Here is a 72,089-nt window from a genome sequence, read left to right as displayed (position 1 = left end):
TGTAGTGAATGCAATCACGATTTGTTTGTCTTTCTCCACTTTAAACCCCTCTGGAAGAACCCCAAACACAGCTGTTAATGGGTTAGGAGGGATTGTGAGTCCAAGGCTGTCTGAGAGGTAATTAAAAATTTTGTCCAGAATAATGTTAATTTGGTGCAGGCCCAGAACATGTGACCCAGTGAGGCTGGGACTTGGTTGCAACGTTCGCAGGTTGGATCATGTCCTGGAAACATTTTGGAGAGTTTTAGTTGAGACAGATGTGCTTGATATATAATTTTGAGTTGTATAATTGTATGCTTTGCGCATATGGAGCTTGAGTGAATTCTCTGCATTGCTACTTTTCACTCCTTTTCTGATATATTAATTGAGAGATCTTTTTCCCAGTGTACTCTTGGATCTTTGAAAGGGAGGGATTGTAAAAGGATTTTATATATTGTAGAGATGGAGTCTAACTCCTTGAAATTCAGCAATAATTTTTCCAGCATGGTTGAGGGTGCAAGATGAGGAAAATCTGGAAGGTTCTGTTTAACAAAGTTCCTGATTTGAAGATAGTGAAAGAAATGTGTGTCTCCTCCTTGAACCGTCACCTTATCGTGGTGGAGGGGTTTGCGTGTCCCAATGATCCTAGGAGCTATGTTGTCCGGGGCTTTATGCCCCTGGTAGGGCCACCCAAGGCAAACTGGTCCTAGGTGAGGGATGAGACAAAGAGCGGTTCAACAAACCTCCAATGATGAGTGAAAACTTTGGACGACGTTTTCCCTTGCCCGACGCTGGTCACCGGGCCCCCTCTGGAGCCAGGCCTGGAGGTGGGGCTCGATGGCGAGCGCCAGGTGGCCGGGCCTGCACCCATGGGCTCGGCCGGGCACAGCCCAAGAGGTAACGTGGGTCCTCCTCCCATGGGCTCACCACCTATGGGAGGGGCCAAGGAGGTTGGGTGCAGTGTGAGTTGGGTGGTGGCCGAAGGCGGGGACCTTGGCGGTCTGATCCTCGGCTACAGAAACTGGCTCTTGGGACGTGGAATGTCACCTCTCTGAAGGGGAAGGAGCCTGAGCTAGTGCGCGAGGTCGAGAGGTTCCGGCTAGATATAGTCGGACTCGCCTCGACGCACAGCTTGGACTCTGGAACCAATCTCCTTGAGAGGGGCTGGACTCTCTACCACTCTGGAGTTGCCCCGTGAGAGGCGCCGAGCAGGTGTGGGCATACTTATTGCCCCCCGACTCGGAGCCTGTGCATTGGGGTTTACCCCGGTGGACGAGAGGGTGGCCTCCCTCCGCCGGGTGGGGAAGGGTCCTGACTGTTGTTTGTGCGTATGCGCGAACAGCAGTTTGGAGTATCCACCCTTTTGGAGTCTCTGGAGGGGTTGCTAGAGGGCATACCTTCTGGGATTCCCTCGTTTTGCTGGGAGACTTCAATGCTCACGTGGGCAATGACAGTGAGACCTGGAAGGGCGTGATTGGGAGGAATGGCCCCGATCTGAACCCGAGCGGTGTTTTGTTATTGGACTTCTGTGCTCGCCATGGATTGTCCATAACGAACACCATGTTCAAGCATAAGGGTGTTCATATGTGCACTTGGCACCAGGACACCCTAGGCCTCAGGTCGATGATCGACTTTGTGGTCGTGTCGCCGGACTTGCGCCATATGTCTTGGACACTCGGGTGAAGAGAGGGGCGGAGCTGTCAACTGATCACCACCTGGTGGTGAGTTGGCTTCGATGGTGGGGGAAGATGCCGGTCAGACCTGGTAGGCCCAAACGTGTTGTGAGGGTCTGCTGGGAACGGCTGGCAGAGTCCCCTGTCAGAAGTAGCTTCAACTCCCACCTCCGCAGAACTTCAACCACGCCCCGAGGGAGGTGGGGACATTGAGTCCGAATGGGCCATGTTCCGTGCCTCTATTGTTGAGGCGGCTGACCGGAGCTGTGGCCGCAAGGTGGTCGGTGCCTGTCGTGGCGGCAATCCCCAACCCGTTGGTGGACACCGCGTGAGGGATGCCGTCAAGCTGAAGAAGGAGTCCTATAGGACTTTTTGTCCTGTGGGTCTCTGGAGGCAGCTGATAGGTACCGCAGGCCAAGCGAACGCGGCTTCGTTGTTGCTGAGGCAAAACTCGGGCATGGGAGGAGTTTGAGAGGCCATGGAGAACGACTTCGGACGGCTTCGAGGAGATTCTGGTCCACCGTCCGGCGCCTCAGGAGGGGAAGCAGTGCAGTGTCAACACCGTATATGGTGGGGATGGTGCGCTGCTGACCTCACTGACGTTGTGGGTCGGTGGGAGGAGTACTTCAAAGACCTCCTCAATCCCACTAACATGCCTTCCAACGAGGAAGCAGAGCCTGGGGACTCTGAGGTGGGCTCTCCCATCTCTGGGACTGAAGTCACCGAGGTGGTCAAAAAACTCCTTGGTGGCAGGGCCCCGGGGTGGATGAGATCGCCCGAGTTCCTTAAGGCTCTGGATGTTGTAGGACTGTCTTGGTTGACACGCCTCTGCAACATCGCATGGACATCGGGACAGTGCCTCTGGATTGGCAGACCGGGGTGGTGGTCCCCTCTTTAAAAGGGGACCGGAGGGTGTGTTCCAACTATAGAGGGATCACACTCCTCAGCCTCCCTGGAAAAGTCTATTCGGGGTTCTGGAGAGGAGGGTCCGCCGGATAGTGAACCTCGGATTCAGGAGGAACAGTGTGGTTTTAGGCCCTGGTCGCGAACAGTGGACCAGCTCCTCACCCTTAGCAGAGTCCTGGAGGGTGCATGGGAGTTTGCCCGACCGGTCTACATGTGTTTTGTGGACTTGGAAAAGGCATTCGACCGTGGCCCGCGGGAATCCTGTGGGGGTGCTCGGGAGTATGGGGTACCGGACCCCTGATAAGAGCTGTTCGGTCTCTGTACAACCGTGTCAGAGCTTGGTCCGCATTGCCGCAGTAAGTCGAGCCCGCTTCCAGTGAGAGTTGGACTCGCCAGGGCTGCCCTTTGTCACCATTCTGTTCATAACTTTTATGGACAGAATTTCTAGGCGCAGCCAGGGTGTTGAAGGGGTCCGTTTGGTGGACTCAGGATTGGGTCACTGCTTTTGCAGATGATGTTGTCCTGTTTGCTTCATCAGGCCGTGATCTTCAGCTCTCTGGATCGGTTCGCAGCTGAGTGTGAAGCGGCTGGGATGAGAATCAGCACCTCCAAATCCGAGAGCATGGTCCTCAGCCGGAAAAGGGTGGAGTGCCCTCTCAGGGTTGGAGGAGAGATCCTGCCCCAAGTGGAGGAGTTCAAGTATCTCGGGTCTTGTTCACGAGTGAGGGAAGAATGGAGCGTGAGATCGACAGGCGGATCGGTGCGGCATCCGCAGTGATGCGGCTCTGCATCGGTCTGTCGTGGTGAAAAGGAGCTGAGCCGTAAGGCAAAGCTCTCAATTTACCAGTCGATCTACGCTCCTACCCTCACCTATGGTCATGAGCTATGGGTAGTGACCGAAAGAACAAGATCGCGAATACAAGCGGCTGAAATGAGTTTCCTCCGCAGGGTGTCTGGGCTTTCCCTTAAAGATAGGGTGAGAAGCTCAGTCATCCGGGAGGGGCTCAGAGTAGAGCCGCTGCTCCTCCGCATCGAGAGGAGTCAGATGAGGTGGCTCGGCATCTGATCAGGATGCCTCCTGGACGCCTCCCTGGTGAGGTGTTCCGGCACGCCCAACCGGGAGGAGGCCCCGGGAAGACCCAGGACACGCTGGAGGGACTATGTCTCCGGCTGGCCTGGGAACGCCTTTGGGATTCTCCCGAAGAGCTGGAAGAAGTGGCGGGGAGAGGGAAGTCTGGGCCTCTCTGCTTAAGCTGCTACCCCCGCGACCCGACCTCGGATAAGCGGAAGAGAATGGATGGATGGATGGAAAGAAATGTGTAGCTGGAATGTTAAATTTGGAATGTAATTTTTCATAGGATGCAAAGACATTGTCTATATAAAGATCTCTAAGCAAGTTAATTCCAAATTTTTCCAGATATTAAAACTGCATATGTTTGTGAAGGTTGAAAGAGGTGGTTCTCTTGCAGAGGTGCCACAGATAGAAGCTTCTCCGTCTTAAAATGCTTTCTACATTGGTTCCAGATTATAAGTGAGTGGAGCACAATTGGGTTATTAGTGTATTGCCGATAACGTGTGTTTATTGGAGCACAGAGCAAGGAATACAAAGAAGTACTGCAGGATTTTACTTCTATTGCGGTCCAAGCCTGTGTATGTTCTTCTATTTGTGTCCAGGTTCTTATCGCCTGTATATTTGCTGCCCAGTAATAAAACTGGAAGTTAGGTAGAGCCATGCCACCTTCTGCCTTTTGTCTTTGTAGGGTCGCTCTTTTGATGCGTGGATGTTTTGAATTCCAAATAAATGAGGTTATTGTTGAATCTAATTGCTTAAAGAATGATTTATTAATGTATATTGGATGTTTTGAAATAAAAAGGAGCTTAGGAAGAATATTCATCTTAACAGTGTTAATTCTTCCAGCTAGTGTGAGATGAAGGGTTGACCATCTATACAAGTCTTGTTTAATTTTTTCCATGCAGACGAGAAAATTTTGTTGATAAAGAGCTTTATGTTTACTTGTGATGTTTACCCCGAGGTATTTAAACTGTTCTGCAATGATAAAAGGTAGGGTGTCTAATCTAATATTATATGCTTGAGAATTCACTGGAAAGAGTACACTTTTATTCAGATTAATTCTGAGACCAGAGATCTTTTGAAATTCTGTGAGTGCTGCTAAGACTGCAGGCACAGAATTTTCTGGGTCCGATATATACAGTACCATGTCATCTGCATATAATGAGATTTTCTGTTCCAGTCCTTCTCTGCTAATCCCCTTTATCTGATCAGTATTTCGACAATGTATTGCCAGTGGTTCAATGGCAATGCAAACAGCAGTGGTGACAAGGGCATCCTTGTCTAGTGCCACGCTCTAGTTTAAAGTAGTCTGAGCAAATGTTGTTGATGCAAACTGAAGCTTCTGGGTTAGTATACAGTAATTTAATCCATGCACAAATGTTGGGCCAAACCCAAACTTCTCCAATGTAGTAAAAGGTATTTCCATTCAATCATGTCGAATGCTTTTTCTGCATCCAATGATAATAATATTTCTGGGGTGTTTGATTTAGTTGGTGAGTATATTACATTAAACAGGCGTCAAGATTTGAAGATAAGTGTGGCCCCTAATAAATCCAGTTTGGTCTTGTGATATTACGAGGGAGCACTTTCTCCATCCTTCTAGCTATGATTTTAGAGAGTATTTTAACGTCGTTATTCAGAAGTGAAATTGGTCTGTATGATGCACATTGTAATAAGTCCTTATTTTGTTTTGGAAAGACAGTGATTAGTGCTTGGCGAAAGGTTTGTGGAAGAGATTGGTTATCTCTGGCTTCTGTAAATGTTGCTAATAGGAGGGAGCTAGCTGAGCGGAGAATTTCTTGTAAAACTCTGCAGGGTAGCCATCAGGGCCTGCTGCTTTTCCACCTTGGAGTGACTTTATAGCATCTAGTAATTCTGATAATGCAGAGGTTTATCAAGTTCCTCCACACTAAAGCGTCTATTTGTGGTATCTGTAATGTATCCAGAAATGCATTAGATTGTGTATTGTCTTCTTTAAACTCAGTAGTATATAGGGATTTATAGTAGTCTCTGAAAGTGTGCATTATATTTTTGTGTTCGATGATTTTATCTCCATTCGTGTTAGTAATTACCGAGATTGCGTTGCGCACTTCTTGCTTGTGAATTTGTTGAGCTAAAAGCTTATTAGCTTCTCTCCATGTTCATATAATGATGTCTGGATTTGTAAATTAGTTGTTCAGTTTCTTTAGTTGTCAAGAGGTTTAATTCTGAATGTAGAGCCTGCCTCCTCTATGTAGAGTCTCGCTTGGTAGTCTGGCATGCTCTTCATCTATTCTAGTAATTTCGCTTTTTATCTCTGCTACTTTCTTGGCTTCGGATTTATTTCTGTGGGAAAGATATGAGATAATCTGTCCTCTTAAGAAGGCCTTAAGAGTTTCCCAGAGTATTCCTGCAGAGATCTCGGGGATGTATTTGTCTCTAGAAAGAATTTGATTTGTTTGGATATAAATTCCGTACAATTCTCGTCAGCTAATAGAAGCGGGTTGAGGCGCCATCTGCGGGTGAGTGTATGGGGCTTAGTAATTTTAGCTCCAAGATCATAGGTGCATGGTCAGAAATAACAATAGCATCGTATTTACAAGATTTAATCTTAGGCAAGAAGTTATTGTCTATAAAGAAGTAATCAATCCTTGAGTAGCAATGATGTACTGGTGAGTAGAAAGAATATGTTCTTGAATTTGGGTTTAAAAACCTCCAGGGATCTGATAAGTTGTGATCAGTTATAAACTTTGTAATTATCTTTGCAGTGTTAGATTGTTCCCCTGTGGAGGAAGTCCTATCTAAAAGTGGATTTAAAACACAATTAAAGTCCCCAGCCATTATAACTTTATGAGTGTTCAGATTGGGAATGGATGCAAATAAATTTTGTATAAATTCCTTATCATCAACATTAGGTGCATAAACATTTATCAAAATCATTTTACAGTTAGATAAGTCTCCCATGACCATTACATATCTCCCTTTCAGGATCCAATACTACATCTGATGCTACAAATGGAACAGTTCTATGTATGAGAATTCCCACCCTCTAGTTTTCTTTGTAAAACTAGAATGGAACATTTGGCCAGTCCAGTCTTTTGCAGCCTGAACTGATCCTTGCTTAGTAAGTGGGTTTCCTGTAAAAATACTATTTTAGCATTTAGACCTGTTAGGTGAGTGAGTACTTTCTTTCTCTTTAATTTGTGATTCAGGCCTTTAACATTCCAGCTTACGAAGTTAACTGTCCCATCATGGAGACACTGATTCTGAGTTTTTGATGTCATTTTATAGTCTTAACTGGAAGTGAGACAGTTTTGGCCTTAATTTCCTATTTCCCCTAGAGTTGTTGCCATGCAGCTTATTATTACGTTGGTAGTTATAATTATAAAGATTGTGAGGATAGATTAGGTATAGATCAGGCCTGCTCTCTTTCTCTCACCCCTTAACCCCCCACCCTAAATAAATTTTAATGATTTTTTGCCTAAGGCTGCTCTGAATACTTTCTGAATCCATGCTGTATACTATACAAACAAATCCTTACGTCCTGCTAACATTTAAACTTCAAATAATTCATGACAAATATTCAAGCCTACTGATGCACATCTTCTAGTGTCCTCTTTTTAATGCTGGCATGTTCTCCTGATGTTTCACATATTTTCTTCCAAGGAAAAAAATATTCAATAAAAGCTAAACTGTGGCTAGTGTTGCTATAAAGTTGCCCTGTTGGCTGGCAAATCTAATGTAAGTAAGAATGTTTGTATGGAGTTGCTATCGCTCACTTTGTGCCCATAGCTGGAATGGTGCCAGGACTTGATGAACAGATAAAAGAATATAATGTTGTAGCTATTTAATCCTTATACACCTTTCCCAGTTTATGTGTACATGTAGGTGCTGAACTAAGTTTCTTAATAATAGTAACGTTACTGCTATTCATTAGACTCATGCGCCCCCTATGAATTTTAGGAGTCAAACCCTTCATCCAAGTTTCAATGTTTGCTTCCACACCTCTCTTTACACACTCAGCCTGCTCAAGATTAACCAAGAGGATATGAATGAGAAAGACAGATGTTGCACAAAAACTTATCAGTTATTGCTTGAAGTCCACATCTGGATCAAATCTCTTTCCATTTATTATTTATCTGAGTGTTTTGGTGAATTGCAGACAGGATCATAGACAACAAAGACAGAGAATAATTAGCATGCCATCACTCCCTTTCTTTGCAGTTCTACTGCTAGTTGGCATCTGTTCTCAAGCTTCAGGGAAAGTATTTGGGTGATGTGAGCTGGTAAAGAAGCTGAAGGAATCAGGAATGAGTGGCTTGGTCAAGTGTGAATTCTTTTGCCAGATTTTCAGGTTTTTACTTGATCAGAACTAGACCCATTTCAGAACCTTGTCCAAACAGTATGCACACTTGTAGCGGTGCTACTGGGGATTGAAACTTCAACTCCCAGCAGTCCCTGCAGTGGCTCTTAATGGTCATCTACTTCAGGTGCAGGGGCTGTTGGATACAAGGAGGCCAGTGTGACATTTAAAAGAGGGCCAGTGATACCAAAAAGGAGAAGTATTTTGTGTTTCATGTCTGTCAAGTTCCTGTCTGTCTACCTTCCGTTCTGATACTTGTGGATTCTTGTTTTGTCCTGGGTCGTCTCTTTTTTTGAGCTATGGTCTGCCTGGTATCTTCCTGTACATGAGGACTGTCCGAGGATTTGTTGTCACCCTGTGAAGAAAGGAGTGCTCCTGATCCCATTCATCCATCTCTGGACTATCTACCTCCATCATTGCATTTTATCTGTTGACATTTTCCAAGGACTTTATAGTGAGTGTTAATTGTTGTGGTTTGTTTTCGTGTTTATTGTACTGGGATAGGATCATTTAGTGTATACTTATATTTTGTTTGTTAGTATTTAATACATTCTTTAATTGTTTTATCATCTGTTGTTTCTTGTCTCTGCTTGTGAGTGTGTGTGGGTTGGGCCAAGGCTGGGAGTGTTCCTGGAATCTCCACCAAATAAAATAAATAAATCACCATCTCTTCAACGGTGTGAATCTTAGTGGCACCAGACCGGTACACACTGAGCGAGTCTCCTGTCATCCTGTTGTCTGTTGGACGAGGGAGTGCACTCAGGTGGATGAAGGGTTTACTGTCCAGTAAAGAGTTGGACTCAGTGCATTTAAATGTCGGAGTCTGAGAGATTCCTAGATTGTGTGAACCCATGCCACCTTAAATTGGGCTACATCATGTCCTGTGCCTTGGTCCATTTATTAGTCTTGTTACTGGGATCTCATGACTTTATCTTCTGATTCCTACCTCTGCTTCTTTTGAGCTGCATCTTCTCGCTTTCGTGTATTTGCTAAAGTAGACTTTGAAAAATCAATTTCCTAAATCTTTATTTTTAAACTAATCCCCATTAACGTGCCATGCATCTCAGACTTCAGCACATAACAATAAAGTCCTGTTGCTCATTCATTACCCTCGGACTGAGCAATCTCTGTCAGGAGTTACTGCAATTAATCATTTCTCTCGCTTGATTTGTAGTTTTGTTTTTAATGTCCTCATACTTCTTTCTCCCTCTGTGTCTTCTCTTTGTTCAAACAGGGGTCGGTCTGGCAGCATGGGAGTCCAGCTATAGAACTGATTTAACACACCGCAACAAGGGTGGCTCTACAGATTACGGTATCTTCCAGATACTAGATACCAGTCTAGTAAGTGAAGCCTCAATTTTACTTGGGCTTATTGGGTATGAAACAGCAAGAGTGTCCTCTGTGGATCAGATGTTTGGGCTGGAAGGTCTCAAAGCTTAGTTATATCCCACTGCTGACACCACAACCCAAAACACTTATCATCTCCAGCACTGTATAATTGCGCCAATGTCATAATTTGATTTTGTAATTATTTTTTTCTGGTTTTATGTTCACTTAATTTTTTATCTTTCATTTTAAGTTGTGGATTTTGTTATACCCTGAGATCATTTCTGCTATTAGTTTTGTTTTAGGGATCCTAAAAACATTTTGAGTCTTCCCTAAATGCCATTTTGTTTTCTCATTGATGCCACCATTTTGTACAGTTTTGTCGTAGTGGTTGCTGTGACGTAGACATGATCGACATCTGGGGTTACTCTGCATGCATCATTAAGGGTCAAGGGCATGATGGTCAGCTCCATTCACTTCCTGTTTATCCTATCCCAGATTGGATAACAAATGCTTCCTTGTTAGTATGGGTTTTCATATTTCATTTTCTGGTTCAATAAAATCCTTGCTTCTTTCTGTGAATATGATTTTTGTTTACAACCCGTGGTTTTGGTGAAAGATCAGACAGATTTTAGGTTAAAGGATCTGGCTTGGCTTTCAGTAACAGTTCATTCTCTGGCAATGCAGTCTATCCTTGCTTATCCTTGTACAAGCAATACCAAAGTGAAATTAGGTGTGTTTCTCTCTTAGGTAACTGATGCTATATATTATTTGAAATTGGAAAAAAATCTAATTCTCACTTAGAGGATCTGTTCAAAACTTTTTTTAAAATCTGTCAGGACCTAATCAATAATATTTTAGGATAAGCATTTATATTGGGGGAAAAACTCCTTTCTCTTTACTACTCTTGTTGGCCTTCCTCTCTTTCTCATGGGTGGGAGTTGATTTGAATTTAGTTCTGTTAAGTTTTGACTTGATTGTATGAAATGTTATATCTATTCTCTATATATAAAATCCTAAGCCTAAAAGTGCAACGATTTTGTGGAACGATTTTATGTGACTTTTTTTATGTGACTTTTTTGTCGCTTTAAATCGGCTTATTTTAAAACCTACATACAGTATATGTTTGGTATCATTCTTTTCAGAATGTATCAAACTTTAATATGAAGTTGTTAGATTTTCAGATTCTTATTCTGTTTTTAAATTATAAACTAAAAAATATCAAGAACTCATGTCTCATGAAATAAAAGACAAAGAGTAGGACAGCTGCTGTACAGGCTTTTAAATGTTTGAAGTGCCGCGCGAGATGCAGATCATACGACATGACACGACAGCAGCAGCAGCAGCGGCGGCTGATTGAGGAAAGAGGAGGTAAAAAAAAATTGGTTCCCATTGTATCACCATTGGGGCGGCACGGTGGCGCAGTGGTAGCGCTGCTGCCTCGCAGTTAGGAGACCCGGGTTTGCTTCCCAGGTCCTCCCTGCGTGGAGTTTGCATGTTCTCCCTGTGTCTGCGTGGGTTTCCTCCGGGCGCTCCAGTTTCCTCCCACAATCCAAAGACATGCAGGTTAGGTGGATTGGCGATTCTAAATTGGCCCTAGTGTGTGCTTGGTGTGTTTGTGTGTGTCCTGCGGTGGGTTGGCACCCTGCCCAGGATTGGTTCCTGCCTTGTGCCCTGTGTTGGCTGGGATTGGCTCCAGCAGACCCCCGTGACCCTGTATTTGGATTCAGCGGGTTAGAAAATGGATGGATGGGTGTATCACCATTTAAGAGGGGGTTTCGGAGGAGCAACCGCGTCTCTTTGGGGTGTATTTAGCCCCCCTCTTCACAACGTGAGCGGCAGAGATGCAAAGTGGTTGGCATGTAGTGCAGAAAAGGGGGGTTGGCGAGCAAAACGAGCAGAGGGGAACCCCTAGAATTTTGAATAAATTCAATAAAAAAAAATCAAAAAAAAGAAGTTGTGTTTCTCTGATCATGTGAACTGAGGATGGGAAGTTATTATTCTTATATATTAACACCCATGTGTGGAAGTGTGTGTGTCTGCCCGGCTAAACGAGGAAACCGAAAACTCGCTTAGCCATTAATAACACAAGTGAGGCCAGCATGTCAGCAAAACAAAACCTCAGAAGAAAGACAAAGTCGCTTAGCCACTAACATCGGCAAAATGGTATCAGTTTTACTTTTCTTTCTGCCGCTAATGCACAAGCAATGTGAGCCTATCGGCGAATCCTCCTAGGAGAGAAACATCCAGAGTAGTTCCTTTCAATTACCTGACATCTCTACTTTTTAAATTTTCAATTTCAATAGTTTCGAAGACCCTGGGCTTTTTACAGGATGGGCTTACACAGCTAGTATGGTATATTTAACTGATGAGAACAGAGCGCTGTTCTGCTTAGTGGAGATGAGGCACAAGTAGTTTAGGGGGACAGGGGGACAAATGATGGTTTGGTATCCCTTTCCTCTGCAAGTTTCTAATGTAGCTCACTAATTTTACAGCACGTCCACTGGCCTCTGCATCTTTTAGTTTGTTTCTATAGCATCTTTCACAAAAAAAGGACCTTTGGGGCATTTTCTGTTGTTATGAAAATGTCTTTTACCTTATTTAGGAATACACAGGGCTCAGAAGTTCTTTAAAAAAATTCTGTATAGCACAGAAAATATTTGGTTGGCCGTTTTTTGTAAAAACATACAAAATGCTTTTTTTAAATATATAGTTGATACTATGAGCTCTTAACCAAATTCTCTGATAAAGGTTCATCTCTTGATAAGAGAGGAATAAGAGTTTCATAATAAAAATAAGAGAAAAAAGTTAGAAGTCACCAAACATGGAGTGGCACGTGTGTGTGTGTGTGTGTGTGTTCATTTATGTCTCTGTACATGCATCTGCTTCTGTCTTACACCAGGTGTCACTAAGAGATCACTCTGACATGGCAGCTCTCAAGATTGCTTCAGTGTTGAAAAAATCTGTGAAATCTGGCTCAGCGGCATGGCTTTATTTTGATCATGTGTATGCTGGTATGTATGAAGTAAATGCGGGTATCTGAGTGCATACTGTATGCATAGATGACTTCTGAGTGTGTGAAGCTTGTGAACATATGATATACTTGTGTCTGTATATGTAAATACAGCGTGTGTATATATGGAGTGTGTTTTTGTGTGTAGCACATGGGTACACCTGCACAGTGCACATAGTAAGTTATATGCAGGTATACATGTCATGCATTCATGAACAGGTTTTATATATTACGTGGTGTGTGTAGTCAAATATTTATATGATTGCCATTTGTACATCTCTCCCACAGCCTTCTATATTCACCTCAAAGGTCCTGTGGTATGTTCATGAAGATATCTTTGAAGTATAATGGGGTGTGAGTGTTACTGCACGAGCCAGAAAATTCTAAGGCCTCCAGCAAAAGAAGGAATCGGTGTCAATGTTAAACCTGAAAGTGTAGTACATTTGCACCATTCTCAAAAAGAAATTTATTTCAGTAAAGTAGCGGTAAGTATTGGCAGCTGATGATGACTACTGTGGCTAGCCTTCTCACATCCAAAGACCTTGGGTCATTATGGATTATTGAGTGCAGACTACTGGGCAAAAATGGAAAACGTATCCATTTAAAATGAAATCAATAACACAATAGTGTTAGTGTGCAGAAATGGAAAGGTGTCTGAATACTTTCATACTCCACTGTATATGACCTGTATATCACTTACAACTAAATCCAAAGAGTTTAAAATCATATCATCATCTTCTAAATGAGCCCCTTAATTTGCATCATGCTTTTAGTAGCGACTGAAAGGTTTGGTCAGCAATGTGCAAATTGTTAACAATAAAAGATGTGTAAAACAGTCAGAGCTATGCCAACTGTATTTGCAAAACTATGGAGATACTTTGTGCATAAACAGGCGTACTGCACTTTACTAAAATAGCCGAATGCATTGGAATAATTGACAAGCATTTTCTAAATGGCTCAGGGGTTCCCCTGCATGAAGGGTGAATTTGTGACTACTGTAAAATACTTATATAATAAAATTCTTCCAGACTTTGTTCCTCCTCTGCCTTTAGCCAGTAGCAAAAGGTCACATTTTGCTGGCAAATTTTTTATCCAAGATTGTCTGTAAATAAAGTGACTGCTAAACTGTACTTATCACTCTTCATCAGCTGGCTTAGTGGAATAAACTAATGGAACTATTAAAAATAAACTAGCCAAACTCTGCACAGAGATGGCATGAGGCCCTCTATTGTTGTTATAATTTGTTGTTTTATACTGTTTATTATTTTAACATTAACAGATTGCCTCAAATCCCATACTCTTACCACACTGTCAGGTATGTAGTTAATCACTACCCTTTCCTTTTACATCTGTTACCTCAAGCAACTAGATGTGACACCAAAACAGGCAGGAGAGAAACTTAAACATTATTTAAAATGAGAGTGCCCCAAAGAAAAGAAAAATAATGTGTGAACACCATACAGCTCGGCTACTTCTTGACATTTCCAGGTGGTCCATTTCCTATGATGCTTGAAGTGTCAGCAGAAAGAGGATTCTTGACTTGACTTTTCTGTTCTTCTTTCTTCTCCCTGATCAGCTTTTTTTTACTGATCTTCAAAGCCTATTTTGGAATGATGTGGTCATCCTGTCTCTAAGACATCTTTGACTTTTTTTTTATTTAATTTTTTTGTTCCAGAAAAGTGTTTTCAGAACTCATACACTTCTGCCATTAGAGTAAGGAGACTGTAGCATGGTGTGCTTGTGTAACTAGGAACAGGAGCTATAAGAAGAGGTCTTGGGCCATCATCCAATGTTCAGGCAACTAAAACAATGGTATGAAAATCAGCTGCTTTAGCTCACGCTTCTCACTTATCAAGAAGAACACGCATCGCCAAGCAATATGTTAGACTTGCAATATCATAGAACTAATTCTACTTTTCTACTTAAACTAATTAACAACAGATTTCAGCTCATTCTTAAGAAAAAATAAAAGCATTAACAGACAAGATACAACTTTCATTAGTCAGTGTCACAGATGGCCAGGGTTCTTGTCCAGCTGGGATTCCTCTTCATTGTATGGACCGGGGGAGAAAGCCTGGTCAGGACAGTACCTGCCCTGGAATGCTAGATGGCAGCACCCTGGGTGGCATCAGGGCCACGGGCAGGGGATTTTAGAACTCAAGCCCGCTGGGGTCCATGGCCACCACCACTAGGGGGCGCTCCAGTGGTTCCTGAGCCAATGTGGATGGTTCTTCTGCCACACCTGGAACTGCAGTCGGAGGTGGGTCGTCAAACACCTTGAGCACTTCTGGGTGGGCTATAAAAGGAGCCAGCAGCCACCACACCGAGAGCCAGAGTTGGGAGGAGGGAGACAAAGCTTGCCAGAGAGGAGTGGAGGAGATAAAGAAGTGAAAAATATTGTTGTGTTTGTGCCATGTTTGTGGGATTATGTTGTGCCTGTGGGAATGGGGAAGGCATTGTCCACAGGTGAAAGAAAAGAAATAAAACATTTATTTGTTTATCAATGTGCCTCCTGCATCTGTCTGTGTCGGGTTGAGCGCTCATATAGTGCCTTTGTCACACCAGGTACTGTAACAGATTGTTTAACATAATAAGGTGTTTTAGAATTACAAGAAAAGAATCAAACATTAAAAAACAAAATTAGGTATATTTGGAAACTTCCACTTTTTAAACATTATAGCCGAAAGAAGAAGAAAAACTAGAAGTAGAAGCAAAGTTATGCTAATTTCTCCAGCACATGCCTACTATAAAGACTGAACTATTATCTCAGAAAACTCTGCTTAGTGGGAGGCATGTGACTACAAATGTACTCTCTGAAAATAAGCATTTAGTTAGGTCCTTAAAAAATCCTGACTCAAAAATTAATTTGAACAAAACAGAGCTTTTTCCAGTAAACTTTGTAGCACACCATACTAGACTAGGCATCTATCCATTCATTTTATCAAAACAGTCAGGACATTTGATGAGATACAATGAATATGTAGCCAAAAAAAGTGATGGTAATGGATAAACAGGGAAAGAGAAAACGAGGAAGGCCAAAGTGGAAGTGGATGGATAAAGTAAAAGAAGATCTGAAGGAAAAGGGTCTGACTGGGGAGGAGGTGCAGGACTGAGCTGTTTGGAGAAGGTTGATCAAGCACATCAACACCACATAGAAGTCGGAAAAGATGAAGTGGAATAAGAAAAAGAAGAAGTAGAAGAAGTTTAAATATCTGGGGGAAAACATCACAAGTAAACATAAAGATGTTTTTCAACATAATGTTTGGTAACAGCATGGAAAAAAATCAAACAAAATCTTAACAGATGGTCTACCCTTCATCTCACATTTGCAAAAGATGTAAATGCTGTCGAGACTGACATCCTTCCTAAGCTTCTATTTCTATTTTAAAGCATACCTATATACTTTAACAAATCATTCTTTAAGAAACTAGGCTCAATTCTAACCTGATTTATCTAGAATTTGAGACACCCAAACATTCAAAAGGCTACTCTACAGAGACCTAAAGCAGAAGGTGGCATGGCACTACCTAACTTTCACTTTTATTACTGTCTATTTTAGTTTTAATACAAGCTGTAAAGCACTTTATATTGACACAAATGAATGAATTTACACTAACTTAGTTAGCAATTAAAATTAAATCTTTCTGTACTTTATCCACTCTGCTTTGTGTTTCAGTAAATACTAACTTTCATCAATGTACCAATAATCCAGTTGTCCACCAATCTCTTAGAATTTGGAACTGATGCAGGAAGCACTTCAAGGCAGAGAAGCTGTTATCTGTTGCTTCTCTGCACAATAATCACCTTTTTCAACCTTTCCAAGCCAACACAGTATTTAATTTTTGAAAGATGATTGGGACTAAGACACTTAGAAAACCGTATATAGATTACATATTAACATCTTATGAACAAATTTAACTTCATATCAACACAATTTTTCCACTATTTTCAAATTTGAAATGTTGTTAAAAGAAGCATACCCTGTTTTCCACATTTCCCACCCATTTTTATTTTGGAGGGAATACTGATCAGTCTTGAAGACTCAGACAGCATCTCAAAATTATATGAAAACATAATAAAGAATCTTCTTTTCAATTAATCATGAGTATGACTTTTCAATTAACATCTCAGAAAAGCAGTGGAAGTCAACCATGCATAGAATAAACTCTAGCTCTGTATACGCTAAGCACTCAATAATTCTACTTCAAATCCTTCATTAATCACACTTTCTTGTCGCATTTAAAACTATCCAGGTAAAGATAAAACCTGTGAATGTTGTAATCTAGCTCCAGGCTCACTAGGCACATGTTTTCTAAGTGCTCCAAATAACATAATTTTGGACAAAACTCAGCCTTGGTGTCACAATCACTATTAACCCTTTAAAAGGTGTATTTGGTGGGCTCCCAGATGGTTTATAGTGGAGAAGGACAAACAGATTTAAGCGAATAGCAGACGTCATGTAGTATATGTGTACCAAATTTCAGGTCAACAGGTCAAACGGTTTATGAGCTACAGGGGCCTCATGTATAAACGGTGCGTACGCACAGAAATGTTGCGTTAGAACTTTTCCACGTTCAAATCGCGATGTATAAAACCTACGCTTGGCGTAAAGCCACGCACTTTTCCATGGTACCTCATGCCTTGTCGTACGCAAGTTCTCCGCTCGGTTTTGCAGACTGGCGGCACCCAGCGTCAAAGCAATGGTACTGTTCCTGTGTGATTACTCCTTATTTTCATGACGCGGCTTTATAAATACACCGAAACTAACTGCATATTGTTTATTAGTGTAACGCATCTGATTGTAATTAACCTGTAACAATATAATGGTCCAGGGAACAGCCATAGTATTCCAAATACCATAACTGATTTAGCGTTGTTACTCTCACTGCACCTTCCTCTTCTTATTTTTCTTCTTCTTCTTTCAGCTCCTCCCGTTAGGAGTTGCCACAGTGGATCATCTTTTTCCATATTTCTCTCACTACACCACTCGGAGTATGTATATCACTGTATTTGAGTGTGAATCACAGCAGCAACTGATCGGAAAGAGAATTATCGGTATACAGCTTCAAGGACACGCTGTCTCAGCCACTGCAAAACGTTTTAAAGCCTTTCCTGTACAGACCTCGCGGTTCAGAAACAGTTTAATCCCAAGAACTTTAAACGCACTCAATCAATTGCTCCTTGTAGAACTGTTTGTACCTATAAGTAAAATCACCCCACTGTAAACTTGCACTACAGTTATAATATCGCAAAAGATGAGCCACTTTATAAAGCGCATATTTACATATGATGACGATATCATTTTTAAGGTGAAATGCAGCAAAATATGTTTGTTAAATTATACAGATAAAACTTTAACTTCATTTAAATAATCTATATTCTTCACTGGGAGTGTCGTTAAGGATAGAATAATTAAACATGTACTACGAAGATATTTCAATGTTCTTTAAACGCTAAGCTTACAGGTGGCTTAACATCTATTACAGAGCTGATTGTAGGCCTATGGCGATCGGTTACTTGGGGAAAGAAAAGCACTGACTGCAGTGACGGCTACGCCAAATATATATTGAATATAAAACAGAAAGAGAAAATAACAACTCAGCTAAAAACGTAGCGACAAATTTCGGTAAAAGTTAAATGCTTGTGTCATGACCACGAGGCGGCTATGCAGTGTCTGCAACGGATGAGGCCATCCGCCGTGCATGAGCTACCTTACTGACATTGGCGGGTGAAGGAGCCACCGATTCTTCCTCTGCCCAGGGCCACCACAAGCCCAGAGCCGCCCCTGAGTACTGCTGCAATAAATTATTTCATCGAAGTGAAACACATGTTTAATAACGTGCTTTAACTCCTATCATCATGAAAATGACATCACGTATACATGTCAGTATTTTAGTTATTCAGAGAGCTGTAATATCACAAATGTAATGGACTCTGTGTCCAGTTGGAGGAAGAGAGCCGGTTTAAAAAGCAAGTAGTGATTCCCACACATAGAGCACATAGAAGATCAAATACAAAACAATGCATTTAACGTGCTACTTTAATTACGATGTGATTTGAGAAACTGGTTAATTAAACGATTTTAAGATGAAGTTTATGATGTTCTACTTTAATGACAAAATAAACTACGTGATTAAAGTGGAAATGTCGAGATTGAAGTTGACATTTCGTGCTTTTTCCCCACCGTGTGCCTTTTTTCTCTGTACCCTAATAAGCTTTCATATGACACTCAGACAGTGGGCTTACAACACGGCTTTTCACGGCGACTTTGATATGTGACTTCTTTTTTATTTCCGGCACTGTGCGATTTTGTGAATGTGAACTTTCAAGTTTCTCCAACACTGTCAATGTCACTCGATCAACTTCCTTTTGTTGATTATACCACGGTTTATGTGAACAAATAGTATGTTTTTCCTTTGCCTCCACTTGGTATTCGCTGAAATTCTTATATTTCCCCCGTGCTTTTCCCATTGTCTTTTCACAGAAGGCTGCGCTTAAGGGCGATTTATATTGATTTGCATATTCAAAGAGGCGTAATTCTGGGAGGAGTTGAGGCGTTACATAAAGCACGTGCACGAGCGTTAGTTTTCACGCTGATCGGGATTTATGTAGCGAAAGAACGTGGAAGTTGGTGTACGCAGAGATTCCTGCATCTGGATTTTTCTGTGCGTAAGCACATTTCCGCTTTTGTGCTTACGCCATGTTATAGTGCGAGTTCTACGCACGGCGTTATACATGAGGCCCCAGGTGATTTAATATCCTGGACAGACAAATGAACAGCCACGGTAGCATATTATATATAAAGATTTATTATATTTTAAAATTGAAATGTATTTTTTTCCTGCACTTTTGGCTTTCCACTCTTTCTCTTGGGCAGGAGGTTTAGTTCTTGCTTTGTTAGGTTTTGTTATTGTTTGTTGTAAAAGCTCTGCTAATTTTATTTGCATGATTGTATACTATACTTTCCTGAAATAAAATAATTAAATAAAAAATGGTTACTTTGCTCTTTTTTATTCCTAAGTGAGTGCTTCTCCTGCTGACCTACCTCCAGAATCCTGTCACATATTTTTCATATGTGTCATCTACATTTAAGTTCACATGGGGAATTCTAAAGAATTTAGGAATTATTTTGGATCAATGGTATTCACAGCAGACCTGATCCATCCTTTAACACACCAGTAAACTGATTCTGTGTCCCAATTCTTCGTCCATCTTTCTGGACGCTCCCTGCCAGTAAAGCTTTCTACTCCACATAAAAGACACCTGCATGGCCATGGAGATTTCAACATTAATCATTTTCAGCCCTTGCACATTAGGCACCTACACTGAATAATTAAGTCCATTTGGTCAGTATGTCCCTTGCACACGGCATGAAATGGCATTTTTTCAACCCCTGTTCCACTTAGGTCAAGTGACTGTCTTGTTATATCTACAGTAGACGGATCAATTTTTCCTCATATCAGGTGATGGACTTATTTTTAGAGCAAAACACAATAACATGACACAATTAAATAAAAAAAGAACATGGCAAGGACAATATGTTCTGAAAGAAATCCGTTAAACTGTGCACTCAATCCCCATCCAACTTATAGAACTATGCAACAAGAGAGTCCCATCTAATTTCGTTCTTCATTTAGAATAAAACAGCAAATAAAATGAAAGTTTCTGCACAGGCCAAGGAAGCTCACTGGTGATGAGTACAAAGGGCAAGTTCAGATGTCTGTGCAAGTTTTTCAAGCTAACATGAAAGTTAGTTTTGTAGACGATTTTGCAATTATGAAACGTGAAACTCAATAAAGAGTTTTTTGCAGTTTCATATTTTTTTTCTGATGGAAAACAAAGAATACTCTTCTCCAAGTCCTCACTCATATTTCTGTGTTTGTGTGTCCTCATTTCTCCAGCTTCGTAAAGCATTTGATCAATCAATCAATCAAATCTAAGGAAAGGATTAAAGGAAATCAATCAGTGTAAACTATCACACAGCAGTGGAAAAACAGTAAAATGCCTGTTGCCATCTTCATTATACGTTAAAGGTGGGATAACCGGTTTATATAAATACTTTAATATAAATGTACTGGTGGAGGAAAAAACAACACTTACATGCAGTACTTTTCTCGTTGCTGCAAAAAAAATCCTTTACTGTATTTCCATTTCCATTATTAACACAGATATTGCGTCACCATGAAAGCACAAAGCCCCTTTCTATACTACCACAGAAAAAACTCCAACCAATACCTCAACACCCCCACTTGTTCTCATGTTATGTATAATGCACAATGTTTCTTTACATCTTTAACATATTCAAATATTATGACTTTAAATTCCAAACATAAAACTCACAAACTCTGTCAACTTACACTTTGTTGCAGATTTAACCATGGCATCTGCTATCATTTTATCTGTTGGACAATACTCAAGAACTATTTTACCTTCATTGACTACATATCAAATGAAGTTATATCTGATATCAACATGTTTCCATATCTGACGGCAAAATGGATTCTTAGAGACAGCTGTTGTCCCTTGATTGTCTCCAAAGATTTTTGCTGGTTCAAATTGACATTCATTGTCCATCCCTTTCAGTAACTGTACAAGGTACATATACTCTCTTGTGCAGTCACAGCCAGTGCCATGTATTCAGCTTCACATGACGACAAAGCTACTGTGGACTGTTTCTTTGACTTCCATGAATTCAAGGGACCATTTGTAGTTAGACTAAAGCAGTAACCTGTTGTACTCCTTCTGTCGTTCACATCAAGGGCCTAATCAGCATCACCCTTCAAGTTCCAAGTTTTCACCACATTTCTTGTAGAACAACTCGTAATCAATAGTACCCTTCAAGTACCCCATAACATGCTTAGATGTGGTTCAATATTGTTCATTTGGCTCTGATAAAAGTTTGCTGAGCAATCACTTGAAATCTGGTCTGGTACAAGTCATCACATAAATCAAGCCACGTACTACCTTCAGATACCTCTTAGCATCTACAATTTCATTGTGATTGTTATACTCCAGTTTCTGTCACATGGCGTTAACCTTGGTTTATAATCGGTCATTCCAAGCGTGATAAGCTTGAGACACAGACATGATAAAGATTTGGGTCAGCCACCTGTATATTATTCCATGATGCAAAATAGGTTGCAAATTGAACAGAAATGTTTACTGGTTTGAGTCCAAGACAGAACTGACTAGATGTAAGCAAGTTGGCGGCTCTAAAGGCCCGTACAGGGAGTGACGTCATCTTTGGCCCCAGAACCTGAAGTGATGCTATCGGGGACAGGAAGTGACATCGTCATTGGGCCTGCAAAACCAGAAGTGATGCCATAAGGACTGGAAGTGAAATCATTATTGGATGAAAATTCAAGTGATGTCATCTGGCCTGGAAGTGACATCTTCGAAGGCGCCAGAACCTGGAGGGATTTCTTGAGAATGGTCTGCAAATAACTGACAAAGACAGTCAGCGCAGCTTGCCACCCCCTGGTCTGTTGTGGTATTACAATCACTCAGGTCCTTTAGCTGCCTCCTACTCGCACATGTGTGACACAAGCCTCTTTAGGATTTTTGATATGTACCTCTTTTGACTCATCTTTACCATCCAATCGATTTGTTCAAATTCTAAATACTCAAGAAATGTTTAATTATCCCAAGATCTTTCATCTTAAATTTTGCTGTGAGCAGTTGCTTCAAATCATTTAGTAGTGTTTCATCACTGGTACCGATGATGAGATCATCGACTCATACTATGAGTATCACTTTGTCAATTGCAGATTATTTGACATACACACAATCGTCTTCTGGGTTTTGTTCCAACTCATTTTCTTTCAGATGATCATGCAGCACTTTATTCCAGTTTCTACCTGATTGTTTCAGACCATACAGCCACTTCACCAACTTGAAAACTAGCCTCTCATTTGTTGTGGAGTTCACCTCAAAACCTTCCAGTTGCTTTATGTACACCTCACAATCAGCTGTTTCCACGTCCATCTGATGAAGAATTTGATTATACTCTGCTACCGTATGCATCAAAAGTAGGTACGAATCTAATGTTTGCAGCTGCAGAAAAGTTTCCATGTAATCAGTCCCTTTCACCTGACTGTAATCTTTAGCAACATATCTGGCTTTGTACATTTTTGACTTATCAATATTGTTTTTCATCAACCCCCTACCCATTGAAGTTTTACCTTATAGTAATGTGGTCAAAGTAAATGAATCATTTTCTCCTAATGAATCTATTTCATCTCTCATAGCAGTTAGCCAGTTCTCTGACTGGGGTGACTTTACCACTTCTTTAAAGGTTTGTAGCACATCATGCATTCTGTGACAATAATCAAAATCTATACATATAAAGGAGAGTTGGGATCCGAGAGACTATGTTTGTGTGTTTGTGGAGGGACTGACAGTTAAGGCGAATGGGGGAGTCACGTGATCTTCTCCTCTCCTATTCACGTCATTTTATTCACTTCATTTCGCTCCGAGCTGAGCTCCGCAGCTGACGCGGTCTTGCCGTTCTTTTTCCTTAGTGTTTAGTCCTCTCTCCTTTACTGATTTACTGTTTACTAGACGCAGTACTTACTGAATAATATTTTTTCCTTTAGTGTTTCTGTGTTTAGTAGACGCGGTGTGCCGGTGTTCCCAGCGGTGTTGCGGTTTACTGTTACATTCTGCTTCGTTTTTGTACTTTAGTGTTTAGTAGACTTTTACTTTATCTCATTTACTGTTGTTCCCAGCGCTGTTTTCCTTTTTTACTTTATCTCATTTAGTGTTTGGTAAACTTTTACTTTATCTCATTTACTGTTGTTTCCGACGGTGTTGCCGTTTTTCCCGTTTCTATTTTTTATGTAGCATGTTCACGAATTAGTCATAGAGAAAATTTATATATTCTGGCTCCAGGAGGACAAACCAAAAATGTTGTATATAAAGAAGCTCTATAAGTCGCATGTACATACATAATTATTCCAACTACAGTGACTGCAGCGAAGCGCACATGGTCTGCTAGTTTGGTAATATTTGATCACCACACTCAAAATCTGAAACACAGTCCTCCAAGTAGTGAGGAGTTCTCCTGTATCTTGTAAGGTAATGTGGATGATGGCTACTCCCTGTCTGAACATTGTTCTCACCCTCCAAAGTTTCTACTTCAGGAATCTGGAGTTTTTCTGGACACTCATTTATAGTCTGATTGGTTTTTGATATAGGGAGTGCACACCTTTCCCTGTGCAAATCCTCTTCATCATTTAACAGATCAGTCTGTGTTTGTTTTTCAACAACACTCTTAGTAACACATTTTAAAAGCCTTTGTTTAAGGACCTTTCAAGTGTCTGGGTAAAAAACCAAGTAAGATGGGCTGTTCTTGACATGACCAACAAGAAACCCTCTTTCATATTTTGAATCTAGCTTCTTCCAGTCGTATTCATTTGCTAAACAATCTGACCCAAAAACTCTCATCTAGAAAGATCAGGTTTCCTCTATGTAGTATGGAGTCTGTGCTAAACGGTTATTAAAGCAATTGTTTTGGATCTGAACAGCATTCATTACTGCGTATGTCCATAACTCTGTTCCAGCTTCCTTTCAATCAACATGTACCATGCCATTTCAAATTGCGTTCTCCAGTTTCTCACAGCTTTCCCATTTTGATGGGGTGAGTAAGGTGACCGAGATCTCATGTCTAATGCCTTTCTTAATAAGCAGTGACTGAAAATTCTTTGCCATAAACTCATTTTCAGATCTTATACACTTTGCATCTCCATATGGGGCTGTGTCTGAAATAAACCTTTCAGTTGCTTACACTACCTTACCCTTGCTTTTCAGAAAATACACAAATACAGCACCAGAGTAATCATCAGTGAATGACACAGAATATCTGAAACCTTCTTTAGCTTCTGACTCTATGGGACCTGCCAAATCTGTGTGTACCAGCTCTAAAGTAGCTATGACTCGGGCATCAGGCTCTCTGTTTCTGCTTTGAGCAAATTTTCCCTGAATACAAACTTCACAGTTTAGGTTAGATTTGTCAACATTACCCTTAATTTTCATCCCTTTTATTACATTAGTAGTTTTAAAATATCATTATAATTACAGTGTCCTAGGATGTCATGCCAAGTTTGAAAATCATAACATCCATTAAACTATCTACATTCTCAACAAAAGAGCTCAGGTATTAAAGTCTATTGTATTTGTTAATGATGAACATGGTACCGTTCTTATGAATGAGTTCATTCTTGCCTTTTTGGAAGTTGACTGATGCTCCACTATTTGTCATCACTTCCACATAGAAGATGTCCTGAGGGTATGAAGGTATGTACAGTACAGTGCATTCCTCAGCATCATCATCACAAGTTCCATGAAATGTTTCTCTGGCTTTAATGCGTCATCAAAACTCTTGCGCGGAATTTTTCTGTGTCCCAAAACTTTGTGTGTTAAACTCTGAAAAAGTAACTTTTTCCTTACCTTGAGTAATATAGATGGCAAACAGCTTAAATGATTCTGGCAAATCTTTCAGAATCATTACAATCAACAGTCCATCACTTAAGTTTCTCCAGTATTTCTCAGTGCTGTAATGTACGTTTCTGCATATACTGTATATGATATAGTCTATCACACTGTTATTTGCAGCTTTTTGCAGAGATGTTATATAAACAGTACTGTATAAAAACATCGGTATAAAAACATTAATATAAATGTAATGGTGGAGGAAAAACAACACGTACACGCAGTGCTTTTCTTGTCACTCAAAAAAAACTTTATTTTCATTTCCGTCATAAACACAGATATTATGTGACCATGAGAGCACAAAGCTCCGTTCTATACTACCACAGAAAAAACCCCAACCAATACCTCAACAATGCCTCTTATTCGTATCACCGCAGAGGAGTGCACTCATGCTGCATATTTTTGGCACAAAGACACACCATCATGCAGAAATTCTGTGTTTTCTTTACAAGAAAACTTAGTACGCAACAAGTCATCACGGCCAAACTTGCCATTACCTCGCACTCTCATCCAAGTTGAGAATATGCATATGTTTGGTGATTTTCTTTTTTGTTTTTTACTAGTGATCTTTATTTAAATATCAAATGACAGGCAAAGTTTGTTGAATTAGGGCATGAAAACCGTTACAGACACGAATTTCCCTGGAAATGAAATACAATTTACTTCATCATTTTTTTTTTGCAAAGCAAAATGTTGAGTTTCGCTGTGAATTCAGTTTTGTACAAATCATTTCACTCGCCACCAATGTTTACTTTAGAATTACGTGAATGAATTCTTTTGACAAATTTTGAAAAAAATTGTGAAGAGAATTTGATTTTTTCTAATTTGCATTGTCACACACGTGCGCATGGGAGGCAGCTAAAGGGCTTGAGTAAGGACAGTTCCAAGACATACCGGTATGTGGCAGAGTGCACCGACTCTTTTTCTCCCTTGCCTGCAGACCATTCATGGGAGATTCCACCTGGTCCTCTTGACGTCACTTCCAGGACCGAGCCAATCGAAGGAGACCTTGCCGGCTCCGGCCCCTGTGATGTCACGTCGGGGCTCGCACCAATGGCAGAAGACCTACATGAGCCCGACCCCTTTGACTTCATTTCCTGTCTTCCCCTTCAAAAGCCTCCACCTTTTCCCTATTCCCTCAGTTCTGTATTGGACTTGGTTTTATGCACAGCAGTGCTATCATTTAATACTATGATCTGCAGCCAGGAAACCAAATTATATGGGTGGCTGCCCCAAACCTTGCTATGTCTCGTTGTGGCTTTTGTGACAGCATTAATATGGAACATTACCTTTCTGTGAAGCAGTAAATTGGGATTCTTCCAGTTGAAGAAAATAGGCTTTCATGCCAGTAGTGTGCTATAGGATATCACAACAGATTTTTCATAGCACACTTCTATCCAACCTTGCATTACTGCAGAAAATGCTGTTGAAGCGAGGCTACCCAAGAGATATTTCTGTCCAAAACGATTAGGGAGTACAACATTCACAGAACATCGAATCCTGCAATACAGATTGCTTGATGGCATCACTCACAGGTTGGATCTGGCATTATATACATTTTAGACAATTTCAGACACAATGAATGTGAACTTTAAACACTTTTAGTTAAATTATGACATAATTGTCACATATTGCTGTAGGTTTTTTTTTTATGAAAAACTTTTCTTTTTTGTACATTTAACTGAGTGATTCCTTTCCCAATGTCAACAAGATCAACAAAGTCTAAATTGCTTGAAATTGGTTCATATACTCTAGAGATGCTTTCTCAATGTCCAACCAAGCTATCACCTCAAGTATAGATACAGTATACAGTTGGTATATAAGGAAAGATGAGTAACATGCTTTAGGAAAAGTTTCTGTTTTTGCCACTTGACAGTGTTTTTTTTTGTTTTTTTTTCTATACAAACTTTTAAATGAACAAAATGACAGTGGTGCCTCACACTTCAAACTTAATTTGTTTCAAGAGACTGAACTCTGAATTGTTCAAAGTCCGAATCAATATTCCCCATTAGAAATAATGGAAAGTGAATTAATATTGTGACAAAAGCCACTATACTGTACTAGCGCTCACCCCGGCACAGACAGACGCAGGAGGCACACTGATAAAACAAATAAATGTTATATTTTTCTTTTCTTCGCCTGTTCCCAGGCAACATCTTCCCCATTCCCACAGGCACAACACAGTCCCAAATAAGCACATGCCCACACAATCCTTCTTCTCTTTATCTTTGTCTTTCTCTTTTCTCCACCACTCCTCTCTGGTGAGCTTCATCCGCCACCACCCGACTCTGACTCTCGTAGTGGTGGCCGCTGGCTTCTTTTATAGCCAACCCGGAAGTGCTCCAGGTGTTTGATGATTTATTTTCCAGTTGCCCATACGGGTTCCAGAATCACTGCTGTGCCCCCTGGCAGCACCCTCGGATCCCACTAGGGTTGTAGAGACCTCCATCTCCCATGGAGCCCTGTGGGAATCCAAGGCACCACTGCCACCCTGGGAGGCTGCCATCTCTCGTCCTGGGGGAGGTTCTATTCAGTACCTGCTTGTTCCCCCGGACCATATAAAGAAGGGGCGTCCTGACCGGGCTGTACAGGTAAACTTATTAAAACACACTTTGTAAACACATGATATGTGGATGTCGGGCTAAGGATATGAGTAACATCTCTCTATTATAAAAAAAAACTTGGCAGGGAGACCAGGGAGATGAGGCTTGATCTTCTCAGAAGACAATCTGACATCCCACGAGAGACATTTTAATGGTCATGCAAGACAAGGCTGTGAGACAGAAGGACAGCAGCTGTACAGGCTTTTAAATGATCGACACACAGAGCTACAAGCAGAACAGGCATCTTGGCAGAAGCTGTGCAAAGCTAGTAGCTGATCTGTCCACTTCTGCTTAGTGTGCTTTCAGCTCCCCCCCTTCACAACGCGAGCGGGAGAGACGCGAAGTGGCAGGAGTGTAGCGTGCCTCCAGGGCAAGGGGGTTGGGGGGTTGAGCTAAGCGATCGAGACCAGATCATCTCGGAGAGACACTTTGATGACAAGCAAGACTAGACATTAGAACCTTAGGAAGCAAAACCCGTAAGACGGTAACCTTTAAACATCATGCCATACTTACAAACAATTTAAAACAAGTTGACTGACATCTAACCTAGCAGTTGAAATGCTTTTGGCAGACAAACTTCAGGTGCTCCCAGCTCTTAAAACAACGACAAGCAGAACACACATCTTGCCAGCAGCAGCTGCAGCAAGCCAGCGTGCGTTCAACCCTCACAAACACTCCTCCTCCTCCTTCAGAATGCTAGCGGCAGAGATGCAAAGTGGCAAAAGGACAGCTGCTGTACAGGCTTTTAAGCAATTGACGCAAAGCGCGACAACTACAACACACAGCTGGCCAGCAGCAAGACACCAGCTGAACCGATCACAACTCTTTAGCGTGCGTTCAGACCCCCAATCCTTCACAATGCAAGCAGCGTTATAAGTTCCGTGAGAAAGAGATTTAACCACGCCTGGGGCAGGAAATAAAGGACAAATATTGTTTTTACAAAAGTTTTAAAGTAAAAATGAAATGCATATGTAACAATTCCCATGAAAATAACAATCTCTTTAAATTGTTTATCCGGTAAACCAAACCCGGGGGTGGGCGAGCCCCCTAGAAATAATAATAATATTAATAAATCTGCGATGTAGCGGGGGCGCGATAGCTGAACCGCGATATAGCGGGGGATCACTGTATGTGTGTGTGTGAACTGTAGTCTCTTTACTGTCAGATATGGCTGGCTTCATCTGACACTAGGGACTTAAGTTATCAAAAAATCAATAATTTATAAATACAATCTTTTTTAAATTCAAGTTCAGATTAATAACTCTTGTCATTAAAACTTCAGGTTCACACAGAGACATTGAAAATGAAATGTTATCTTTCTGCTATTTGCCAGCAAATGTGTGTTTCAATTGATTAACAACTTCTGGGTTTTGTTTTCATAAACTTTACCATATGTTGTCAGGTGGTGTTCTTTGACGGTGTCACACATGTTTGCTTAGGAGGCAGGCTAAGGGCTTAACCAATGGCAGAAAATAAGAGCAGGTTTTTTCAAAGGGCACTAACTTTTTCTCTCCTTCTCCTACAGATCCCCGAAAGCAAACCAACATAAAATACTTCCTGCTTCCCTTTATAACCGTACCTTGTGCCAAGGTCACTTCCGGCTTAAATTATTGGACCCCACCTCTTATTTCCTGGTTATTATAAAAGCCCAAATCCTTTTGTCTTTAGTTGTCCCTGTTTTGGACATGAAACCAGACGTTGCTCTGGAGCCATCCTTTGAAAGTTTGAGATATTTTGATTTGTACACTGTACAATATAAGGGCTGCTCCTCAAACCTTTTTCTGCCTTCTCTGTGTTTACTTACAAAGGTTTCAGGCTATTCCAGCAGTGACAGAAGGAATGCTACTCTGTAGCTGTACAGATAGCTGACCTTGCGCTCTGATCTCAAAAACTCTGTGTATGTCTCTGGAGAGTAAGTTGGGGTAAGCAAAAAATGAGAAATTCCTAATACAAGAAATTGTATATGACAATTAAAGGATTAAAAATCACTACAAAAAATCCTGATGTTGATGGAAGTTTTGGTTATAAATGAATTATACAAGAAATGTACCACTTTTGGAGTCTACCAGCTAATATCTTTAGTTCATCCCTAGTTGTGATTTGATCTATGCTCCTTTCATACTACACCCAGGCCTTAACATATGTTGATTGTTTGATATGAACAAACTGTACTGACTTAAAGCAGTAAGAAATCAGGGCTGTTTCTGGAAAAGGATACAGTAAATTTAGAGAGCACATGCATGATTTTCTTTAATTGAAAATCAGAATTTAATATGACATTTTTATTTTACTGAATTTTCAGAAGGTTTTTTATTAAATAAGTAATGAGTGACTGTTTTGCATCAACTTGAAACAAAATAAATCAAATATATATAAGGAAAAACTGTTCTAGACAATTGCATGGTTGTACATGAAAGCTAAACAGTTTCACAGTATGTGGCTGCCCATGTTATGTGATCTCTGATGTGTACACTCACACTTTTATACACAATATATTCATACCAGCTCACATTAAAAGGTTTATACTATACAGTGTTACATCTGAAGGTGGAGTGCTAAAGTAAAAAGTGCTACTGTACTGTATTAGTTGTTTACTGACTGTTTAATTGTGACAAGGCATGCAAGCCTGGGGTGTGTAGCTGTTCCTGTTCCTCAATGGATAAACGAAAATTATGAGAGGATATGCCAGGTCAGTAGTAATATTCAAGTATGCTGTGCCATTCAGACGAATGTCCATTCGTATCAGGGATCTAGTGCACACCAGGAATGGCACATTACCCCACTGTCAGCATGCAGAGCTTACACCTTGCACAATGAGTCTGCTTATGCAGCTCTCTCCCCAGCCTGGTGTTAAATCATCCCTTAGTGTAAATGTTTTGCATAACATTTCATATACTGTATGGTGTGTCAGATTTTATTTCATCATAATATTAATTGCTTTTCAGCAAATCAGGTTGACCTAATTATTTGTTTAGGATGGTCTACTGTAGAAAATTAATTTAAAATAACAAACCTATGAATATTTTTCAATAGAAAGGCCTACAATAGGTCAAACATCTTTTTATAAATCATTTATATATATATATATATATATATATATATATATATATATATATATATATATATATATATCTATATACTATGAGGGGCCGTTCAGGAAAAAAAGATTGGTTCGTAAATATATACATTGGTTCAGATATATATATCGGTTCAGATACATTGGTTTGAATATATACATTGGTTTTAATACATCCGTTCAGATATATATTTCGGTTCAAATATATACATTGGTTGAGATATATACATTGGTTTGAATACATCCGGTCAAATATATACATTGGTTGAGATATATATATTGGTTGATATACATTGGTTTAAATATATATATTGGTTAAAATAGATTGGTTTAGATATATACATCGGTTCAGATACATCCGTTCAGATATATACATTGGTTGGGATTTATGGGCAGGCACAACGCGGCCACCCATGTTTAGCAGCTCCCTTTGCGTCATCATTGCTTCAACACTGTTGTAATTATTGTGCACATTTTATACAAGTAGCATATGCCTGTCTGTCGCGCTTTTGTTTCGTAAGCCCTCTTGGTTGGGGTCCTCGATTTCAAAGCACTTTTTTCCTTTCATTATTTAAAACACTCGACAGATACCGCCTCTTCGCCTCGCCTCCGTCCACCCCGGCTCATTGTACCCGCCTCACTCGCTCCCTCTTGTCCCTCCCATGACAGATTCTTCTCAAAAGCAGAGTTACCAGAAAGCATTAATCACAACCACAGTACGTCCCATTTTTTCACCTCATCAGACGCTGGTTTATCATTGGTGGAAAGCCGCCCGGTGATATCTGTTATTCCGTATTGGCAGCATTTCATTAGAGGGCGATCTGCTTCAGCAAGGAACTTAGTCCTGTTTGCTGAAAGGATGTTATGGAGGAAAACACTGGAGTTGCTCTGTTTCTTTAAATGTTCATCAGGGATCAAAATGACCAGAATATTCCCGCATCACAAATAACTGATGTTTAACTGTTTTATAGTAAAACTAACAAAACCACACACAAGCACGTACACGCTCACACACACACTCACACTCACAAATCGTGGGTCGCACGTACTACTGATTAAGCGTATCTGTCAAGGGCGATTATTTTTTCACCCCATAAAACAGATTCTTCTCAAAAGCTGAGTTACCAGGAAGCATTGATAGCAACCGCAGTACCTCCCATTTTTTCACCTCAACAGACGCTGGTTTATCATTGACCGAAAGCCGCCCGGTGATTTCTGTTATTCCGTATTGGCAGCATTTCATTAAAGGGTGATCTGTTTCAGCAAGGAACTTAGTCCTGTTTGCTGAAAGGATGTTATGGAGGAAAACACTGGAATAGCGCTGTTTCTTCTGAATGTTTATCAGTGATCAGGGACCAGAATGATCAGAATATTCCTGCTTCACAAATAACTGATGTCTGTTTTATTGTAAAACTGAGAAAACCACACACGCAGCATACACAACACAAACACTCAAACTCACAAATCGTGTGTCGCACACACTACTGATTAAGTGTATCTGTCACGGAAGATCATTTTTTTCACCCAATAAAACTTTAGTTTGTCAAAGTTAGAAAGCAGCGGTGATTTCTATTATTCCTTATTGGCAGCATTTAATTTAAAGATGATTCACGTCAACAAGGTGAAAGAGTCTCTTATTTTGACAGGGCGATCTTTTTTAGGCTTAAGCATTTTGATTGACTTACAAAAGAAAATAGCTATTACTTACCCTCTTTGCTTCAAATTGGCTTTTTAAAAAACCTTTTTGATATAATTTGTTTATGACAGTATAAAATAAAAAAGTAGTGCTCAAAATTATAATGCGCGTATCTAACAGGAAGAGGTGGTGGTAAGAGTAAGATTGCTGACTCGCAGTTAAATGATCACTGGTTTGTGTCCGGGGGGCTTCCTTTCTGTTATTTTATTTATTTTTACAAATTGCTTTGAGTAGTAAGAAAGGCGCTATAAAAGTAAGGAATTAATAATAACATATTATTATTATTATTATTATATTATTGTGAATGCATGATCAAATTCAGCCGCTGCATAGTGGGGTATGAATAGGGACAATACCACGAGTTCATTGAAATAATTACACAGCAAGGTGCACATGCAATACAAACATAATGTGTATATTATTGAAGTAAAGGTTCATATAAATTAATTATATACAACTTTTAACAAGTTGAGAGATGTCAACTGGTTAAAATGCACGAAATTATACATGTATTGCTTTATAGTCCACATATAGTGTATGTATATTATTAAAATAATGATATAAAAATCCTACAAAATGGTATAGAATCTGCGTCTTAGACTTATTTGTGTCAAATTTCTTCAAAGAAGTTTTTAATTATTTGCTTTAAAAATCTTACGCAAACATGTGAACCGTTGAAAATCGCTGATCTTAATCAATTTGTTTTAACGCATGCTCCGTGCAAAATGCTGTCATATCTGTTAGTAAACATGCACGCGCAGCGATGTCCTGATGTCTGCGTTCTAAGGCTGCAGGATATTAAACGCTATTGACGTTTTACGGGGTGCTCTGTGATTGAGGGCGGACAGTAAACTTTGTTAAAATGATATCGAAAAATACCAGTCGTCAGTTGTGTTTTCAGTCGTTTTGGCGTGTTTACTGTTCTGTTACCAAAAAATTCTTCAACGGGGCTCATCAACAAAGAAACGTGGATAGTAAGATTTAGTAAAATATCAGTAATAATAATACATTGCTCGACACCCAGTAACACTTTACAAAGACATTTAAAAGACAGCTCGTTAAAATAAATGTAGCAATCCATTGTCATGCTATAAGCGACAGCTTGCTCTTAAACATTTACACAGGTGTTTTTCCTGGGAATAAAAAAGGGGGAAAAATCCACGGGAAAGGTTTTGTTGTTGAACTCAAATTTCACCTCCGCCATGTGAGTCATTAAAACTATTGGAATGAAAACGCATGTCTCATCCACTGGTCGGGACGCTCGTTTTCCATGGCTGCTGCAGAGCGTAAAATGTGTGCCCTCTGACTGCTGATTACAAAATGAACACTGGAGAGGTAAAATATGTAAAATTCATTTTAAAAGGTTGTAGATATAGTTTTCTATATAATCTTCTCCACTATGTGTCTGCATCCTATTCCCTACAGGCAACACTCATTTCCATGGCTGGAGCAGATCCATGGGCTTGTGTGCACCCTGTCTGCTGCTTTCAAAATGAACCCTGCATATTATCTGAAATCCATGGTAAAAGATTGATGAAAGTCTTCTACATCACTTTCAAGTCTACTGTGTCCCATTGTCCTCTCCACTCAAAGGGACACTCACTTCTACAGCTGAGCTTTTGTCAGAGTTGTGAGCCCCAACTGTTGCTTGCAGAATGAACATTAGACAATTGTTATTGGATTGGCTGTTTTTTCATTATATTAATATTAATTTATTTATTCATTCAGCCTCTGTTAAAAAAGAAGCACATTTTTCCTTAGAGGACAAGTAAAGTTCTATCTATCTATCTATCTGAAATATATGAGACTTGGAAAAATTAATATTATTTGTCAAATGAAGTACCAAATATCCACTGATACACATTTGTAGGACAAGTCAATTAAAGAGTCCGACAAACAGCAACTGAGATATTAAAACATTTTATTGAATCTGTTCTGACAATTATAGTCTTTTAATTAAAATAATGATTATAATTATCAGAAAATGTAGCCATTTTAATGTCAGCATAAAACCAGGCCAGTAACATCTTTGTGAAATAATATCAGCAGTTTTATAAATTCCAGAATGTACACCAATAGCACTGGCATGAACTTCCTTACAAGTATCCTTTGTCTCCTAAACTCAACAAATAACTTTCATATTCCTCCTGTTGCCCTGCTTGTCTTTTTTGACAATAGTAAAGTTCATCCCCTTGAAAAAATTATATTCATGCAGCAATTAATAATATGGTTATAATGTAAAACACTTCAAACAAACCTGCAAAATGTACATTTTCTTTGTTTAAGTTGACTTCTTCAATGGATCTAACACTTACAACATGGGGCACTACAACACACATACACAAATATCTTTTAGTATTGTTTTAATATAGCCTTGAAAATTGTTAGTATCTGTCCTCTATCCAAGCCACCCATTTACAAAAGAGATTTACAGGCTTGGGCCAGAAGACAAAAAATGAAATGGAAAGAAATGCCAATCTAGTGCTTGCCACACTGACGCTTGCTCATACTACTGCAATTTAAAAGTGCCACCCAACCAGATGCCAACTCTTTCAGATGGGAAGTGAAACCCGGAAAATGTATTAATGGATACAGGAAAAAGTTGAAAGACTTATTCTGACAGTGACCATGTTGGGGATTGTTGATCTGTGAAGTGGCAGTAAAAAAAAAAAAAAAAAATTAAAAACCTGATTACAAAATATATCAAGAAACCTCAAAAGGTATATAATGATTAATTTATGAAAACTCCATAGAATACTTTCTAATACATGTTTTTCCTTCAACAGTCATGCTAATGTCAGAATTTTGTGTTTTATCACCTATACTTTGTGCACATATTGAAGCTGTTTTATGGAAAACGCAAGCACACGAGTAAATAATTATCAGCGGTTACAATTTAAATGTATATTTGCAGTATATACTGTACTGTATCCTGAAATGCCAAATTAGAAATGAGAAGATGATGAAAAGTTATTTTTTTTTTGCTTAACAAACTGATCACAAAATTTCCTAATCCGTTTGACTTTGTTGGTACCCTAGAGTGGCACATATCTTGGAAGAAGTCCTATCAGGTTTATTTGGATTTTAAAAACCTAATAATAATAATAATAATATCTTACATTTATATAGCATTTTTCTGGCTACTCACAGCGATTTTCATAGACATACTTAAAAAGACAGTGTAAGCTTGATTTTTTTTAATTAGTGGATGAGTAAGGACATAGTAGACAAAAAAGTGATATAGAAGACTTCCTTCAATCTCTTTAAATAAACTGTGGACAGTTTTGTAATTCCAGTATTAATTTACAAGCAGAAGACAGGGGCACACATTTCTACAGCATAGATCAAGCTGTGGAAATAAGTGTCTCCTCTGCTAGAAGGGATTAAGAGACACACTCGATATGAAAGTGCTATAAAAGACTGTCTGATAGGCTTATTAAAGAAACTGTGCACAATTTTAACTGCCTGGTGTTCATTTTGTAATGGACCACTACAGATGAGGAATGCCACAGGCTGCTAAAAGTTTTTAAAATACATTTGATGAGTTTTAATCTCCCATGAAAAACGGTGCACAGAACTCCTATGTGTTTTATAGGATAATTGCACCTGCTGTGAAAATGAGATTCCTCTCCAATGTACAGGGTGAAAGGGTGGGTGTGATAGGAAATTTATTTATTTATTTATATAGAACTATATTTCATTCCAATAGTTTTAATGACTCACATGGCGGAGGTGAAATTTGAGTTCAACAACAAAACCTTTCCCGTGGATTTTTCTCCTTTTTTATTCCCAGGAAAAACCACCTGTGTAAATGTTTAAGAGCAAGCTGTCACTTATAGCATGACAATGGATTGCTACATTTATTTTAACGAGCTGTCTTTTAAATGTCTTTGTAAAGTGTTACTGGGTGTCGAGCAATGTATTATTATTACTGATATTTTACTAAATCTTACTATCCACGTTTCTTTGTTGATGAGCCCCGTTGAAGAATTTTTTGGTAACAGAACAGTAAACACGCCAAAACGACTGAAAACACAACTGACGACTGGTATTTTTCGATATCATTTTAACAAAGTTTACTGTCCGCCCTCAATCACAGAGCACCCCAGTAAAACGTCAATAGCGTTTAATATCCCTGCAGCCTTAGAACGCAGACATCAGGACATGGCTGCGCGTGCATGTTTACTAACAGATGTGACAGCATTTTGCACGGAGCATGCGTTAAAACAAATTGATTAAGATCAGCGATTTTCAACGGTTCACATGTTTGCCGTAAGAGTTTTTAAAGCAAAATAATTATAAACTTCTTTGAAGAAATATGACACAAAATACATATACGACGCAGATTCTATACCATTTTATATGATTTTTATATCATTATTTTAATAATATACATACACTATATGTGGACTATAAAGCAATACATGTATAATTTCGTGCATTTTAACCAGTTGACATCTCTCAACTTGTTAAAATTTGTATATAATTAATTTATATGAACCTTTACCTCAATAATATACACATTATGTTTGTATTGCATGTGCACCTTGCTGTGTAATTATTTCAATGAACTCGTGGTATTGTGGAGCACATAGTGTTCCAATTCATACCCCACTACGCAGCGGCTGAATTTGATCACGCATTCACACGTATAATAATAATAATAATAATAATAATGTTATGAATTCCTTACTTTTTATAGCGCCTTTCTTACTACTCAAAGCAATTTGTAAAAATAAATAAAATAACAGAAAGGAAGCCCCCCGGACACAAACCAGTGATCATTTAACTGCGAGTCAGCAATCTTACTCCTACCACCACCTCTTCCTGTTAGATACGCGCATTATAATTTTGAACACTACTTTTTTTTTTATTTTATACTACCATTATATCAAAAATGTTTTAAAAAGCCAATTTGAAGCAAAGAGGGTAAGTAATAACTATTTTCTTTTGTAAGTCAATCAAAATGCTTAAGCCTTAAAAAAGATCGTCCTGTCAAAATAAGAGGCTGTTTCGCCTTGTTGACGTGAAACATCTTTAAATTAAATGCTGCCAATAAGGAATAATAGAAATCACCGCTGCTTTCTAACTTTGACGAACTAAAGTTTTATTGGGTGAAAAAAATGATCGTCCGTGACAGATACACTTAATCAGTAGTGTGTGCGACACACGATTTGTGAGTTTGAGTGTTTGTGTTGTGTATGTGTGTGGTTTTCTCAGTTTTACAATAAAACAGACATCAGTTATTTGTGAAGCAGAAATATTCTGATCATTCTGGTCCCTGATCACTGATAAACATTCAGAAGAAACAGCGCTATTCCAGTGTTTTCCTCCATAACACCCTTTCAGCAAACAGGACTAAGTTCCTTGCTGAAACAGATCGCCCTTTAATAAAATGCTGCCAATACGGAATAACAGAAATCACCGGGCGGCTTTCGGTCAATGATAAACCAGCATCTGTTGAGGTGACAAAATGGGAGGTACTACGGTTGCTATCAATGCTTCCTGGTAACTTAGCTTTTGAGAAGAATCTGTTTTATGGGGTGAAAAAATAATTGCCCTTGACAGATACGCTTAATCAGTAGTACGTGCGACCAACGATTTGTGAGTGTGAGTGTGTGTGTGAGCGTGGACGTGCTTGTGTGTGGTTTTGTTAGTTTTACTATAAAAATAGTTAAAAATCAGTTATTTGTGAAGCGGGAATATTCTGGTCATTTTGATCCCTGATGAACATTTAAAGAAACAGAGCAACTCCAGTGTTTTCCTCCATAACATCCTTTCAGCAAACAGGACTAAGTTCCTTGCTGAAGCAGATCGCCCTTTAATGAAATGCTGCCAATACGGAATAACAGATATCACCGGGCGGCTTTCGGTCAATGATAAACCAGCGTCTGTTGAGGTGAAAAAATGGGACGTACTGTGGTTGTGATTAATGCTTTCTGGTAACTCTGCTTTTGAGAAGAATCTGTCATAGGTGGGACAAGAGGGAGCAAGTGAGGCGGGTACAATGAGCCGGGGCGGGACGGAGCGAGGCGAAGAGGCGGGTATCTGCGCGAGTGTTTTAAATAATGAAAGGAAAAAAAGTGCTTTGAAATCGAGGACCCCCAACAAATAGGGCTTACGAAACAAAACGTGACAGACAGGCCTATGCTACTTGTATAAAATGTTCACAATAATTACAACAGTGTTGAAGCAATGATGAAGCAAAAGGGAGCTGCTAAACATGGGTGGCCGCGTTGTGCCTGCCCATAAATCCCAACCAATGTATATATCTGAACGGATGTATCTGAACCAATGTATATATCTAAACCAATCTATTTTAACCAATATATATATTTAAACCAATGTATATCAACCAATATATATATCTCAACCAATGTATATATTTGAACCAAAATATATATCTGAACGGATGTATTAAAACCAATGTATATATTCAAACCAATGTATCCGAACCGATATATATATCTGAACCAATGTATATATTTACGAACCAATCTTTTTTTCCTGAACGGCCCCTCGTAATATATGTGTGTGTATATATATGTGTATATGTATGGATATGTATATATATATGTTTATGTGTGTGTGTATATATATATATAAATATATATATATATATATATATATATATATATATATATACTGTATATCTATACTAATAAAAGGCAAAGCCCTCACTCACTCACTCACTGACTCACTCACTGACTCATCACTAATTCTCCAACTTCCCGTAGGTAGAAGGCTGAAATTTGGCAGGCTTATTCCTTACAGCTTACTTACAAAAGTTGGGCAGGTTTCATTTCGAAATTCTACGCATAAGGGTCATAACTGGAAGCTATTTTTCCCCATATAATGTAATGGAGTCTTGAGTTGAGATGGGCTGGGGGAGTTTCGTGTGACATCATCACGCCTCCCACGTAAGTACGTAGAGCACAAGGAAGAACTCCAAACAGCGATGAGCACAAAACGCCATTTCACAATTGAGAAGGCAGAAAACATTATGAAGCAAATGATGCATACAAGCATATTCATAAGTACAGCTACTGCGGAAACAAAGCACGGCGTGAACCGTAAGTTTATATTAAATTAAGTTCATAGACAGGCTGCCACTAGCGCTTGTAATTTAGTGCCTGCCCATATAAGGCTGTCCATCAGCGCAATCCAATACAAACACTGCCGTAAATATTCACGGTGAAGGACTGTGCTTATGCAGAGGAAGATGAGATGGTCAGGGTGGTGTTTGGCACAAACTCATTGAAACTGCGAGAGAAAGTTTTAAGTGCCGGGTCTTAGCTGACATTACACGAGATGGCACCAGTACAGCTGGGAACCTTCGATGCAAGAACACCAAGCGGCTCACGGAACTGACGCAGTGCACAGACAAAAGCAACAGTTCCAAAGAGTGCTGAACAAAACCGAATTACACAATTGAGAAGGCAGCAAAAAATATGAAGCGCCTTATACATAGAATCATATTCATAAGTGCAGCTACTGCGAAACAAAGCACACGGTGGAAAAAGTGAATGTCCTGCTAAAGGAAGACAGTGTAAAAAAAACGTGCATGCAGTTTGTCACATCACAGATAAAAAGGAAGACGAGCTGTTTATTGATGCAGTAAGGAACTAATCGATGAATGAAACCTCTTATCTTTACAACGATTGACAAACACGGAATGTAACTTGAACACAACACATCCTACAAATACGAGCCTGATTGAAAGAAATAATGATAATCAAATCCTTGATGACAGCAACATTCAATAACACTCACAAAACAATTACTGTATATTGACAATCATGTTACGTTATTTTTAAAATGTTCCCTTTTCTTTTTCATAACTTCTACTTCTCCACTGTGATACACGGTATATATATAAATGTATATATATACCCGATCTACAATACATACTCGCATAGACAAGCCACACGCTGTGGCTAATTGTAGAGTCTTTCTAACGCCGAGGTTCGATTCCCGAGAGGGATGTACTGAGTATGTACGCTACCGATTCATTTTACCTTCGATCTCCTTGTTTTGGGACGATGAAAAATATTAGGTTAACGCAGAATCATGTTACGCTATTTTTAAAATTTTCCCTTTCTTAGCACAAGCACAGCTGAGAAGCTTCATGCATGTACTCCATAACGCGCTAAAAATAACGATTTAATCACACTTTCAATTCCAAGCAAACGGAACTTTTGTCAATGCATGATTTCCTGGTACATCCATTACACTGATGCACACATCACAGCTACAAAAATGTTAGAGTCGGAATAAAGCGCGTTCCTACGACTGATCATTTCGACTACCCGATAAGCCTTGATAAAAGCATGGTTTTGTGCACACTGAAAAGCAAGCAAAATTAGATGCATTACAGAAAGCGGACTTTGTGGCTCTTACTGGGGATCATTGGACCCGTGAGCGTTAGTAATTCTAAATACATCTAATTACAAAATGTTCAATGATCACACTGTTTTAGCCTAATGTACAAAATAATTTTGGCTAATGCTACTCAGAGTTTAAAGAGTAAGTTGGTCAAATTACCTTTTATGTTTCTGACTTATTTTTTTAAGAAGAAAAACTGCACTTTATGGTGAAATTTTGGTTATTATTATTTAAAGACAATACTATTCTGCAAATGTACTTAAAGTACTTAAACTACCACTTTATTTATAAGTCTGCCCAATTTTAACCAGGGATGATATTTTTGTTTCTGTTTTGAATTCAAATGCAGTTTAAAGGCTTTTTTTCAGAAATTAAAACAGCTTCAGTTTACAATATTCATGTCCATGTCTATTATTTGATTCTGTCGCCCACTAAAACCGTTTTAAATAAAAAAAAAAACATTTGCGATTTGGGGCAAATTTACGTGTGCGATTACATACGATTAATCAAGATTAATTCTTACACAGCCTCTAATTAATTGGATAAATTTTTTTAATCGAGTCCCACCCCTAATATATATATATATGTAGATTTGTATATATATGTGTATATACAGTATATATGTAGATATGTATATGTTGTATATACAGTATGTATATATATGTGTGTGTATATACGTTATTTTTAAAATGTTTGCTTTTCTTTTTCATAACTTCTTTAACACACTACTTCTCCGCTGCAAAGCGCGGGTATTCTGCTAGTATATATATATATATATATATATGCCAGCAACACTCATGACAATGACAAAACAATTACATTGTCAATCATGTTACGTTATTATTAAAATGTTTCCTTTTCTTTTACATTACTTCTTTAACACACTACTTCTCCACTGCGGGTATTTTGCTAGTATATAATATAAAAAAACATTAATTTTAAAGCTAATAAAAAAGGCAGACAAGCAAAAAACAGGTGGAGGTCCACGCGGTCAATACCTAAACCCTGCAGAAGAGTTGGCAAAATGCCCCTCGCCCTGTTTCTGAGGGCATTCCAGGGGGAAGCTCCTCCTCAAAACAAGTGGCAGGATTCAGTGGTCACTTCATTTCAGGTAAAGGATGGTCATTGCATATATTTGTCCTCAATGTGTGCCATAGGTATGTTCCATACAGCCCTCTTTTTTTTTGTTGGGTCAGTTGCAGGGAATGTCATATTCCTAGAACCTGCGTCTGACCAACGAGATATTGACAAAGGTCAAATATTTGATGAAGACTCTGTGTCTGATTATTCAACTGGAGGAGAGGTACATTTTCCAAATAATGTTTGATCAAACTCCACTCTGATCAGTCCCATGTGCTCCAATCACATTTGGAAATCCTGGGTAAGGAGAATGTTAGGCTGATTGTGAGATTTTTTATGGAACTGTGGGTGTTTTTGCCTGTGTACCTGCAATGGCATGAAACGCCTCTTTTAATGTCTGCACAAGCAGGTGTCCAGGAAACACTATGAAAACTTGAAGGAAATATTTCAGAGCCAAACAGACTTTATGAATTGCCTGGCAAACTGCACTTTATGTAGATTTTCTGCATTGCCTACAGTATATAAAAAAAAGTGCCGCTTGCAAAAAACGCATACTGTCTGTGTGGTTGTGAGAGCCCGACTTCGCCTAGTTTGACTTCGAATATAAGGTGCTAATAAATTTTTGAGGTACAATATTCCCCCGTCAGCTAAAGCGGCATCTTTCAAAAATAATTTCCTCTGGGAGCAATAAAGGATCTTGCCGATCGCGCAAAACCCTCTCTATATGAAATTCTCTTCTTATAATTTGTGCACCGATATCAATTGGGTGCTCATTCATGAATGGCAAAGCCATGACTGAATGAATTCCATACACGGAAACTGATTAAGTGTGTGAGCTAATCCTTACATAGAACAAACCTGCTGCAAGCAGGTTTGAGGATTTGGATGTGCTGCTATGACAAAATATCCAGCAAGAGTTTCGAAAAACCGACAGATCCTGGATCATGCCAGATTGTCAACAATTACATCCGGCTAAACGAGTAATCCATGTACGAATAATACCCCCCTGATCTATTTTTCAATGTTTGCTTCCACACCTCTGTTTACTCACTCAGTCCGTTCAAGATTAACTAAGAGGATGTGAATGGGAAGCTACACAGCAGACTGCTGATTCTTGGTTGAAGTCCAGAACAAAGTCACGCTTACCTTCTTCTATTGTCTATCAAAATCCTTGGTGGGTTGCAAGCAAAATTGGTGAAGAGTGAGTGAAAGACATAGACAGAGGCAACCATGTCTTTCCCTCTTCTGCTTGCAGTGCTGCTGCTAGTTGGCATCTGTTCTCCAGCCACAGGGAAAGTTTATGGGCGATGTGAACTGGCAAAGATACTGAAGGCATCAGGAATGAGTGGATACAGAGGAGTCCAGCTGGCCGACTGTAAGTATTTTTTTATCTGCTTACCTGCTTGCTGAACTTCAGCAGGACTGGACCCAGTTCAGGTCCCAGAACAGACAGGTGCACCTTTAGTGAGTCTCCAGGCATCTTAAGAGTCCAATAATAAGCAGACTCAAGGATTTAAAGGTCTGATTTTGAAAAATTCTTAGATTTTGTTATATTCTGTGCTTTCTTATGTTGGATCACTTCAAATCCTGATCTTCAAACCATTTTGAGGTCATGAGTCTTGTAGCTGAGATTCACCATTTCAACTCAATTTAAACTATGTCTTTTCAATTTCATATATCTGTCAAAGTAGACTTTGACAACCCAGAGTCCTCACTCCAGACCCCTGACCATTCTCATTTCTCTTTCTCTCTGTCTCCATCTCCAAACAGGGGTCTGTCTAGCAAAATGGGAGTCAGATTACAACACCAATGCAGAAAACCACAACACAGATGGTTCCACAGATTATGGCATCTTCCAGATTAACAGTCGCCTTTGGTGTAGAGATGGCATAATCCGATCTGCAGATGGATGTGGGATCCCATGCAGCCGTGAGTACCTGTGTTTCTTCACAAAGTTGAGACTTTTTGAACTTTTGTGGATTGTACAGGTCTCGAATATAAATCTATCAACTTCTACTGTGTTACAATGCCATGTGTGACTCCTTTGTAGGGCTTAGCACTTCCATGTGTCTAAAGTTTGCTGGAGTGCCTTTGAATATATGGGTGTCAGATTTATTTAATCAACAGCTACTAATAATTGACATGGTAAGCAAACTGTCTGCAAGTAACTGCTTGAAATATCATCATTTAGTGATTTCAACATCTACGAAATACACATTTGCCAGTTAGAATGCCCACCATTTCTAACATTATGGTAAACTTCAGCCTGTCTTGGCAAATGTTGGGCAAAATACCAGTCTGTGACTGTTTTTAGAGATATTAGTGTATTCCCATGCCCAAGTAAAGAGAATGAAGGCAAGAACGATAACTCAGGTAATTTATGCATTTCCTAGAAAACTCATGGTTTTTTTTGGGAGTTTTAGGATTTCTGGGAGTTGGCAGCTTATATTAAATATCTGGACATGAAGTGCATATTTTAGAGAGTTTTAGAGGTGAAGCCTCACAGTAAAATAATCTTCAGAGAGAAACACCATTTTATAGTTCCTTACCTGGTAAACAGTAGTGTTGATTTATGAATAATAAAAGCAGTATTATGTATTATCTACGGCAGTAAGAAGTTCCATATTTGTAAAGGGCAGTGATTAGCTGATAGTGAACGTGCACAGAAATATGACAAGTACTGAGCGCTTCATGTTGAGACCATGCTGTGTTGAATAATCCATCGGTTACTACGTCTTAGTAATAAGCACAGGCCTGGGGCAAGTTATAAGTAAACACCTGGAATCATGGAGGAGCACCTCCTTTGTTTGCATGAAATGGAAAATGTGCCACCTAGATATTGGTGAGGTCAGTCTGAGGTGGCCTGCTATTCCCAGTACTGTCATATAAAGCTACATTCATTAGTGATCCACTCTCTAACCTGCTTAGTCAATTCACTGCAACACTGAGTGCATTTTGGGAGCAAAACCCGGATATGGCGCCAGTCAAGAGGTGCACATCCCCACTAACTTGTTCATGGCCCTGTTAGGTAGTAAAAATACAAATGTTTATAGTATCCATTGCCACGGTCTCTGCTGCCAACAGCCTTGCTCATGTCAGAGGCATATTCCTCATTACAAATGAATCTTTCAACAAAGTGCAGAGGAGGCGAGGTGAGCATAAGGAAAGCAATTGTCCCTTTGCTTTTGGTCTGAGCAGATTCCACTGTAAAATGGGTAGTTCAGATAAATTTGTTTACCTGCAGTGTTGTTTCACTGTTACTTTGTTCACAATTAATGTGAACTTTGGTCGGTTGTGGGCTGCTTCAGTTGTGGATGGTTTCATGAGCTGCAGATTTTTTATGCAGGCTGTTTTCATGTGTGCATGTAATTCATGCCTAGTGTTAAACCAACATATCTGACAGTATAAATGTCATTGCAGTGATCCCTTACTATATCATGCTTCGACTTTCGTGGCTTCACTCTATTGTGATTTTTTTCTCATACACACTTACGTCACTACGCATGCGCTGACAATAAAATTAAGTGCTGGAGGAAGATGCTTACTATCCAGGAGAAGGTGAAACTCTTGGATATGATTAAAGATGGCAATAACCTACAAAAGCCTCCTCACACATATGAAAAGACAGCGCCAGCAACTGCCTATCAAGATGTTTGTCAGCCGCGCACCCAGACACCCACTGCCTACTCCTAGTACTTCTTCACTGAAGACAACACCACATCTGCTGAAGATACTGCACCACCTCTGAAGACTCTCCTACTGAGGTCGTGCCTTCATAGGTTAGTGGTTGTGTGCAATTAAATGTACAGTACAATAATCTACTAGATAAAAGCGTTCGGGATTGTCCTTCCGTCCCGTGAGTGCAAAGCGTAGTGGTATTCCGCTTATTACAGACTTACTACTTGCGGCTTGAGGTACGAAGCGACGCAATGTGAGCAGAGTTCTGGTGCTCTCATCGTTCCCTTGCTTTTGAGCGTGATGTGCTGGAAAAATAGACAAAATTATGTCTCTGGAAATAATTAATGTTGATGGAGTACAAATGCCTCACCGCGTAGTAAATACCAGAGGAGATGGTGCTTGCTTATTCTCATCTATAGCTTATTTAGTGCATGAAACTCCATCTTTAGCGGTACAGATTCGGGCTGACATTGTACGACTTTGGACAGGCACTTGAGGGGATAAAAAAAAACTTAGCTTTTCGGGAGATGTTATGAATGGGCACTTTGATGTTCTCATTCCCTACACTTACATGCCTGATGTACACATGGAGCGCACAAAAATTGAGGAGTGCGCCTTGTAATATGATATTTGTAACATCTAATATGTCTTGTTTTCTCTTATTTTGTCTAATATATTGGGTAATACGAGTGTAATGGTGACTAAAGGGTGTTATTTCATGTCTAGAGGGCTCTAATAATGTTAAAAAACGTATTTAGAAGGTCATAAACAGGTTTTCTATACTCTAACTGTGAAAATATTCGATTTATAAATAAAGAATCCTACTTTGCGAAAATTCATTTATCACGGTAGAGTCTGGAACGGATTAACCATGATAAACGAGGGTTCACTGTATTCTCTAAAATATTTAGACAGAATTCACTGTCTCAGTTTCTGGATGCTTCTTTATCAGTACGATTAATATTACTGAGATGTTTCTCCTCATTTACCAAAATGTACTTCAACCACTTATTAATAGGTTAGGCAGCTAATTTAAGCTTAAAGCGGTGTTATTTTAACTAAATTGTGTCTGCTTTTTCAGAATTTTATTTCAATTTTCATCTGTTTACACATTATCACTACACTTTCTTTGGCCTACACTTTGGCAAAGCAGTCTAATTTGGTTGATTATTAGTAGTGTCTGTTTGTGGTGTTTTCATGTTCTCCTCAAGTTGATGTGACTTTAACCTGTTAAACCTACTGACTTATTTGAAACACAAGTCAGGGTTATAGTTCTTCTTCTGGGTTAGCAGGAGGAAACAGAAAAGTACCTGATATCCCTGGAGTCAGCTCCAACCATGTAAACAACAAGTTATTTCTTGTACAGTCCAAAATCACACAAGGAATGACTCAAAGGACTGAACAGGCCCTGTTTCTTGACAGCCCCCTAATCTTCACTCTCTAGGAAGACAAGAAAAAAAATTCCCCAAAAAACCCACAACACATTGTCAAATTCTTCACAAAATTAATAGCTTCACCATACAGACAATGACTGAAAGATGTTACATATGACACAATTGGTCTTTTTAATTAAAGGTATTCATAAATGTGTTGAGTTACAGTAAGTGAACATGTGACAACAGCTCTCTCACTCTCTGCAGGTCTGCTGAATAGTGACATCGCTGATGACATTGAATGTGCTAAAAGAGTGGTGAGAGACCCCAATGGAATCAGCGCCTGGTAAGATGCCTTAAGTGAGAATGTGGACAGGCAAATTAATTTGCACACAAAAGTCTTTTTGACCTCCATCACTTTTGTGCCCCCAGGCTCTTTCAGATTTATTGCTGGTTATATTTATGCTATTTTGTTCATCCACAGGGTGGCCTGGAGAAACCATTGCAGAGGACGGGACCTCAGCAGCTACATAGCGGGGTGTGGCGTATGAGTGACCGATTGGCATTCAAGAAGACACTATGGTGGACCAGGACTAAACACCACTCAGTGTTTCCCTATTGCTTTTGATTTTCTCTTCTTTCCTAATAAAACAAATGTGTAGAGCTTAAGCTTTGGGACTAGCAACACTCTTAACATTCAAGGTGCCAGAGTGGTTCTTCAGAACAATTGCATAGGTTAAGCATTTTTGGATCCCAAAAGCCCCATGAAGGTTCTAGAAAGAACCTTTATTAATGTACAGTAGATCCATAACAGGCTCCATACAGTAAATAACCAGGAATAGATGGTAACAGATTTTTTAAAATAATGAGAGACCCTGATTTCTAAAGGACTTTTGCTGTATAAAATACCGCAATCTAAGTCCAAGTTTTCTTACTCTGTTAGTGCCCTGCTAGGTAGCCTGCCATACATTAAAGATTTCAGATTTTTTTCACATATTTGAAGTTTTTAAAGCACCTTCTAAGAATGAAATGAACCACCCAACTCAGTAAAGAACATAAAGTGCCTTTAAAGAAGTTTTAAGAGTGAAGCGCAGGGACTGTGGGTTCAAATTCCCTCTGCTGGTAGTAGTCATGTGTTTCTGTGGGATGCTTTCTAATTCTTTTCAATGGAGAAAACTACATTTGAGTAATCTAGGTATTTTCATGTCTTTGGAAATAGACATTTTTTATAGCCTTGTTGCTTTCAATGTTTTAAAAAATATTTTTTTCAAAATAATAAAATGTCAGTGATTTGTTCAATGTGGTGGCTTGTCCATACAAAGTCTTTTAATCCTTCTTACTGTTACATAGCCTCTTTCACATCTAGTGCCACCTCTTTGTGAGAACAGCGAGGTTAGGTATTATTTCAATTCAATGTGATGTTGCAGTTGACCAGGTGCCTCCCATCAAGGCTGATGTCTACCTATCTGAAGATGGTCATTTCCATCATGACAATATGGATCAACAACAAAGAAAGTAATATGATCCCAGGAACATGAGCCTTGCTGAGTTACCAGATCTTAACCCAACTGAGCACTTCTAGGCTAAGATGGACCAAGCTGTTCTAAGGACAAAATATGGGGTATTGGGAGACACTCAGAGAAGCTGCTTAGTGTTTGCAAGTGAAACCTCATAAACTTCTACTGGCTTATTGGGTAGCTGTCTATAAAGCACGGGTGCCTGACCCTTTACTTCAAAACTATCCTGCAAAATGAACTAAATTAATTGTAAATATACAGTAAATTCAGCATGGTGGTGCAGTGGGTAGCACTGCTGCCTCACAGTTAGGAGACCCGGGTTCACTTCCATGGTCCTCCCTGCATGGAGTTTGCATGTTCTCCCCTGTGTCTGTGTGGGTTTCCTCTGGGTACTCCGGTTTTCTCCCATTGTCCAAAGACATGCAGGTAAGGTGCATTGGTGATTCTAAATTGTCCCTAGTGTGCGCTTAGTGTGTGGGTGGGTGTGTGTGCCCTTCAGTGGGCTGGCGCCCTGCCCGGGGTTTGTTTCCTGCCTTGTGCCCTGTGTTGGCCGGGATTGACTCCAGCAGACCCCCATGACCCTGTAGTTAGAATATAGCAGGTTGGATAATTGATGGATGGATATACAGTAAATTACAAAATAATTGATCACATAAATATTCACCCATTTAATATGACCCACCTAAATCATCAGTGGGCAGTCAGTTGGTTTAGACATCACATAATTAGTTCAATGGAGATCAAACATCTGTAGTCAAGGGGGTTCAACTGACTGTAGTATAAATGCCCCTGAATCCTGAAGGTCCACATTATGGTAAATCAGTATGATGGCCTAACCTACAGTATACACCTCATGAAGACAAAAGAACACTCCAAGCATTTAAATGAATAGGATGATTTAGTGTACAAGTCAGGGGATGGAGGCATGAAAATATGCAAGTCACTGAATATCCTCCAAAGGCCAGTTAAACCAGTCATTAAGAAGTTGAATGAGTATGGCACAGCTCTGCAGCTACTGTATTGAGAGCAGGCCATCCACAAAAACTGAGCAATCAAGAAAGAAGAAGACTAATGAGGAAGGGCAAGAGAACTATGAAAATTCTGAAGGAGTTATACGCTACAGTGAATGAAACTGGAGAGACTGTGTAGACAACTAGGCTAGGCTTTGTCAGAAGGCACATGGGAGACACTGAAGTCAACTGAAAGATCACTTTATGGTCCAATGAGACCAAAATCAAACTTTTTATCCATCAGACTAAACATCATTAGTGAACATCTAACATGCTTAATTTTGGGGTGTTGAAGGAACAAACTAATATCCCCATTGCCACCTCCATCCATAATAGGAGGACAAGTACACTCCACGCAGAAAACAGCTGAGCACATTTTTGAACCCAGGACACTTGATCCATGAGACATCAGCACTGACATTTAAGCCATTCTTTTACAGTAAAGCATTGTAGAGGGACACAGAAGAGTGGCCAGATGAGTCTCAAACCAAGGCCCAGAAAACAGTGAGGTAGCAAGGTGAATCAAAGATTATATTCATTTATACAAAACCTATTCACATGTACGTATATTACCTTACTTGAAATAACATTAATTCTTTAACCATCCACTAATTATTTAAGCAACTTCAAGCCCATGAGAAAATAAAACTTTACTGAAGTATCAGTCAAACTTTTTCAGCATCTTAGCCTTTAAGATCAAAAAGATATTGAGTGACGCCCTGTGATGGACCGATGTCCCAGTGAAGATGAAATCTCAAATTGCATCCAAGGTTGCCAGGACAGACATCACCTTTGAGGACCCTGAACTGGATAATGGGTCTGAAGATGACTTGATGGGTCGATCTCGTTTAAGTGATGTCTGTGTGCAACCTGGTGTAGTACCTATAATCCTAAAGTGGAAGGAATGAGTATCAAAGATACACACTTTTGTTGCTTTTCCCAAGCTTCCCTCTCAGATGTATCCGAATGTGCTCATCAGTATTTATGCAATGATTTATAATGCATGAAGACACACACAACAGGAATGATTTACCATTAATGAGACTGACTGAACTTGGTGTGTCTCCTGATTTCCTAACTGAAGACTGTTTCTGTAGAGCAGCATCCCGTCAAGCATTTAGCATTCCACAATTGCTTTTCTGTATAAAGCTAGATCTGAACAAACTTTGTCACATAAAAAGTCAACATCTACATCGCAATGATTATTGTATAAAATTTCATAGAACACAATGGAGCACTTATATCAATTGGCATTATGCCTAATATTAAAAGGAAGCCGAGGCCACACCAAAGACAACATAACATTGGATGAAAGAGTCTGCTAAATAAAACACTGTAAATGTAAATGTAAACAAACCATAATGCAGTGATCAGCAAACTGAGCACTTACAGACAACATGGGACCAACTAAAAATGAGTGGCACTGAACTTGACAGAGGAGCTCCATCTTCTCTACTGCATCTGGAAGGCAAATAAGAACCTGCACGTGGAGGAACCCCCCAGGAACCAGGAAGAGGTGATGTGCTGAGGAGCTAATTGAGGTGAACTTGAACAGCTTAATAATGAAGTGAGGTGTTGAAGTAAAGCTAAAATTGAATAATTACTTGTTTTTTTTACAAACAGACATAATAAATGCAGAAAGTTTGAAAATGTGCTCTAAGCATGCCCATTCACCTCCTTAGCATTACATTTTTTCTCAAAAAAATATGTAAAAAGCACTGCATTTTGGGCTTGTTTTTGTGAGTGCTGCCCTGCATTGAGTTACTTACCTGAGACACAACAGTTCCATATTCTGACAATTAGATATTTTGTATATTAATGATAATTTGTATTTACTGGGCACAAAACATGGTATATAAAGAAGTACAGAAAGATTCTATTTCATTACAGATGTGGCTTCTATATAGTCGTCAATTTGTGTCAATTTCCAGGTCTTTATATCTTGTATATTTGCTGCCCAGTAATACAATTGAAAGGTGGGTAGTGCCATGCCACTTTCTGCGTTAGGTGGTTGAAAAGTTACCCTTTGGATGAGTGAATGTTTTGAATTCTGAACAAATGAGATTATTAATTTTGAGTCCAAATATGGACTGGTACGGAGATTTCTGGGTCTGATATATACAGTATCATATCATCTGCATATATTTTTCATTTAAGACCTTCTTTGGTAATCCCCCTTATCTCTGATGCATTTCAAAAGTGAATGGTAAATGGGTCAATGGCGATTGAAAAAAACAATAGAGACAGGGGTATCCTTGTTGAGTCCAATGTTCTAGTTTGAAGTAGAAATAATGTTATTAATACAAACAGAGGCTTCTGGACTGGTATAAAGTAATTCAAACTATGAAACGAGTGTGTAGGGCACAGTGATTTACGGTCTCAGTGATCAGAGATAACAATAGAGCATTGTACTTGCAAGATTTGATAGTGGCCATTAAATTATTATCTATAAAGAAATAACCAGTTCTTGAGTAAGTATGATGTACTGCTGAGAAGAAGGAACATGCTAATGAGTTTGGATTTAAAAATTTCCATGGGTCTGATAAGTTATGATCCATTAAAAACTGTGTCATTATTTTTGCAGTTTTGATGTTATCACCACTGTAGTTTAAATTTACTTTAAAACACCATTAATGCCTCTTGCCATTTTAATTTTCTGAGTGTTCATATTAGGAAAAGATACAAATACATTTTGAATGAAATCTCTTATCCAAATCAGGTGTGTAGATATTCATCAGAATTACTTTACATTTAAATAAATTATCCATCACCATGAAATGTCTCCCTTCAGGATCAGATACTACGTCTGATAATACAAGTGGATTGTTTTATGAATTAAGATTCCCACATTTTCAGTTTTCATCGTATAGGTGGAGTGAAAGATTTGGCCAGTCCAATCTCCTTGCAACAGAAACTGGTCTCCTGTAAAAATGCTATCTTAGCATTTAGGCCTGTGATAAAAATATTTTTTCTCTTTAGATCATGATTGAGACCTTTGATATTCCAGTTCACAAAGTTGGCTGTTTAGTCAGAGAGGACATTTTGCAATTTTAAGTAAAGGTAGTACATTGTTTCATACAAAAGCTTTAACCTTGGTATCATATTATTGCAAGGTATTATGACTAAGGAGCCTATTATAATGTGACTGCTTACAGTTGTTGGGATAACAAAAAAAAAGTTACTTGCTCACTTAGACCACAATTCATGAAATCCCAGTCCTCTGACATGCCAAGAAACAGAGCACGTCCAAAATATAACAAACCGCCAACAGCGGTGTATAAAGAGTATAAAGGGTATGATATTAAACAGGAAAAAAAAATAAATAAATAAAAATTACTTAATGATTATCGAAATATACATATATTTAATAGAATAAATTTCAGTATAATAACTAAAAAAAGTGTCCATAAAGGAAATAGAGTGTATAGTTATGGGAAATGTTGCATTACACATAGACCAAGTTGCAAGCAGAATTGTCATTGATTTATGAGAAAACAATATGACTCATGTTCATATTTTGGATGACTTCGGGATCACTCTTTTTAGATCAGTTTTGCTTCTTTAGTAGAACTAAAGATGTAGAATTAGCCATCAGTAATCACTTACAATTTGGTTTAAAATTAGGTTGTATCTGATTTTAGCTTTGCGTAATCACTGTTAAATGCTGTAGAATAAAGCCCATTTGTCAGCGGTTAAAGGGGAGAAATCCTGAAAAATTACATCACTATTGAAGGTCTCCCTGGAACTCAGAAAGTCCAAACCAGTGAAATTCATAGCTGAATTATTTTCTAAAATAATCAGTGGGGACGTTAAATCATACACTGAGATCTCAGAAGCTTATTGCATACATGGCTCAATTGCCTCAAAACCGAGAAGCACGATTATCTGAATTGACAAACTACAAGTTAAAGAAAACCTGATGTCCACACTTAGACGGAAAGAGGAGATTATATTTGAAAATAACACCTACCCTCTTTTAATAGTCTGCCTGAGCTGCCTCCACATGTCTCTTCCCATCCCTCTGTCAAGTTTCTTACATGGCAGTAATGTTTTCTACCTGTCAGTTTGCCTCAGCTGTGTTTATTCATGTCCCCAGTCACTCATCTTAAGCAAAACAATGTAACTGGCTGTAGATTTGGCAATTTCAATTTATGCAGTTTCTCTTTCTATATCTTGGGGCATGTTCTCTTTGTAGGTTAGATGCTCCTCAGGGCTTACTCTTTTCTCTTTTGTTTCATTGCAATTTTGAAAAATTTGGTAATTTGTTAACTGAACTCCTGCTGAGTGTTGTTTAATACTTGTTTGGTGACAAGTAAATAAATAAGTCAGACATCCACCCTTACACTCACTATACAGAATTAGAAAGTCACCCAGCGCTTACATCTAAGTGATGTGGGATTAACAACTGAGAATTACTGCAAGCAAAAAATGACCAGGGTCCTCATGTATAACGCCGTGCATAGAATTCATACTAAAACATGGTGTATGGACAAAAACAGAAATGTGTGTACGCACAAAAAAATCCAGATGAAATAAATCTGTGCATATGCCAACTTCCACATTCTCTGCTACATAAATCCTGGTCAGCATGAAATGTAATGCATGTGCACGCATCTGCAGCCCCACCCTGACTCCAGGAATTATGCCTCTTTAAATGTGCAATTCAATATAAATAGCCACTTAAATTCAACATTCTATGAAAAGACAATGGCAAAAGCTCATGGAAAAAAGAATTTAAATGAATATCAAGTGGAGGTAAGGAAAAACATTCTATTTGTTGGTTTAAGCAGTGGAACAAAAAACAAAAGGAAGTTGATCGAGTGATATAGAATGGCGGAGAAACTCAAAAGTTCAAGTTCAGAAAGTTTAACTTTGCCCAAAATAAAAAAGAAGTCAGATATCAAGGTCGCCGTGAAATGGCAAGTTGTAGCCCCCCGTCTCATTGTCTAATGGAAGCGTATTAGGGTACAGAGAAAAGAAGAAAAAAAATAGGGACACAGTGGGAAAAAATGTAGAAATGTCAATTTTAAGTTTGAAATTTCCACTTTAACCACATACAGTATTTTATTTTGTTATTAAAGTAGAATGTCATAAACTTTGCCTTAAAATCCTGCCCATATTGTACCCATAACTGTACAGCCTGGAACAGATCTAAATTATTGTGAAATCTGCACAGCAGTGGTGGGTCTTATTTCCAGTGGTGACAAGACTTAAATGCAAAGAGGAAATCAGAGCCCTGACACACTGGTGACAGGAAAACTGCCTCTCTCCCAGTGTGGTCAAGACTAAAAAAATGATAATTGACTTCAGGAAGCAAGGAGGCATACACTTCCCTATCATCATAATAGAGAGAGCAGTTTTAAATTCCCTGAAGATCTCACATGGACTAGTCACACCAAAAAAGTGGGGAAGAAGGTGCAACAACACCCTTTAAATCTCAGGCAGCTGAAGAGGTTTGGCATGAGCCCATGGACCCTCAGATCATTTTACACCTGCATCTTAACTTAAGGCATCCTAACTGGTTGGATCACTGTCTGATATGGAAACTGCACCGTCTTCAACCACAAAACCTTGCAGAGGGTAGTGCGTTCTGCCTAACAAATCATTGGAGGTAACAATCCTAAGGTACAAGACATATATGTTAGGCTGTGTCTAAGGAAAGCCAGGAAAATCATCAATGGCTGCAGTCATTCAAGTCATAAACTATTCACATTATGTGCTTCACCAAAACAATACTGTAGCATCAGGTCATGGAGTTGTTAAGATGTTGAACTCTGCATAGTGACTAACACTAACCCTTAGTGTGGCATTAAGCCACCTCTCCCCCACATTCGTGATGCTGTTCCTTCATCTCTGCTTTCCTTTACACCACAACTATTTTGTGTTAATAGTATGCATTATGTAGTGTAAGAAATGCTGGAATGTCTAATTGTTTCATTATGTAATGGTTTTATTTTGTACAATGTGCGCCTGATGAATTGATATTTAGATGTATTTATTATGTGTGTGCTCTATTGTGTAAAGCTGTATTCAAATTAATACTGCTCTACTGCTGTGGACCTTACACACAAGATTTCCTTCATCTGTACATTTCATTCAAGTGATGACATAATAGTCATTTGACAACTTGAAATACTTAAAAAAGACAACTTGTCTCTTCCTGTGGGTGTATCAATATTCAACAAAGTGATTAGGGAGGCTTCTGTTTTGCTACTATTAAGAATAAATCTACTGTGCTTATTAATGTCGGACAGATGTTTCAAAATTACCCATTGATGGTATGAGTAAAGCCAACCCTTTTTTACCAGCTTTTCAGGTTTTTACTTGATCAGAACTAGACCCATTTCAGAACCTTGTCCAAACAGTATGCACACTTGTAGCGGTGCTACTGGGGATTGAAACTTTGTAACGGCTGACCCCTTTACCCAGCCGGCAGCTACACCTCCAAAACCTGTGGCCTGGATAATTTACTGAGAAATAATCTACCTATCAAGCCGTACTTCTAACCAATTAAACTTTTCCCCACAATTGACGGTGTAAATGTAAGGACACAAAAGCAGGATGTAAAATTAAACGGATTAAATGTACAGTATTAAATGAAACAAGACATGCAAAAAACAGAAAACAGATATTAATATAAATATCCCTCCACCCCAGCAACAACAAGACACCACCAAATATAAATACAGTGGTACCTCGGTATACGTCTGCTTTGGAATAAGTCCAACTTGGTATACTTCCTGTTTAGAGGCAAAATATTTTGCTTGGTATACGACCTTTGTTTGGAATACGACTCGTGTGCTAGAACACCACGTGTGGTATACCGGGCGCGCGCCTTCAAAAAAAAAGGGCCAAGTTTTAACCTGTACAGTAATCCCTCGCTATATCACGCTTCGACTTTCGCAGCTTCACTCTATCGTGGATTTTATATGAAAGCATAACTAAATATATAACATGGATTTTTCACTGCTTCGCGGGTTCTGCGGACAATGTGTCTTTTTACTTCCTGTACATGCTTCCTCAGTTGGTTTGCCCAGTTGATTTCATACAAGGGACGCTATTGGCGGATGACTGAGAAGCTAACCAATCAGAGCACGCAGATAAGTTCTCCTGACTGAGAAGCTAACCAATCAGAGCATGCAGTTGAGTTCTCCTGACTGAGAAGCTAACCAATCGGAGCACGCAGTTAAGCTCCTGCGTGCTGAATGCAGTGTTAACCAGGAAGTCTCGTCTCGCTCATTCAGCATCAACGTGTTTCGCTGTGTAAAGATTTAACTTTTGTGCTCTTTTGTGTTTATCTTTGTGCATAGTCAAGCCCTTCATTATGGCTCCAAAACGATCTGCTACTGCTTCAGGGGCCGTGCCCAAGTGCAAACGGAAGATGTTAATGATTGCCGAAAATGGTAAACGTTTTGGATTTGTTGAAGGGTACGATTCTTTTTATTTAAAAAGTAGGAAAGGAATATAAGATCTACGGCCGCAGTGTCCTTTTAACCAGGGTGCAAAACGAGTTGTTAGTGGATGTGATAAGGCAGTAGTCTGGATGGAATCTGCTTTAGGGATTTGGATTGAAGACTGCCAGAAGAAGAACAACGGCAGTGCTTCACAATCGCCTGAAGTGGCTTCTTTGGAAGAGCTGTAACGCTATCCTTTGTTGTGCAGTAAAATTAAACTCATTGTTATCGGACAAGTCATTTTCATTTATTTCATCTAATTGCTTTTGTATTTATGTATTTTAGTATTAAGCAGTGTTTAAATTATTTTACACAACCCCATCAATGTATAATATGCCAAAAACAATAGGATTTTTTTTTCCATGGGAACGAATTAATCATTTTCCCATTCTTTCTTATGGGAAAAATTTGTTTGGTATACGTCCTGTTTGGTATAAGCCCAAGGATCTGGAACGGATTAAGGACATATACCAAGGTACCACTGTACAACAAAAACCCTCCCTTGCCCCTGTAACATAACACACAACACAAATAACAAAGTGACTGATAAACTGAATGATTGTGAACTTGACTCCGATTATAAAAATGTCCTGAATACGGATGACTGAACTAGCGGTAAATGCGGTGTTTGATTTTCCCAGCAATTGGAGCAACCTCACCGTGATTCCTCTGTGTATGGTGGATGGTGAATCGACCCCGGGGTCTCAGCAGATGGAGGTTGAAAGACAGTCCGGCAAAATGAAAAGCAAACTGGTGAAGAGGCGCGATGTGAAAAAACAGCAAGCAAGTTGAAACGTTGTTGAAACAAAATTGTCTTCTTCTGATTACTTAAATAGTCTATGTGACGGCTGTGATTGATTAATTAAGAACAGGTGTTTTCCAGGTTTGCGGCTGTGGTCTCTTTCCATCATCCGTCCTCCTTTACGGGGACGGCATTAACTGCTACACATTCAAAACAGCAAACGGGACAATGAAACGAGACACACTCAGAACTGACATTTAACACTAACTATGTGGCCCCGCTACAACTTCAACTCCCATCAGTCCCTGCAGTGGCTCTTAATGGTCATCTACTTCAGGTGCAGGGGCTGTTGGAAACAAGGAGGCCAGTGTGACATTTAAAAGAGGGCCAGCAATACCAAAAAGGAGAAGTATTTTGTGTTTCATGTCTGAAGTTCCTGTCTGTCTACCTTCCGTTCTGATACTTGTGGAACCCTTTTTTCGTCCTGGGTCGTCTCTTGTTTTGAGCTATGGTCTACCTGGTATCTTCCTGTACATGAGGACTGTGCGAGGATTTGTTGTCACCCTGTGAAGAAAGGAGTGCTCCTGATCCCATTCATCCATCTTCATTTCATCAGGAAATACTGGCAGGATTATCTTTACGTTCCCATTCAACGTGCTGATCTCTGGACTATCTGCCTCCATCATTGCATTTCATCTGTTGACATTTTCCTGGACTTTATAGTGAGTGTTAATTGTTGTGGTTTGTTTTCGTGTTTATTGTACTGGGGTGGGATCATTTAGTGTATACTTATATTTTGTTTGTTAGTATTTAATACATTCTTTAATTGTTTTATCACCTGTTGTTTCTTGCCTCTGCTTGTGAGTGTGTGTGGGTTGGGCCAAGGCTGGGAGTGTCCCTGGAATCTTCACCAAATAAAATAAATAAATCACCATCTCTTCGACGGTGTGAATCTTACTGGCACCAGACCGGTACACACTGAGCGAGTCTCCTGGCATCTTCGTGTCTGTCAGAGGAGGGAGTGCACTCAGGTGGATGAAGGGTTTACTGTCCAGTAAAGAGTTGGACTCAGTGCATTTAAAGGTCTGAGTCTGAGAGATTCCTAGATTGTGTGAACCCATGCCACCTTACATTAGGCTACATCATGTCCTGTGCCTTGGTCCATTTATTAGTCTTGTTACTGGGATCTCATGACTTTCTCTTCTGATTCCTACCTCTGTTTCTTTTGAGCTGCATCTTCTCACTTTCGTGTATTTGCTAAAGTAGACTTTGAAAAGTCAGTTTCCTAAATCTTTATTTTTAAACTAATCCCCATTAACGTGCCATGCATCTCAGACTTCGGCACATAACAATAAAGTCCTGTTGCTCATTCATTACCCTCGGACTGAGCAATCTCTGTCAGGAGTTACTGCAATTAATCATTTCTCTCGCTGGATTTGTAGTTTTGTTTTTAATGTCCTCATACTTCTTTCTCCCTCTGTGTCTTCTCTTTGTTCAAACAGGGGTCGGTCTGGCAATGTGGGAGTCAAGTTATAGAACCGATTTAACACACCGCAACAAGGGTGGCTCTACAGATTACGGTATCTTCCAGATACTAGATACCAGTCTAGTAAGTGAAGCCTCAATTTTACTTGGGCTTATTGAGTATGAAATAGCAAGAGTGTCCTCTGTGGATCAGATGTTTGGGCTGGAAGGTCTCAAAGATGCAGAGTTATATCCCACTGCTGACACCACAACCCAAAACACATATCTCTCCTGCACTGTATAATTGTACCAATGTCATTAGTTGATTTTGTAATTATTTTTTGTGGTTTTATGCTCACTTAATTTTTTATCTTTCATTTTTAGTTGTGGATTTTGTTATACCCTGAGATCATTTCTGCTATTAGTTTTGTTTTAGGGATCCTAAAAACATTTTGAGTCTTCCCTAAATGCCATTTTGTTTTGTCATTGATGCCACCATTTTGTACAGTTTTGTCGTAGTGGTTGCTGTGACGTAGACATGATCGACATCTGGGGTTACTCTGCATGTATCATTAAGGGTCAAGGGCATGATGGTCAGCTCCATTCACTTCCTGGTTATCCTATCCCAGATTGGATAACAAATGCTTCCTTGTTAGTATGGGTTTTTATATTTCATTTTCTGGTTCAATAAAATCCTTTCTTCATTCTGTGAATTAGATTTTTGTTTACAACCCTTGGTTTTGGTGAAAGATCAGACAGATTTTAGGTTAAAGGATCTGGCTTGGCTTTCAGTAACAGTTCATCCTCTGGCAATGCAGTCTATCCTTTCTATCCTTGTACAAGCAATACCAATCAAAGTGAAATTAGGTGTGTTTCTCTCTTAGGTAAATGATGCTATATACTATTTGAAATTGGAAAAAATCTAATTCTCACTTAGAGGATCTGTTCAAAACTTTTTTTTAAAATCTGTCAGGACCTAATCAATAATATTTTAGGATAAGCATTTATACTGGGGGAAAAAACTCCTTTCTCTCTTTACTACTCTCAATTGTTTTCCTCTGGCTGTTGGCCTTCCTCTCTTTCTCATGGGTGGGAGTTGATTTGAATTTAGTTCTGTTAAGTTTTGACTTGATTGTATAGAATGTTATATCTCTTCTCTATATATAAAATCCTAAGCCTAAAAGTGCCACGATTTTATGTGACTTTTTTTTTGTCATGCTTTAAATTGGCTTATTTTAAAACCTACATATATGTTTGGTATCATTCTTTTCAGAATGTATTGAACTTTAATATGAAGTTGTTAGATTCCATTTTTAATTTATAAACTAAAAAATATCAAGAACTCATGTCTCACGAAATAAAGACAAAGAGTAGGACAGCTGCTGTACAGGCTTTTAAATGTTTGAAGTGCCGCGCGAGATGCAGATCATACGACATGACACGACAGCAGCAGCAGCAGCAGCAGCGGCGGCTGATTGAGGAAAGAGGAGGTTAAAAAAATATTGTTTTCCATTGTATCACCATTTAAGAGGGGGTTTCGGAGGAGCAACCGCATCTCCTTGGGGTGCATTTAGCCCCCCTCTTCACAACGTGAGCGGCAGAGACGCAAAGTGGTTGGCGTGTAGTGCAGAAAAGAGGGAGTGGCGAGCGAAACAAGCAGAAGGGAACCCCCTAGAATTTTTAGATAAATTCAATAAAAAAAATCCAAAAAGAAAAGAAAGTTGCGTTTCTCTGATCATGTGAACTGAGGATGGGAAGTTATTATTCTTATATATTAACACCTATGTGTGGAAGTGTGTGTGTCTGCCCGGCTAAGCGAGGAAACCGAAAACTCGCTTAGCCATTAATAACACAAGTGAGGCCAGCATGTCAGCAAAACAAAACCTCAGAAGAAAGACAAAGTCGCTTAGCCACTAACATCGGCAAAATGGTATCAGTTTTACTTTTCTTCCTGCCGCTAATGCACAAGCAATGTGAGCCTATCGGCGAATCCTCCTAGGAGAGAAACGTCCAGAGTAGTTCCTTTCAATTATCTGACATCTCTACATTTCATTTTTTTTTTCCTGACGATTTCAATAGTTTTGAAGACCCTGGGGTTTTTACAGGATGGGCTTACACAGATAGTATGGTATATTTAACTGATGAGAACAAAGCGCTGTTCTGCTTAGTGGAGATGAGGCACAAGTAGTTTAGGGGGACAAGGGGACAAATGATGGTTTGGTATCCCTTTCCTCTGCAAGTTTCTAATGTAGCTCACTAATTTTACAGCACGCCCACTGGCCTCTGCATGTTTTAGTTTGTTTCTATAGCATCTTTCACAAAAAAAGGACCTTTGGGGCATTTTCTGTTGTTATGAAAATGTCTTTTACCTGCTTTAGGAATACACAGGGCTCAGAAGTTCTTTAAAAAATTCTGTATAGCACAGAAAATATTTGGTTGGCCGTTTTTTGTAAAAACATACAAAATGTTTTTTTTAAATATATAGTTGATACTATGAGCTCTTAACCAAATTCTCTGATAAAGGTTCATCTCTTGATAAGAGAGGAATAAGAGTTTCATAATGAAAATAAGAGAAAAAAGTTAGAAGTCACCAAACATGGAGTGGCACGTGTGTGTGTGTGTGTGTGTGTGTGTTCATTTATGTCTCTGTACATGCATCTGCTTCTGTCTTACACCAGGTGTCACCAAGAGATCACTCTGACATGGCAGCTCTCAAGATTGCTACAGTGTTGAAAAAATCTGTGAAATCTGGCTCAGTGGCATGGCTCTATTTTGATCATGTGTATGCTGGTATGTAAATGCGGGCATCTGAGTGCATACTGTATGCATAGATGACTTCTGAGTGTGTGAAGCTTGTGAACATATGATATACTTGTGTCTGTATATGTAAATACAGCGTGTGTATATATGGAGTGTGTTTTTGTGTGTAGCACATGGGTACACCTGCACAGTGCACATAGTAAGTTATATGCAAGTATACATGTCATGCATTCATGAACAGGTTTTATATATTACGTGGTGTGTGTAGTCAAATATTTATATGATTGCCATTTGTACATCTCTCCCACAGCCTTCTATATTCACCTCAAAGGTCCTGTGGTATGTTCATGAAGATATCTTTGAAGTATAATGGGGTGTGAGTGTTACTGCACGAGCCAGAAAATTCTAAGGCCTCCAGCAAAAGAAGGAATCGGTGTCAATGTTAAACCTGAAAGTGTAGTACATTTGCACCATTCTCAAAAAGAAATTTATTTCAGTAAAGTAGCGGTAAGTATTGGCAGCTGATGATGACTACTGTGGCTAGCCTTCTCACATCCAAGAACTTTGGGTCATTATGGCTTATTGAGTGCAGACTACTAAGCAAAAATGAAAAAGTATCCATCCATCCATTCATTATCCAACCCGCTATATCCTAACTACAGGGTCACGGGGGTCTGCTGGAGCCAATCCCAGCCAACACAAGGCACAAGGCAGGAAACAAACCCTGGGCAGGGTAAAACGAAATCAATAACACAAGAAAGTGTGCAGAAATGGAAAAGTGTCTGAATACTTTCATAATCCACTGTATGTAACCTGTATATCACTTAAAACTATTGTAAATCCATAGAGTTTAAAATCATATCATCATCTTCTTAATGAGACCCATAGTTTGCATCAGGCTTTTAGTAGCGACTGAAAGGTTTGGTCAGCAATGTGCAAATTGTTAACAAAAAAGGATGTGTAAAAGAGCAAGAGCTACTCTGACTGTATTTGCAAAACTATGGAGATACTTTGTGCATAAACAGGCGTACTGCACTTTACTAAAATAGCCGTATGGATTGGAATAATTGACAAGCATTTTCTAAATGGCTCAGGGGTTCCCCTGCATGAAGGGTGAATTTGTGACTACTGTAAAATACTTATATAATGACATTCTTCCAGACTTTGTTCCTCCTCTGCCTTTAGCCAGTAGCAAAAGGTCACATTTTGCTGGCAAATTTTTTTATCCAAGATTGTCTGTAAATTAAGTGACTGCTAAACTGTACTTATCACTCCCCATCAGTTGGTTTAGTGGAATAAACTAATGGAACTATTAAAAATAAACTAGTCAAACTCTGCACAGAGATGGTATGAGGCCCTCTATTGTTGTTATAATTTGTTGTTTTATACTGTTTATTATTTTAACATTAACAGATTGCCTCAAATCCCATACTCTTACCACACTGTCAGGTATGTAGTTAATCACTACCCTTTCCTTTTACATCTGTTATCTCAAGCAACTAAATGTGACACCAAAACAGGCAGGAGAGAAACTTAAACATTATTTAAAATAGAGTGCCCCAAAGAAAAGAAAAATAATGTGTGAACACCATACAGCTCGGCTACTTGACATTTCCAGGTGGTCCATTTCTTATGATGCTTGAAGTGTCAGCAGAAAGTCAGAGGATTTATTGACTTGACTTTTCTGTTCTTCTTTCTTCTCTCTGATCAGCTTTTTTACTGATCTTCTAAAACCAATTTTGGAATGATGTGGTCATCCTGTCTCTAAGACATCTTTGAGTTTGTTTTTTTTTTAATGTTAGTAATTTTATTGTAATCATTTAATATAAATATATCGATTTCTAAAAAAAAGGGATTGAAAACAAATCAATCCCCACTCCCGAGAAAGAGAGCATGGCCAACTGACTGAAACTTAAAGCTTGTAAAAATACATAAATTGATAAATTTAATTGGCGGTTAACGATAAATGGAGAAGAAAAAGAAATGGGAAGAGAATCTATTTCCTCCGTGCTTTAAGAGCTTATTCTAAAATATTATTGATTAGATCCTGCCAGGTATTGAAAAGGTTCTGCACAGATCCTCTAACAGAGAATTTGATTGTTTTCCAATTTCAAATAATATAAAACATCAGTTATCCACTGACGTAAAAGAGGAGAGTTAGGATTCTTCCAGTTTAGCAAAATAAGTCTGCGTGCCAAAAGTGTAGTGAATGCAATCACAGTTTGTTTGTCCTTCTCCACTTTAAGCCCATCTGGAAGAACACCAAACACAGCTGTTAATGGGTTAGGAGGGATTGTGACACCAAGGCTGTCTGAAAGGCATTTAAAAATTTTGGTCCAGAATGATGTTAATTTGGTGCAGGCCCAAAACATGTGACCCAGTGAGGCTGGAACTTGATTACAGCATTCGCAGGTTGGATCTTGCCCTGGAAACATTTTGGACAGTTTTAAGCGAGACAGATGTGCTCGATATATAATTTTGTATGCTTTGCGCATATGGAGCTCAAATTAATTCTCTGCGTTGCTACCTTCCACTCCTTTTCTGATATGTTGAGTGAGAGATCTTTTTCCCAGTGTCCTCTTGGATCTTTGAAAGGAAGGGAATGTAAAATAATTTTATATATTGCAGGAATGCTGTCTGAGTCCTCAAAACTGAACAATATTTTTACCAGCATAGAGGAGGGTGCGAGATGAGGGAAATCAGGCAGGTTCTGTTTAACAAAGTTTCTAATTTGAAGATAGTGAAAGAAATGTGTTGCTGGAATGTTAAATTTGGAATGTAATTGTTCATAGGATGCAAAAATGTTATCTATATTAAGATCTCTAAGCAATTTAATCAAAAATGTTTTCCAGATATAAAAAACTGCATATATTTGCAAGGGTTGAAAAATGTGGTTCTCTTGCAGAGGTGCCACAGATAACAGCTTCTCCATCTTAAAATGCTTTCTACATTGGTTCCATATTCTGAGTGAGCAAAGCACAATTGGGTTATTAGTATATTATTGGGGCGCAAAGCAGGGAATTTAAAGAAGTACTGCAGGATTTTATTTCTATTGCGGACCAAGCCTGTGTATGTTCATCTATTTGTGTCTAGGTTTTTTTTTAATTTTTAAATTAAATTTTTGTTCCAGAAAAGTGTTTTCAGAGCTTATACACTTCTCCCATTAGAGTCAGGAGACTATAGCATGGTGTGCTTGTGTAACTAGGAACAGGGGCTAGAAGAAGAGGTCTTGGGCCATCATTCAATGTTCAGACAACTAAAACACTAGTACAAAAATCAGCTGCTTTAGCTCACGCTTCTCACTTATCAACAAGAACGTGCATTGCCAAGCAATATGTTAGACTCACAATATCATAGAGCTAATTACACTTTCTACTTAAACTAATTAACAACAGATTTCAGCTCGTTCTTAAGAAAACATAAAAGCATTACCAGACAAGATACAACTTTCATTAGCCAGTGTCACAGATGGCCAGGGTTCTTGTCCAGCCAGGATGCCTATTTATTGTATGGACCAGGGGAGAAAGCCTGGCCAGGACAGTACCTCCCCGGGAACGCTTGATGGAAGCCCCCCGGGTTGCATCGGGGCCATGGGCATGGCATTTTGGAACTCAAGCCTGTTGAGGTCCATGGCCACCAGCGCCAGGAGGCACTGCAGTAGTTCCTGAGCCCATGTGGGCAGTTCTTCTGCCACACCTGGAAGTGCAGTCGGAGGTGGGTTGTCAAACACCTGGAGCACTTCCAGGTGGGCTATAAAAGGAGCCAGCAGCCACCACACTGAGAGCCAGAGTCGGGAGGAGGGAGACAAAGCTTGACAGAGAGGAGTGGAGGAGATAAAGAAGAGAAAAGTATTGTTATGTTTGTGCCATGTTTGTGGGACTATGTTGTGCCTGTGGGAATGGGGGAGGCATTGTCCACAGGTGAAGGAAAAGAAATAAAACATTTTTTTGTTAATTAGTGTGCCTCCTGCGTCTGACTGTGTCGGGTTGAGCACTCGTATAGTGCCTTTGTCACACCAGGTACTGTAACAGATTGTTTAACATAATAAGGTGTTTTAGAATTACAAGAAAAGAATCAAACATTAAAAAACAAAATTAGGTATATTTGGAAACTTCCACTTTTTAAACATTACAGCCGAAAGAAGAAGAAAAAGTAGAAGCAGAAGCAAAGTTACACTATATTTCTCCAGCACATGCCTACTATAAAGACTGAACTATTATCTCAGAAAACTCTGCTTAGTGGGAGGCATGTGACTACAAATGTACTGCCTGAAGGTGAGCATTTAGTTAGGTCCTTAAAAAATCCTGACTCAAAAATTAATTGGAACAAAACAGAGCTTTTTCCAGTAAACTTTGTAGCACACCATACTAGACTAGGCATCTATCCATTCATGTTATCAAAACAGTCAGGACATTTGATGAAATACAATGAATATGTAGCCAAAAAAAGTGAAGGTAATGGATAAACAGGGAAAGAGAAAACGAGGAAGACCAAAGTGGAAGTGGATGGATAAAGTAAAAGAAGATCTGAAGGAAAAGGGTCTGACTGGGGAGGAGGTGCAGGACTGAGCTGTTTGGAGAAGGTTGATCAAGCACATCAACACCACATAGAAGTGGGAAAAGATGAAGTGGAATAAGAAAAAGAAGAAGTAGAAGAAGTTTAAATATCTGGGGGAAAACATCACAAGTAAACATAAAGATGTTTTTCAACATAATTTTGGTAACAGCATGGAAAAAATCAAACAAAATCTTAACAGATGGTCTACCCTTCATCTCACATTAGCAAAAGATGTAAATGCTGTCGAGATTGACATCCTTCCTAAGCTTCTATTTCTATTTCAAAGCATACCTATATACTTTAACAAATCATTCTTTAAGTAACTATGCTTAATTCTAATCTGATTTATCTAGAATTTGAGACACCCAAACATTCAAAAGGCTACTCTACAGAGACATAAAGCAGAAGGTGGCATGGCACTACCTAACTTGCAGTTTTATTACTGTCTATTTCAGTTTTAATACAAGCTGTAAAGCACTTTATATTGACACAAATGAATGAATTTACACTAACTTAGTTAGCAATTAAAATTAAATCTTTCTGTACTTTATCCAACCTGCTTTGTGTTTCAGTAAATACTAACTTTCATCAATGTACCAATAATCCAGTTGTCCACCAATCTCTTAGAATATGGAACTGATGCAGGAAGCACTTCAAGGCAGAGAAGCTGTTATCTGTTGCTTCTCTGCACAATAATCACCTTTTTCAACCTTTCCAAGCCAACACAGTATTTAATTTTTGGAAGATGTTTGGGACTAAGACACAACCGTATATAGATTACATATTAACATCTTATGAACAAATTTAACTTCCTATCAACACAATTTTTCCACTACAGTGGAACCTCGGTTCACGACCAGAGTTTTGGAATGAATTATGGTTGTGAACCGAAGCAATTTCCCCAATAGGATTGTATGTAAATACAATTAATTTATTCCAGACCATACGAACTATATGTAAATATATATATTTTTTAAGTTTTTAAGCACAAATATAGTTAATTAAACCATAGAATGCACAGCGTAATAGTAAACTAAATCTAAAAATGTTGAATAACACTGAGAAAACCTTGAACAACACAGAAAACTAACACTGCAATAGTTAATAAAAAGCACTTTCTTTAATGAGTTTAAGCACAGGGAAAAAAATGAACATTTGAAAAAATCCGTAATTTAATAAACCACCAAGAAAAATAATATTGCAACAATTCACGCTACGAACCGATCGCTAGAAACAGAAGTGAAAACAAAATCAAGCCCAGTGCATTCTTTAACTGCCTTCCTACCTTAATGCGTCCATCTCTCTCTCGCGCTGCCTGTGTGTGTTTGTGTGCGTGTCACGCTCTGTCTCGCGCTGCCTGTGTGTGTGCGTCTGTCTCTCTCTCATGCTGCCTGTGTGTGTGTGTGTGTGTGTTGCGCTCTCTCGCTCTCTCTCTCTTGCTCGCTGCACAGGAAATGCACAGGGAGAGACTGAACATGTACAAACCGAAAGGGAAAATGGCTTGTTTGTATACCGAGTGTATGGTCGTGAAGCGAGGCAAAAGTTTGGTGGACTTTTTGTTCGTAAACCGAGTTGTATGTGTACCGAGACGTTCGTGAACCGAGGTTCCACTGTATTTTCAAATTAAAAATGTTGTTAAAAGAAGCATACCCTATTTTCCACATTTACCACCCATTTTTATTTTGGAGGGAATACTGATCAGTCTTGAAGACTCAGACAGCATCTCAAAATTATATGAAAACATAATAAAGAATCTTCTTTTCAATTAATCATGAGTATGACTTTTCAATTAACATCTCAGAAAAGCAGTGGAAGTCAACCATGCATAGAATAAACTCTAGCTCTATATACGCCAGGAACTCAATAATTCTACTTAAAATCCTTCATCAATCACAGTTTCTTGTCTCATTTAAAATTATCCAGGAAAAGATCCAACCTGTGAATGTTGCAATCCAGCCCCAGGCTCACTAGGTACATGTTTTCTGAGTGCTCCAAATAACATAATTTTGGACAAAACTCAGCCTTGGTGTCACAATCACTATTAACCCTTTGAAAGGTGTATTTGTTGGGCTCCCAGATGGCTTATAGTGGAGAAGGACAAACAAACTGTAATTGCCTTTACCTCACTACTAGCAGGTAGACTTATCTTGCTCAACTGGAAGAATCCTAACTCACCTCTTTTAAGTCAGTGGATAACTGATGGTTTGTACCATTTGAAACTGGAAAAATCTAATTCCTAGTTTTCATACTCTTCCTCTGTACATTTACCATTTGTTTGCTCAGAGGTTGATGTGCTTTCTGCTTCCTGAGCAGCTCTTCTTTTCTCCACCATAGCGGCCCAGTTCTTCTCTTCTTTTGTCAGCATCTTTTTGCGTTGAAACTGTCAGTGTTTGTGTTGCAATTACTTAGTACATTTTTCTTTTATTTAAATCTTAAATCACTTAAGTCATCAATTTGCCTCAAGAATGATTTAAGATATGAAGAGGTAGGGGAAGTGACTGTGAAGGTGGTAGGGAATGAGAATGGCGCCTATATGCATGCACCACACAGCTGCCCTGCTGGCTAATTCTACAATAAAATAAAAATAAAAAGAGGAAAACCTTGGAGGACTATCATCACCCTGAAAGCGGATAGTAGACATCACGTAGTATATGTGTGCCAAATTTCAGGTTAGTAGGTCAAACAGTTTGCAAGCTACAAGTGATTTAAAATTCTGGACAGACAAATGAACAGCCATGGTAGTGTATTATATATAAATATTTATTTTATTTTAAAATTTAAATGTATTTTTTTCCTGCACTCTTGGCTTTCCACTCTTTCTCTTGGGTAGGGGGTTTAATTCTTGCTTTGTTAGTTTTTGTTGTTGTTTGTTGTAAAAGCTCTGCTAATTTTATTTGCATGATTGCATACTATACTTTCCTGAAATAAAAGTATTAAATAAAAAAAAGATTACTTTACTTTTTTATTCCTAAGTGAGTGCTTCTCCTCCTGACCTACCTCCAGAATCCTGTCACTTATTTTTCATATGTGACATCTACATTTAAGTTCACATGAGGAATTCTAAAGAATTTACAGTGGTGCTTGAAAGTTTGTGAACCCTTTAGAATTTTCTATATTTCTGCATAAATATGACCTAAAACTTCATCAGATTTTCACTCAAGTCCTAAAAGTAGATAAAGAGAAACCAGTTAAACAAATGAGGCAAAAATATTATACTTGGTCATTTATTTATTGAGGATAACGTTCGAATATTACATATTTGTGAGTGGCAAAAGTATGCGAACCTCTAGGATTAGCAGTTAGTTTGAAGATGAAATTCGAGTCGGGTGTTTTCAATCAATGGGATGACAATCAGGTGTGAGTGAGCCACCCTGTGTTATTTAAAGAACAGGGATCTATCAAAGTCTGCTCTTCACAACACATGTTTGTGGAAGTGTATCATGGCATGAACAAATGAGATTTCTGAGGACCTCAGAAAGAGTTGTTAATGCTCATCAGGGTGGAAAATGTTACAAAACCATCTCTAAAGAATTTGGACTCCACCAATCCACAGTCAGACAGATTGTGTACAAATGGAGGAAATTCAAGACCATTGTTACCCTCCCCAGGAGTGGTCGACCAACAAAGATTACTCTAAGAGTAAGGCGTGTAATAGTCGAGGTCACATAGGACCCCAGGGTAACTTCTAAGCAACTGAAGGCCTCACTCACATTGGCTAATGTTCATGTTCATGAGTCCACCATCAGGAGAACACTAAACAACAATGGTGTGCATGGCAAGGTTGCAAGGAGAAAGCCACTGCTCTCCAAAAAAAACATTGCTGCTCGTCTGCAGTTTGCTAAAGATCACGTGGACAAACCAGAAGGCTATTGGAAGAATGTTTTGTGGACGGATGAGACCAAATAGAACTTTTTGGTTTAAATGAAAAGCGTTATATTTGAAAAAAGGAAAACACTGCATTCCAGCATAAGAACCTTATCCCACCTGTGAAACATGCTGGTGGTAGTATCATAGTTTGGGCCTGTTTTGCTGCATCTGGGCCAGGATGGCTTGCCTTCATTGATAGAACAATGAATTCTGAATTATATCAGAGAATTCTAAAGGAAAATGTCAGGACATCTGTTCATGAACTGAATCTCAAGGTCATGCAGCAAGACAAATACCCTAAGCACACAAGTCGTTCTACCAAAGAATGGTTAAAGAAGAATAAAGTTAATGTTTTGGAATGGCCAAGTCAAAGTCCTGACCTTAATCCAATCGAAATGTTGTGGAAGGACCTGAAGCGAGCAGTTAATGTGAGGAAACCCACCAACATCCCAGAGTTGAAGCTGTTCTGTATGGAGGAATGGGCTACAATTCCTCCAAGCCGGTGTGCAGGAATGATCAAAAGTTACCGGAAAAGTTTAGTTGCAGTTATTGCTGCAAATGGGGGTCACACCAGATACTGAAAGCAAAGGTTCACATACTTTTGCTACTCACAAATATGTAATATTCAATCATTTTCCTTAATAAATAAATGACCAAGTATAATATTTTTTTCTCATTTGTTTAACTGGTTTCTCTTTATCTACTTTTAGGACTTGAGTGAAAATCTGATGATGTTTTAGGTCATATTTATGCAGAAATATAGAAAATTCTAAAGGGTTCACAAACTTTCAAGCATAACTGTAGGAATTATTTTGGATCAATGGTTTTCACAGCAGACCTGATCCATCCTTTAACACACCAGTAAACTGATTCTGTGTCCCAATTCTTCATCCATCTTTTTGGAAGCTCCCTGCCAGTAAAGCTTTCTACTCCACATTAAAGACACCTGCATGGCCATGGAGATTTCAACATTAATCATTTTCAGCCCTTGCACGTTAGGCATCTCTTCTGAATAATTAAGTCCATTTGGTCAGTATGTCCCTTGCACACAGCATGAAATGGCATTTTTTCAAAACCTGTTCCACTTAGGTCAAGTGACTGTCTTGTTATATCTACAGTAGACGGATCAATTTTTCCTCATATCAGGTGATGGACTTATTTATAGAGCCAAACACAATAACATGACAGAATCAAATAAAAAAAGAACGTAGCAAGGACAATATGTTCTGAAAGAAATCCCCATCCAACTTATAGAACTATGCAACATCTAATTTGGTTCTTCATTTAGAATAAAACAACAAATAAAATGAAAAGTTTCTGCACAGACCAAGGAAGCTCACTGGTGATGAGTAAAAAGGGCAAGTTCAGATTTCTGTGCATTTTTTTCAAGCTAACATGAAAATTAGTTTTGTAGACGATTTTGCAATTACGAAACGTGAAACTCAATAAAGAGTTTTTTGCAGTTTCATATTTTTTTTTCTGATGAAAAACAGAATACTCTTCTCCAAGTCCTCACTCACGTTTCTGTGTTTGTGTGTCCTCATTTCTACAGCTTCATAAAGCATTTGATCAATCAATCAATCCAATCAAAGGAAAGGATTAAAGGAAATAAATCAGTGTAAACTATCACACAGCAGTGGAAAAACAGTAAAATGCCTGTTGCCATCCCCATTATACGTTAAAGGTGGGATAACTGGTTTATATAAATACTTTAATATAAATATATTTTGGTGGAGGAAAAACAACATGTACATGCAGTACTTTTCTCGTTGCTCAAAAAAAACCCTTTATTTCCATTTCAATTATTAACACAGATATTGCGTCACCATGAAACACAAAGCCCCTTTCTATACTACCACAGAAAAATCTCCAACCAATGCCTTAACACCCCCACTTGCTCTCATGTTTTGTATAATGCACAATTTTTCTTTACATCTTTAACATATTCAAATATCATTACTTTAAATTATATAAATACTTTAATATAAATGTAATGGTGGAGGAAAAACAACACATACACACAGTGC

General features: G+C 39.1%; 1 protein-coding gene across 1 annotated transcript; it reads left to right on the top strand.

Annotated features, from left to right (window-relative positions):
* The first annotated feature begins 42,720 nt into the window (after positions 1 to 42,720).
* LOC120515991 (lysozyme C-1-like) lies at positions 42,721 to 47,721 on the top strand. Its single transcript, XM_039737404.1, has 4 exons — positions 42,721 to 43,015; positions 43,411 to 43,569; positions 46,959 to 47,037; positions 47,176 to 47,721. Exons 1-4 carry the CDS (start codon positions 42,871 to 42,873, stop codon positions 47,240 to 47,242), a joined length of 450 nt encoding a protein of 149 aa, XP_039593338.1. The 5' UTR covers positions 42,721 to 42,870; the 3' UTR covers positions 47,243 to 47,721.
* Positions 47,722 to 72,089: the final 24,368 nt, after the last annotated feature.

The sequence above is a fragment of the Polypterus senegalus genome, chromosome 15 (assembly GCF_016835505.1).
Source record: "Polypterus senegalus isolate Bchr_013 chromosome 15, ASM1683550v1, whole genome shotgun sequence".
Lineage (NCBI taxonomy): Eukaryota > Metazoa > Chordata > Cladistia > Polypteriformes > Polypteridae > Polypterus > Polypterus senegalus.
Note: the sequence above shows the minus strand (reverse complement) of the source record. Positions and strands in the feature narration are given on the sequence as shown.

What these genes read in the sequence shown, in the direction of transcription:
- LOC120515991 (XM_039737404.1), top strand. Translation starts at nt 42,871, where the DNA reads ATGTCTTTCCCTCTTCTGCTTGCAGTGCTGCTGCTAGTTGGCATCTGT. An exon ending in ATGTGGGATCCCATGCAGCC is followed by an intron (nt 43,570 to 46,958) that starts GTGAGTACCTGT and finishes CACTCTCTGCAG; the next exon opens with GTCTGCTGAATAGTGACATC. An exon ending in CCCAATGGAATCAGCGCCTG is followed by an intron (nt 47,038 to 47,175) that starts GTAAGATGCCTT and finishes GTTCATCCACAG; the next exon opens with GGTGGCCTGGAGAAACCATT.